The sequence below is a fragment of the Capra hircus genome, chromosome 22 (assembly GCF_001704415.2).
Source record: "Capra hircus breed San Clemente chromosome 22, ASM170441v1, whole genome shotgun sequence".
In the NCBI taxonomy this organism is placed as follows: domain Eukaryota; kingdom Metazoa; phylum Chordata; class Mammalia; order Artiodactyla; family Bovidae; genus Capra; species Capra hircus.
Window position 1 is genome coordinate 17,638,354 of NC_030829.1, and position 70,724 is coordinate 17,709,077.

At 49.9% G+C, this 70,724-nt stretch overlaps 1 protein-coding gene across 1 annotated transcript; it reads left to right on the forward strand.

Annotated features, from left to right (window-relative positions):
• Window positions 31,822-54,637, forward strand: SSUH2 (ssu-2 homolog (C. elegans)). The gene is made up of 12 exons (XM_005695647.3): window positions 31,822-31,871; window positions 38,880-38,978; window positions 39,317-39,398; window positions 40,891-41,020; window positions 42,194-42,254; window positions 43,291-43,415; window positions 44,480-44,542; window positions 46,088-46,173; window positions 47,527-47,619; window positions 48,005-48,110; window positions 49,756-49,863; window positions 52,996-54,637. The coding sequence occupies exons 1-12, from the start codon at window positions 31,847-31,849 to the stop codon at window positions 53,140-53,142; spliced, it is 1,125 nt and encodes a 374-aa protein (XP_005695704.2). The 5' UTR covers window positions 31,822-31,846; the 3' UTR covers window positions 53,143-54,637.

Here is a 70,724-nt window from a genome sequence, read left to right on the forward strand (position 1 = left end):
CTCACCCCTATTCCCACACAACACTTAACCACTTATGCCCTCAATTTCCACACCCTCCAACCCACTACACCACTAACACCAAGCCCGCATAGTTCCAGTTGCTTTAATGGGAGAATGCATTTTTCTCCTTGGTTTTCCTGGAGATCGGTTCTCCCCTGCTGCCGCAAGTGCCCCTCTAAGCAGAAGCCCTTACCAGGACTTCCACACCAGCAGTTCTCAAAGTGTGGTCTGTGGACGAGCGGCAGAGCGTCACTGGGAAGCTTGTCAGACATGCAGAGTATTGGGCTTCCCCAGACCAGGGTAGGTCCTGGTGATCCACATTTAGATCACCTCCACATGATTCTGATACAAGCTCAAGTTCAGCAACCTCTGGACAATCAGTGTTCTTTCCTTTGGGAGGTTTTTGGTGAATCCAAATTTCTTCTTGTTAAGAAAGTTTCAAGGGCAGTTAAGCTTCTGCCAGTAACCTCCCTGTTTAGCCAACAGAACATGGGCTTTGGAGTCAGCAGGCCTGGGTTCTGCCGTCTATGCTGCTTATGTGCTAGGCAGCTCTGCAGAGGGTGGTTCACCTCTCTGAGCCTCAGTTTCTAACTCAAACAGTATTCTCTAATTATACCTCCTCCTGTGATTCTTGTGAGTCTTGAGGGAGATCACATCTTTGGAGCTGCGTTATAAAGTGGAAACCCAGGGAGTATGGGTCACCTTATGACTTCCAGGCTTCTTCCATGAGAGGGGCTCAGGTGGTTTCTCTTCTCTCTTCTGAACAGACCTCTGGGTGCTGAAAGCCTGAGTCCCTGATTGACCATTGTGGGGAGAGGGATGCAGGCATGTTGGGAAACTGGGCTTGGAGAGAGAAGCATGTGGGGTGTGAGCAGTGCTGGCCAGAAGCACCCTCTGTATTTAACTTCCCATAAGGCAGTTTTTAGGCTTCCCTGGTGGCTCAGATGGTAAAGAATCTGCCTGCAATGTGGGACACTCAGGTTCAATCCCTGTGTTGGGAAGTTCCCCTGGAGAAGGGTTCTCCAGGGGAACGGTATGGCCACCCACTCCAGTATTCGTGCCTGAAAATCCCATGGACAGAGGAACCTGATGGGCAAAGTCCATGGGGTCACAAAGAGTTGGACACAGCTGTGCAATTAACACTTAAGACAGTTTTCACTCTGAATAATCAGCTAACCTCTACCACCCTACTGAGTTAACAGCGCTTTTCATTATTCTGAGCTTCTTTTATTTTTGTACCCCTAGAAACAGAAATTTTCCATAATGGTAACCCTACCTCTATACAGTTGACCCTTGAAAAACACAGGAGTGAGGGCACTGACCCTCCACACAGTTAAAAATCTGACTATAATTTATAGTTGACCCTCAGTATATGCAAATTTCTCGTGTTAGATTCAACCAACCTCAGACTGTAGAACTATTCAAACTGTTCATGTTTCAGGGTCAACTGTACATTTTCTTTTTGCACACTAGGTCTAATAAAAACATTTTCCAAGTTGTTACATAATTCTCACAATTGTCGCCTTAAATGGCTCTAGAATATTCCATTAGGTGCACATGGTATAACTCACTAAACTGTTTCCATACCATGTATGTTTCAGTTCAGTTCAGTTCAGCCGCTCAGTCGTGTCCGACTCTTTGTGACCCCATGAATCGCAGCACGCCAGGCCTCCCTGTCCATCACCAACTCCTGGAGTTCACTCAGACTCATGTCCATCGAGTCAGTGATGCCATCCAGCCATCTCATCCTGGGTCATCCCCTTCTCCTCCTGCCCCCAATCCCTCCCAGCATCAGGGTCTTTTAGATTGTTTTTAAATTTTTCTTTGTTGTTCTGTCATCTTTGGACATTGCACTTTTGGATTCTTTTAGAAAAAATTCCATGTAGTGTGACCATGGGGCCATGAGGTACCAATAATTTTATAGCTCAAGAAATGTTTCCAAATTACTTTCCAAAATACTCTGCCACTAGTAATATTTGAATTTACCAGTTTCCTTACAACCTTGCCATCATCGGGCATCGTTGTTATCTTCTCTTTTTGGTTATTTAATCGATGTCGTGTGACACACCATAGTTGTACTTACCTGTCTTTGGTAACTGGTGATGCCTAACAGTTTTTTCTGTGGAATTTTATTGTTTCTGTTCTCTCCTGGGGAAATTTCCTTCCCATCCCCTGTTCACATTCATCTTCACATTTTGATGGTTTGTGCCAGCTGTTAATATTGATACTAACTCTCTGATGAGTCTGTCTGCTTGTTGATGCTTAATGTTTCTCCCCAGCTCAACCTGTGATCATACAGCTCTGTGTGCCTCTAACTTAGGATGCTTGGTAAATTCACTGTGTTGCCTGAGACTGAGCGTTTGGAATACTGCATGTTTAATTTGCAGTTAAATGAGTTGGCTTACTTCAGTCTGCAGTCTAGGCAGGAGTAGGTTTCTTAGCACCTGGCGTCACAGGGCTGGTGCCAGCTCTGCGGCTCTCCCTTGCCCTGCTTTCCCCTTTGCCTCTCAGTTCTTCTAACTCTTTAGCCGAGGAGGAGCCAAACAAGCATATCCTCAGGTTGACGTGAGCTTTGCTGCCACCATCAGTCAGAGTAAAAGAAATGAGCTAGGGGAATGGATCCCCTTCCCGACCTGTTGGGACACTCCTGTCCCTCCCCAGAGTGTCCTTCCTGGTTCCCTGGGCCCCAAGCAGGGCTGGTTGTGTCTACTCACCACTGCCTGTTAGTTCATGGAACACCGAGAATCAGGTGGAAGTTCTGACTCCCAGGCCACGGGGGCGTCTGGTTGGGGTGTCATCTCTCTGTCCCACATGCTTTTCCCTCTGGGGCTGCCCCAGGCCCTCTGCACCTCCCATCGTGTCCTGAGTGTGGGAGAAGGGTCAGGAGGCTACAGTCAGTGGTCGGGGACTTAGGGGTCTGCCCTGGCTTTCCATCTGTCCTGCTTGTTGTGTGTCCATTCTCAGGCCGTGAGCAGCCTGAGATCCCGCTCAGCCTTGTGCTCAGTGAAGCCGTGCTCTGCGTTGGTGGCCTTCACCCCTTTCCACATTCCTTTCTGCCCTGCCCTCCTTGACGTGATGCTTCTAATATCACTGGACCCCGGATTGCTGTGGTGTTTGAAGCTTTTGGCGGCATTTAACGACTTCTCCATTTCTTTCCTCACTTTCAACTGCCACTCCTTGTTATCGTCGGCTGCCTCTGATTTCTGCCCCCTCTGAAGTCACTGTTTCTAATCCTCTGTGATCTGGGCTATCGGATAACTAACCTGGTTACAATTCTGTCTCAACTATGAGTCATGGCTGCGAGCATGCTTTAGTGCACGCACTTGGTGCTGCCAGTAGCTTTGACTTTGCCAAAGGACCTTTTGGTTCTCTCTTCCGAGTCATGTTCTGAAAGCTGAAATTCCCAGATTAAGTGACACTTCACCATAGGGGGGTAAGTGTAAAAGTGTGGCTCCAAGGCGGAAAGGAGTGGCAGCTGAGACAGGCCCTGGCAGCGCTGCCTGTGTCTGCGAAGCGTGGTGGGTGGGGCCGGGTGGCCCAGGAGGCCCACGTTGGCTCCCTGCACCGCTGGGCCCGGGAGAGTCCTCCTTTCACATCCACAGACAAGCACATACCCTGACTCCATGAATAATCACTTCAGGCCCTAAACCCACTTGGTGCTGGGTTATCAAGGAACAGTAGCCAGTCACCATTGAAAGGGGACCAGCATGGTTCATCCCCAGATTGCTGCGGGTGTGCCCTGAGGGCAGCCTAGCCTCTCCTGCCATTTTCTGTAGCCACTGCTTAGCATCTGTGAAGCTTCGAGATACAGTACAGTGTCTGCTTGTTTTTCTAGTAAAATTGGATTGGTAAGCACTTTCATATACATGAGCTTGTCAGATCACCAAAATATCTCTAAATGCCAAATATATATGTGTACATCTATTTATCTGTCCATCCATCCACCCATTTAATTTCAATAAGTAGTTTGTGTTATCCTTTTAAGGTGGAGGCTTTTTAAATACCTCTAGTGTAGGTACTACCTACATTAGCTCTTTAACCCTCACAGCAACCACACGTGGATAATAGTATTATCTTTTTACATATGAGGGCGGTAGGCTCTACAGAGAGGGGAAGTAATTGTCCCAGGATCACACAGCAAGTAAGTAGAAGGATTGAGATTCAGTGCCAAGGCAGGCTGGTGTCAAATAAAGATAAAAAAATTTTTTTTCTGACAATTGGTATGATAGAGTGTCAAAATCAATTATTTTAATGACATCCTCTCAGGAGTTAGAATCTCCCCTATTTCTTCCCCAAAGAAATCAGAATAAGGATGCATGGATCTGCCTTTAAATTCCATTAAATAGTGAGATGGGATCAAAGCCTGCTGCAGCTCTGTATGTGTAGGGAGAGGGACGGAAATGGGGCCAAGGGTAGCTGGATTCCTGGGCCCGCTCTGCCCCCCACAGGCCATTGCTGACACCACTCGTCACCCAAGTGCAGCCGGCCCTCTTCTCCTCACTGTTACCTCCCTCCCTTCTTCTCTGGGGGTGCTGCCTGCTGACTACAGCAACACACACCCCTTCCCCCTGAACTTCTAAGGCTTGTATCAAGTGTGGATCCATGTTTATTGCAAAGGATAGAATGTAACTTCTTCAGGATGGGTTATACCTAAAAATCCTGGGTAATGCCACCACGTAGCGCACCTGACTTGAAAAGCATTTCAGTCAAACATTGTGCGGTGGGAGCCAAGACACTGATAAAGTCACAACTTCCCTGCCATCTCAAAGGGTCCTTTGCTGCTTGCTTTGGACTCTGGTGATGGAGCTTGTGCTACCGAGTGAACCGGGGCATCTGCAGGAGCCAGGAAGTTTAACTTGCTTCCTTTGAAAGGGGAAGTAGCCATGGAAGAGGGGCATAAACAGAGAAGAATTACTGGGCTGAGGTGGTGGGTTGAGGTGAGTAGACCAGGAAGGAAATCACTGTGGGTCAGAAACTTGGATATAAGGGTACAGTGAAGAGATAGACAGAAGGTTTGTTTTTGGTTTTGATTTTTATATTTTATTGAAGTATAGTTGACTTACAATGTGTTAATTTCTGCTGTAGAGTAAAGTGATTCAGTTATATATGAGAGTGTGTGTGTGTATTCTTTTCCATTTTGGTTTATCACAGGGTGTTGAATATAGTTCCTTGTGCCATACAGTAGAATCTTGTTTATTATTCCGTATAATAGTTTGCGTCTGGGAATCCCCACTCCCCGCTCCCCACTCCCCACCATCCCGGCCACCTTTCCTCTCCCTTGGCAACCACGGGTCTGTTTTCTACGTTTGTGAGTCTGTTCCTGTTTCATTGATGTGTTCGTTTGTGTCATACTTTCCATTCCACAGTGTAAGTGATAGCGTCTGGTATTTGTTTTTCTCTTTTTCACTTTCTTCACTTAGTATGATCATTCCTAGATCCATACAAGTTGATGCAATGGCGTTCCTGCGTTCTTTTTATGCCTGAGTGGCATTTCATCTTCTCTATCCATTCATCCGTCTCTGGATATTTAGGGTGCTTCTGTGTCCTGGCTGTTATAAATAGTGCTGCTGTAAACATAGGAGTGCATGCGCCTTTTCAAATTGTTATTTTGTCTGGGTAAGAGGGAAGGTTTCTGAACAGGAACTATAAGAGCTTCAGAAGTAAATCAGGGTGAAGAAGGGTTCCCCCATGTTTTATGGGCACCATACAGCAGAATGTCCCTCTGGAGGTTTTTAAAGAGATTTCGGTAAAGGTTAAATCAGTAAATATTCACCTTTTCACAACAATCCATTATTTAACACAATCAAATAAAAGGCAAAGGGAAAACCTTAATAAATTTATATCTATATCTATATTTATGTATCTATATATTTTTTTAATGAGTAAAAGGAACCATAAAGTCAATACCAAACAGGTTACTTCAAGGGGAGAACTGGGTTTAGGGGGTGGGCGAAGTTTTTCTTTCAACCTCCTATTTGGTTTGACTTTTTATAATACCATGTTCTACTTTTTTCTTCTTTTTAATTTTTTTTTTAAACTGGTGAAATAGCTGTAGACTTACAGGAGAGTTACAAAGAGAGTTCTCATACACCCACCACTCAGCCTCCTATGATGTTAACATGGTACATTTATCAAAACTAAGCATGAGTCCTGCAGCAAGGCTACTAAGCAGAACACAGGGACTCAGCTTTCCCCCATTTTCCTGCTAACATGCTCATTCTGATGCAGGACCCCGTCTGGGATCAGGCACTGCCTCTGGTCCTCAGCCTCTACCAGTCTCCTGTGACCTGGACCACGTTGGAAAGCGCTGGTCAGGCGTTTCGTAGAGTGTCCCTCAGTTTAGGCTTGCTGTCTCCTCGTGTTGGATGGATGGTGGTGATGGGTTTGGGGAGAGAAGGCCGCAGAGCTGAGTGCCCTTCTGGTGCCTCCTGCCAGGGTGCATGATACGGGCGTGTCTGTTCCCGCTGAAGCTCGCCTTGGTACGTGGTGTCCGCCACTTCTCCACTGAAGCTTGCAGTTTCTCCCTTAGTGAATAGTAAACAGCTGGGGGGGGGGGTTCTCCGAGGTTCTCGAATGCCCTGTCTCTCCTTCATCTTTCACTAGCTAGCCTTCGTAACGCTTGTGGGCCTTGCAGCCACGGTGGCCGTTGTAGTGCTCTGACGGGGGCCTTCTGTTTCCCCCATTCCTTCTCCATCTCTCAACTGGAGTTCTTCTGAAAGGAAGAGTCATCACTTCTCTCCCATTTATTTATTTGTTCAGTCTTCTAAATATGAGTTTGGGCTCATGGACATTGTATTTATTTGTTGGGTTATAGTAAAACATTACAGCTACTTCTTTTATTGCCCCAGTTGTTCCAGGTTTGGCTGGTGGGAGCTCTTTCAGGTTAGCTCTTATGTCCTCTTGACATAATATACTATTTTTATGAATTAAACAGTACAGCAAAGTACAGATAATTAAAATAGCTTTTCAACTGCTTTCTATTACATTGAACCAGTGTTCTATTTGAGTGGGAGAGGCTGCTGAGACCAGCCATTAGCAGCTCAGCTTTATTTGAGTTCCTCAAACAAACCTTTAACAGGTCTGGATGGAATTTTTTCTTTCTTTTTTTTAGTAGAGTACAGTTCTCTTCTGCTATTGTGCTGGAATATAGAATCAGGAATTTACCTAGCTTATAAACAACTGGGATAGTTTTTCAAAAGTCTAAATGGAGAGTGACAGGAACTTAACGTTGTTGAAGAGAATCATGAAAACCATGAATCCTGAGTGTTGCCAGAGTGCTTCTTAATTTGGAGAAAAAAAATTACAAATAAATTCCAGGGCATTGTTTTGTCTGACTTTAATGGTCAAAGGCTGAAAAGAGGACTTCACAGAGGAAATAACATTTCAGGTTAATTCATCACCAGTAAAGGGGAATTGTTCTTGCTGCTTGTTTAGGCATGCTGTGCTGCGGTCCTTAGCACTGGAGACACCCCTTACATTGAGAATCTCTCTGAAGCTTTGCCAGAATTCTTTGAGGTGATGAGCTTAGCTAGGAAAAATAAACAAGATTTGGCATCTGTTGACGCCACTTTAGCAGTGCTAGGTTCAAGATCAGCATCTGGGACAAAAATCCAAGGGAAGCTTTGTATTTTAGGATGTCTAAACACTGCCCCGTATGTGAGTGGAGAATTCTGTGAGGGCAGCTTCAGACTGGCTGTTCAGGTAGCCAGCTGGTGAAAAAGAGTTTGTTAAAACATCAGGTTATCTCTTACCTTTTTGTGTGAAGATTTGAGCCCTAATCGCAGAACATCAAGATTCTTTTTTTTTGCCAAAGGGATTAACCTCGATGAAATTAGTGAAAGTCACAGTCACCCTATTTTTGGAATAGCCAGGGAAAGACTTTTTCAAACTTGAATTTCAGTTTATACAGTTGTGCCTTGAGACCTCCAGGGTGTTTGTTCCAGGATCCCTGACTGATATCAAAATGCACAGGTGCCCAAGTCCCTTATATAAAATGGCATAATATTGGCATATACCCTATGCACAATCCTCCCGTAAGTCATCTTTTAAATCATCTCTAGACTAGCTGCAGTACCTAACACAATGTGAAAGCTATGAGGAGAGTTGCTAGTGTGTGACAGATTCAAGTTTTGCTTTTTGGAACTTTCTGGAATTCAGATTTTTCTTTCAATCTTGGGTTGGTTGAATCTGTGGATGCAAAACTTGCAGATATGAAGGGTCAACTGAACACATTTTTTCTGATATTGTGGCTGAAGAGCACATTTGAAACTCTATAAGGAACCCGTTTCCCAGCAGCATTCATTCTTTGCCAGATCTCCCAGAGGTATTACTGGAACTCAAGTACTGAGTGGCAAAGACAACATAGGTGAAGTCGCTCAGTCGTGTCCTACTCTTTGCGACCACGTGGACTGTAACCTACTAGGCTTCTCCGTCCATGGGATTCTCCAGGCAAGAATACTGGAGTGGATTGCCATTTCCTTCTCCAGGGGATCTTTCCGACTCAGGGATCGAACCCAGGTCTCCCGCCTTGGAGGCAGATGCTTTAACCTATACCCGCCTCAAACTGACTTTGGGCGGTGAGGTAACTGTTCTCGCTCACTTTCTGAAAGCAAGGCAGCATTTGCTGCACATTATTTCCCCTTTTTTGTCAACATAACAAGGGGCATGCAAGAGCCTTGATGTTGGAACGCGTCTTGGTGATGTGTCAGCCGCCACTACTGACCTAAGGGAGTAAAGCTGGGGCAGGCAAGCAGACTGGTATCATGTGAATGAAATCAAGGTTCAGTTTACCTTTTAAGAAGAAATAATTTTGATCTAAACTTTCCATAGCCTTGGTTTGTTTTTAGTAATGATATATAATCTGTTTAGAGATTTTAAGTAACGTTAAAGAAAGCAGGTGTTTTGGGGTTTTGGGGGGGAGGTATTTAACGGAAAGGTGTGCATGGGTTGGAAGCTGAGATGCCCATAGAGATCTCTGGTCTTGCCCTGCTTCTGACATTTGTTTAGAGTTAAGCTTCTTTTTTTTTTTTTGCTTCTTAGCTAAGACTTGTCGCTAAGTCAGAATGGCTCTCCTTTTCACTGGGGGATGTTGCAGCAGTCGCATTAAACTTCACTTTCCGCTCCCTCCCCCTTCTCTTGCTCCTCCTCCGGTCTTCTCCCCCTTCCTCCACCTCTTCCTTTCCTCCATCTTCATCATCTTCCCTCCTCTCCAGTGCCTTCTCCTCATTCGTCTTCCTTCCTCTCCTTTTTCTCCTCTTCCTGTTGTAGCCACTGAAAGGCACCCAAACTGAAGTGCTTGCAGTTAGCGTCTCGCCCTTCTGACCGTAAAGGGTCCAGGGCATTGATTGACACAGAAGGGTTTTCTCGGTTGAATGTGGAGCGGAAAATCTGTCCGAGTAGGAGTGGGGAGAGGAGACGTGTCAGTGGCGGGGATCTGCACGTGTGGGGCCCTTCTTGGGGGAGGCATTTGTAAGGGTGGGTCAGCAGGCGCTAGATGCCGGGGAGAATCCTAGCTCAGTGTCTTTATGGTTCACATCCAGAAAAGACTTCTCAGAACTGGAAGACGTCTTTCTTGAGAAATGTTTCAGAGTTGGATGGATGTTGATCTTGATAACCGGTCCAGGTTATCTTCTGGGTGCCTTAATTTGCTTTTCTGTGAAATGGGAGCATTGATCTTGGCTTTTTCCAGCAGGTTCCCGACCCATTCTGGGTCAGGGGAGGGCAGCCTGGGTCAGAGGCCACAGCATGGGGAGGAGCCAGGGTGCTTGGGCTATAACCAGGCTCTGCTGTTTTCTGGGTGTGTCATTGTTAGTGTGCAGATCGCTTCTGAAGGTCTCAGTTTCCTCATCTGTGAAATGGGAAAGTTTGGTTTCTCAAAATGGGATGCATTAACTCAATTCAAAACTGTGTCCCCTCTTTCCCCCATGCTCTCACTCCTGACACTTAGCACTTTTGGCTCTATGTTTTTTAAAAGCAGGGCCAACCATAGCATCTGACAAAAAGCAGTTTCTCAGAAATACCTGTTTGATGAATGAATGCATGGATGAATGAATGCTTATAATCAGAGCCACCAAGTATGGCTGGGCTTTTCACAACTCAGGGTAAAGGGACACCTCAGTTCATGAAGACTGCGATGGGAAATCGTGACCCAGGAGTTGTGTGACATGGTGGCCTGCTCCCAAGGGACAAGCATTTCACGACCTGAAACTGCCAGGGAAAATGTGAGGCTCTTGGAAGATGTGTTTTCCTTTATGCCTCTCTGCCTAGTTTCATATTCTAGAAGCTGCAGAGCAACCACATGGGTTCTGCATCTCTCTCGCCTTACAGAGTCGCTGGTCTTGAGTGTATTCTGGTTAGCAGCAGCCATGGGGCTACATGACCCGCTAAGGACCTGCAGCTGGACGTCCTGATCAGCAGACACTTGGCCCTAACAGAACCAGAAGAACTTATGACATAATCTGATTCTTCACTTGCTTCTTTTAGAAGCTGTATTTTGGAAGCTAAAGAACCAAAGAACCTCTCCCTTTCTAATCCAAGAAAATATTGATGCTTCAGGCAGAGAGCAAATTCTTCCTTTGTTGAGTGTATTTAAAAGAGAACAAAACTCTCTTAGAAGATGCATACTTATTATGTATTTTTATGAGTTCATCTGTGTGCCTTTTGTACTTACCTCGTGTGTCCCAGCGGTACTCACGGGGTCCCCATCCTTGGAAAACACTTGGGAAGTTGTGGACATCCCTGTGACTTTGGATGGAGGCTCTTATCACTTAACAGGTTCATACCGCCCCCTGGTGGACATCCCTGCTCAGCTCGACCGTGAAATTCTTGGACTTGACTGAATTGGAAATCGCCTTTCCAGCCACACTGCTGTGGTTCCTGCTCCACCCGACCTTCTTAATTTTCCCTGTGTTTTATGTTGTTTTCTGTTTATTTCTCACAACTTAACCAATGCAGCTATCAGAGGACAAAGAATGAAGGGAGGGTGGTGAACAGAAGTCTGGACCCAGAGTTAAGAGTTTTGGTTGCAGGCATTTCTCCAACTCAGCAGGTGGCACTGCCAATCTGCCTGATGTCTGCTGTTATGTAGGTCAGAGGCGCGGGGAGAGGTGATTCCCAAGGCTCCTTGTAGCAGCATAATGCAGTGTGGTGGTGTCTGGTCAGCCTGGGTTCACCTCTGAGCTTAGAACTTGAGTTCAAGTTACTTCAGCTCCAGAGCCTCAGCTTTCTGATCTCTCACCTGGGGATGATGACGATATGGCCGTCCTGGGCATCATGGTGAGCATCAGACAGGAAATGCACGCAAAGCCCCAGCGCTGGGCCTGGCCAGCTTGTTAGGATGCTCAGGTTGTGGCAATGGCTGTTTCCCTTCATGCCATTATGATCTTCCACTGATTCGGTCCTGAAAGGTTGGCTGCTGAAGAGAGCAAGTCAGTTTCTAAAGGAGAATAGGAATAGTACCACAGTGCTTATTTAGCATTCGAAGAGATTCTAACAGGATTTATTCGTTTTTGTTTTCCGGTGGGTAGTAGTTTGTCTCAAGAAATGGAGTCAGAGCCACCCATCGTCACCCACATGGATGTCGTCACATCCCACCTATGAATGAAGATGTGGTCAGAGACCAGGGCCAGTGATGTAGGAAGTTACATTCACCTGAGCCCGATCAGGGGAAGAAGATTGCTGCATAATGGTGTTCTCCACCTTTCACATCACAGCTAAGACTCTGCTCCCCGTTCCAGAGCAGAGCCAGGCGGTCTGGCCCCCATGCCCAGCCTCCTCCTTCTTCTGCATTTCTGTTGCCTCTTCTGTTTTGCTAACACATAGAGTACTTACTATTTATGTGCTGGTCTAAGTACTTCACAGGAATAAAGTAATTTCATCCTTCTGACCACCATGTGAACTAGTTCCTGTTATACCCCTTTTACAGATGGGGAAAATGAGGCTCAGAAGAGAATTCTGTGCCTTGCCATAGCCACCAGCTAGTAAGAGGCAGGACTGGACCCAGCCTGCTCTCTTCCTTCTCCTTGATCCTGCCTCCCTTTCTCATGTCCTTGCATGGCTAAGGATCCCATGGGCTTGGGGGAACCAGTAAGTTTCTTTATTAACCATCAGTTCCTTCACAGTTTCTCTTAGTAATATCACTGTGGGTCCTGGTATCCAATGGGAGGCACCCCACAAGGAGGGACCAAGCCAGGGCTCTGATGATGCTCAGTCCTGATGTTTGCCATCAGGAAGGCAGAGTGACACTAAGGTGGCCATACCACAGTCAGCGCATGCCTCTTAGGTTCTGCTGGGGGATGGTTCTCCTTGGGCCTCTGGTGTTTCCCCATGGCTGGTGCTTCCCCATCTGTCCTGTTCTCTGGACTGTGTTTACCAGGATGTTTGTACAGCAGACATCCTCGCTAGAAGAGAGAGTCTTCCTCTGGAACAGAGAGCTTACTGCCCACTGTAAAATATTTGGGTTTCCTTAGCTCAGTGTTGTTCTCTGTAATGCAACCCACTGTGTGTACAGGCATTAACATGGTTCTCTTTATGTGGTCCTGTGGGGACTGAGCTTCCCTGGTGGCTCAGATGGTAAAGAATCTGCTTGCAATGTGGGAGACTCAGGTTCAATCCCTGGATCAGGAAGATCCCCTGGAGGAAGAAATGGCAGCCCACTCTAGTATTCTTGCCTGGAGAATCCCCATGGACAGAGGAGACTGAAGAACTCAAGTCAATGGGGTCACAAAGAGTCAGACACGACTGAAGTGACTTGGCATGGCATGACATGGGGACTGGGGCTTAGGAAACTGGGGCAGAAATGCTACACTGTTGCTGTGAGTGATAAAGTTCTGTGTCTCTGATCCAGGAGTCTCCTGTCTTCTGGCAGCATTCATGAAAATGTCAGGCTAACCAGTGAGCTGGTAAGTAGGCACGTCTCAGACCTTTCCCGGGTTTTGAGATATTTTAGGCTATGACTTAGAGGAGGCAAAGGTTCGGAGTTTTAAAGACAAAATCAGCCTCAGCTGCTGCCCTTAAAAGGGGTGGAGGGAAAAAGACCCCTGAGAGTATAACACAAGCATTAAAAAGCTGGATGCTTTCTGAGTAGGAAAAGCAAAGACTTTCAGAGGATATAGCCTGTGGGTGTGGCTTAAAGGAGGCAGAGGATTTTGATGGGTTCAGAAGCTGCGCAAGGGCTTCCGGGCAGAGGGAGCAGAGCAAGCAAAGGAAGCGGGGATGAAAGCCCGGGTGAGCTCAGGGGACCCAGTGCAGCCCTCAGGAGTGCTTGGACGGCTGCACTCAGCTTCCTCTGCCTTCTGGAGTCACCCTTCTGCACCCTGCTGTCTGCCTGGGAGGCGGCCAGCTCCTTTACTCTGGCAGAGTTGACTGGTGGGAGGTACCAGTGGGAGGTCAGGCAGTGAAAGGAGACTGCGGTTTAGGGTATGGATCTTTCTGGCACAAAGTCACTGCTCCTCTCCTGAGGCTTCTACCCAACTCTGTGCCCATGGCTTCCTCTAGACCCTGTCTGTCCTCGCCCTTTCAAACCTTGTGGGTGGTATCAGCTCCACAACAACTAGCCAGACCACACTGACCGTGTGGTTCCCCCGCCAGCCCCCTGGGAAGAGTCATCCCCGAGGGAACACACACTTCTTCCTAACCCGATTTGAGTGGGCCAGTCTCCCTCTTGGGACGTGACTGATAGAGCGGCCGAGGGGGACAAGGATGTTAGGTCCCGTCACGGAGGGAGTGTCATGAGACCTGACCAAGAATGGCCTCCTAGTTTCACCTAATCAACCTCCATTCTTCCTGTAAAGTCCACTCAGGTGACCCCGTCCCTGGAAAGACTCCCAGGGCCCCTGCGCTCCCCAAGTCCCTGGCCTTGATCGGCTGCATTTCATCTGCCGCCTCCCCTGCCACCCCCACTGTAGGTGTTTAGTTGATTTCCATTTCTCTCAGAGTGCATCCAATGGATATCTGCTGAGTGAGTGAAGAAATGTATGGATGGATGATGTGTGGACAGAGGGGTGAATATGATCCTATGTCACTGAAGGCTTGGGGACAGGGGAGTGATAGGAACAGAGGCACAAATGCAGCCTCTGCCTTCTCCCTGGGAAGAGAGCATGGGCCACCTCTGCAGAAGTGCCTGGCACACACACAGTGGCTGTGACAGGTGGTCAGACAGAAAGACGCTCGCCGGGCTCTGGGCGGGGAGAAATCAAGGAAGGCTGCCTGGAGGAGGTGGAGCTGGAGCTGGGCAGCGTAGGGCGGTGTCTAAACTCAGGCTGCTAGGATAGAATACCGGAGACCGGGTGGCTTAAGCAACCAATGTTTATTTCTCACAGTTCTGGAAGCTGGGAAGTCTAAGATCAAGGCACCGGTCCATCTGGTGCCTAGTGAGGCCCTCTTCCTGGCTGTGTCCTCACTAGGAAGAAGAGGCTCTTTGGTGGTTCTTATTAGGGGACTGATCCCATCAGGGGGCTCCATCTTTATGACCTAATTGCTTTGCAATCACTATCACATTGGGGGCTCAGATTTCAACATACGAATTTGGGGGAAACATGGAGACTGCAAGGTAGGAGGAGTCGGACTTCCTAGGGCCTTGAACTAAGGAATTTGGAATTTATCTTAGAGGCACCAGAAAGCCATTGAAAATGTCCCACTGCAGTTTCTTACTTAAAGAAATCCCATGAAAATCAGGCTGGAGGAAGGAGTGTCGGTTTCAAAGTCAGGCAGACCTGAATCCAGCCTTGCCGATATTCACTGCGTGACCTTGCGACAGGCTCCTTCACCTCTCCAAGCCTCAGTTTCCTTTTCTAGGAAATGGGACTTGTAATAGTTACACCCTAGGGCTGCTGTGAAAGAATGATAGAATGAAAGCAACATGCCCATCAGGGTGCTTTGTGGGTGGAAAGTGCTGGAAGATGATGAAGATGGTGATTCCTACTGCAGCCGTTTTGTGTTTTGTTTGGGGAACTAGCTTTGACAATCATACGCACTGTCTGCAGTTGGCTGTTATGATTGTGGATAACAGAAGGAGGAATCATGCAGTCATAGAACTCTTTTTTTTCTGGCCTGAAATAATTAGCTAGTGGCCTATTATTACCACTATCTGGGGGCTTGACCCTGGGGCCTGGCAGGGGCTTGTTTTTACAGCCTGAAATAGTCTGGCATTTGGCTTTCCAGCAGGCAGGCTGCCAGGCCAAAGAGTGTGTAACCACCCAGCCTAACAAAACAAAACTATTTTTACCTTGGGGGGCCCAAGAATGCATCGTATAGTTCGCAGGCCAGCCCCACCCGGCCCGGCGGCGCGAGCCAGTCGCCAGCGCAGGCCGGCTGGTCTCCTGCAGGCGTCAGTGGGCCCCGTGGGGACCAGTTTCCCTGGCAGGGAGGCAGGCGTCCTAGAAAGTCCCAGAGTGACCCACCCACCTGCTCTCAGCCGGGGACTAGGAGACTAGGATTCTCACTCGGAGAGATTCTGGAGACATCAGGCAAAAGGCAACAGAAACAGATTAGATTTCACCTAATCTACTGTGAATCAAAGCAGCACTGCTGCAGACAGTAATGCCTGCCCCTTCCTGACCTTCTGCTGGGTCCCAGGCTGTCCAAGCATCATCTCTTATAGTATCATAGGGGTATACTGTAATATCTCTACGGGGTATGGCCCCCGTTTTTCTGATGTGGAAACCGAAGCTCAGGGAGGTTAAATATCACTTGCCTAGGCTGAACCAGATGGGAGGTGGTTTGACCCCAGGCTGCTGGCTGGGCTGCATGGCGAGCGCCCCTCTCTCCTCCCTTGTTACCGGCCCTCGCTGCCGGGGGATGAGAACGGGGAGGAGCTGGGGAGCTAGTCCTCGTCCTGGTCTTCCCCTGACCCAGACCTCACATCAGTGGCTCCTTCATGCCTTGAAGTTTTTATGGAGAGACTAATGCTTGTGCTCCTGGCCGTGTAGGGCCATGAGAACAGGGGGAGGATAGAAAGGTTTAGCAAGTGACAGCAACATGTTGATGTCAGCCCAGAATGCCCCCACACTGAGGGCGTGCGAGTCACCGTGGCTGAATATCCAATGAACTGGGGTTAGGGGGCCGGGTCAGAAACCTGCAGAGCTGAACCTCCAGGCTACCCCAGAGAGCTCCAGAGAAGGCTCGTCTTTCTCGCTCCCTCTTCTCTTTTTTACTTCCTCATGCCCTTCTCTCTCTTCCTCTTTCTTTCCTCCTTTTCCTTTCTTTCCTCCCACCCTTCCCTTCTTTCTGTATCCTGGTAGGGTGTAGCGGAATGGCCTGCCAGCAGACAGACCCCTGGAGTCGATGTGGCGGCATGGTCTCTGGAGTCTGCCTTGTTCCCCCTTCCCAGCCATCTATTTTGCATCCTTCGATATACAGCGCCAAGCTCCCCTCTGCCTGGCAGCCTTCTCTGACTTCTTTCACATGGGTTCCCTTCCATCCGACCGCCTGTCATATCCACGCTCTGTAAATACGGGGCACCTCAGTGGAAGTGACTTCTTAGTGATAAGAGACAATTCAGGTGTCCATGCCGAGTCTCTCCAACTGGAATGAAGTCTCCTTGAAGGTAGAGGCTGAATCTTACGTTTCTTTATGTCACTTTACATTGCTCCTCTGCCCTCAACCCTTCAATGATTTCTTACTGCATCAGGGTCAAGTATTCATCTATTTATCCATCCATCTGTCCATCCAGCCTTCCGTCTACCCACCCATTGTTCATCCATTCACTCATCTGTCTATATAACCACCCATCTATCCATTCATCCATCCATCTATATACCTGTCCATCCATCCATCTATCCATCCATTCCTCCATCTGCCCACCCATGTCTCTCTGCTCACCCATCTGTCCACCCACTCACCCATCTGTCCATCTACTCAACTACCCATCTGTACACCCATCCATCTGTCCATCCATCCATCTACCCACCCAACCATCCATCTACCCATCCATCTACCCACCAGTCCATGTACCCATTCATCCATCTACCCACCCATCCAGCCATTGACCCATCTGTCCATCCACTCATCCATTTATCTACTCATCTGTCCATTAACCCATTCACCCATCATTCACCCACTCACCCACCCATCTATCCATGCACCCATTCAACGAATACTTACTGAGTCTAGGGTTAGAGATGTGGAGATATATTAGCCTGTACCAAGGAGTCTTGATAAGGAGGGAAGCAGTTACAATGTTAATTGTACTGGATGTAAGGATGATGCATTTTATGAATAAGAAGGTTGTGAGAGTCACAGAAACCCATACTCTGCCACTTCTCACCTGTAGGACTTGGTCAAGTCAGTTTCTCGCCTGGGCCTCAGTTTCCTCATCTCTACCATGGGGATAGTGGTGGTTCCCTCTCACTAGGTTGAAGTGAGGACTCACTGTGCTGATGCGTGTGAGGTGCCTCGGCCTCACTCTTTTTTTTGCCACATTAGTTCCTCACAGGCAGGGGCATGTGGGGATGAGATCACTGTGGAGAAGCACTATCTGCCTGTTGCTGGTCCATGGGAGCTGAGAGTTTGGGAATTCAAATGATCCGTCATCAAGCAGGCTTTGTGCACTGTGGTCCCAGAAATGCTCTGAATCAGACTTCAACTCCATCAGTCTTTTTTTTATTTCTCTCCTGCCTCTGATCTGTAAAATACATTTTTAGGGAGAGAGAGGGAAATTTCCCCTTTCCCTGGACGAGCCCCAAGCCTCACCTCACAAGCGGAGAAACTAAAGCCCATAGCAGGATAGCAGAACCTGCTGGGGTCACGTCTAAAGTTCAGATCCAGATTTTGGTTCATCTATTAAACTTGCTTTTGCTCTTGCGAGGAGGCAGAGGATGGCAAAATCACCGGGGCCCGGCTCTTTGCATCCCCCGATTCCCCCCATTTTCCGAAGAACACTCCTTGCCACCTTGGTCTGCACGCACCATTCCACAGCTCCTGGAACCGCTTCAATTTCCTTGGAGGCTTTGGAATTGTATCTTCCCAGTGAATGGGGGGGAAGTGCCTTCTCTCTTGAGCAGCAGCCCAGCTACCTGAACAGAGGAACCCTGGATTCTGGACAGGAATAGTGGCAGTGTGTTCCAAGAGGTTTCCCAGGTGCTATTGAAATAAATGCTAACACTTGTCCTGGGCCAGGCCTTTTGTTCCCTTTCCTGTTAGACTTGTTGATGGGAAATGAGCCTTTGGAGATGAGGAAGGGGGAGGGTGCGTATTGCCAGAGCTGTGAGTTTCTCAGTTCTGAGCCTGAATATGAAGCCTGAATATGAAGCAAGGTTTGAGATTTGTACTTATCCAAGCTTTCTCTCTCTTAAAATTTTATTCTTTTTACCATTGCTGAAATGGGACACAAATTATTATTAAACAAAAGAAACAAAACCAACAACCCTGTTTTTTTTTTTTTTTATAATGGCACAGGTTTATGTTTAGTTAGAAAAACAGCCTTTGAAAATGCAATTTCCCTGCTCCATGATAGTTCCAGGGGAAGGAAAAAAGTGGAGAAATCTGAACAATCCCCCAATGTCCTGAACTTGAAAAAACCAGAGTGCACCTTCAGAACCTCTGTCTGTGTCTGTTTGCCTCTCCTACCTCCACTGTTAATCAGGGATCCAAGTCTTGTGCTTTAGAAACTCTCAAGTGTTAAGTTGAACGAATGCTGGATGGTTATGAGGCTGTATCATCAGGCTGCCCAATTTTCTCTGAACAGCGGAACAGCAGTGTTTTCTCTCTGCACCATCAGCTCCAAATGTCAATCAGAAAACTGGCCTGAGGCATGGTTTGGGATTCCACGAAGTTTGTGTGCACAACTAAGTCCAAGTGAATATTTTCAGGGAAATGAAGTAAAGATAGTGCGGACTCTTGGGGCAGGTATGGGAGGTCAGGGAGGCATACTGTTGGCACTGCCTCTGCCATGCCCTCCCTGCAACCTTGGGGAAACCACTCACTGTAACCTTGGATAGTCTGCTCACTCACTGTGACCTTGGAGAGGTCACCCACTGAAACACTGAGGTGTTCACGTTTCCCCTCGAGCCCCAGCACCTCATTTCCCTGTCTGAGAAATGGAATAGTTACAGCAATTCTGTTTCTAATCAGTTTGCCCTGTGGAAATATGTCAATCCAGGCATATGTACAAGGAGTTTTTAAAAAAATTACATTTTTTTTTGTAATTGCAAAAAATAGGAAATAATTTTAGAGTCCATGAAGAGGAGAATGGTTGAATACATCACAATACATTCCTACAGTGGAATGCCAGGAAGTGTTAAAGATGGATGAAGCTGAGATGCCAGGGATAATTCTTACAAATGTAACATTAAATGAAAGAAGCCAGACACAAATGAGGTCCAAATCCTGAAAGCCCCAGCCATGCTAATGTGATGATATTTGGAGGTGGGACCTTGAGGAGGTGACTAGTATTCAGTGAGGTCATGAGGCTAGAGCTCCTGATGGGGTTAGTGTCCTGGCAAGACGAGACCGGAGAGCTTGCGCGCTCTCTCTACCATGTGAATATCTCTCTGCCATGTGAATATCTCTCTGCCATGTGAGTATACAGCAGAAAAGATGGCCGTCTGCATGTCATGCAAAGAGTCCTCACCAAAGCCCACCATGCTGGCACCTGCATCTTAGACTCCCAGGCTCTGGAAGTGTGGGAGATAGATTTCTGTTGTGTGAGCCTCCCGGCTAGTTTTACGGCAGCCTGAGATGACTAATGTATGTCCCTGTTGTATGAATTCAAGTGCATGAAGTTCAGTAACAGGCACACTGAGCTTTGGTATTACAAGTCAGGGGAGTGGTTACCCAAAAGAGGCACAAGAGGGCTTTGGGATCTGGTCCTGTTCTGTCCTTTGTCTGACTGGTGGTCACATGGGTGCCTTTACTTTGTGAGAATTCACTGAGCCTTGTGTTTTAAATTTGTACATTATTATGGTGCGTGTTATATTTAAATGAAATTCATATAAAGAAAAGACTGCGCACAATTAAAAATGATTATCAATAAGAGCAAAAGGCTCATGAACAATATTTCAGTCATTTCTCTGTTACTGGTGTTGAGCCCAGTGTCTGGACTTAACCAGGGGGTGTGGGAGGGTCAGGGGAAAGTGAGAGGGGTGCAGCTAGAAAAGCTTTGGGTAGTTAGATTGAAAATTTAGACTCTGTTCCGTGGGTGACAGGAAGCCACAGAAGATTTGAAATAAGCTCGTGAAGTGTGGCAGAAAGGAGCTTTCAATACTTCTCCTTTTTTCTCTTTCTTCCATCTTGCCTTCCGGGAAGAGGGACTCTGATCAGTATGAGTAAAAGGCAGAGCCTTGGTAGACCTTACAAGCAGGAGGTTTTGTTGTGGGGCGTGGCCGCTATTAGTGACACAGAGGTTTGCTGGCCTTGTGGTTGTTTTATTTGGAGGAATCCAGGGTCTTGTGGCTGTTTTATTTGGAGAAGTCTAGAGCCAGTGAAGCCCTTTCCATTACAGATCCAGAAGGTCGCCAAGCCCTTCCCAGAGCACCTGAGACCATGGGGTGTCAGGAAGGCAGCGGTGCAGAAGCCAGGGATCAGGGAGAAGAGTCCAAGGTGGGTGGGGTGGGTGACTCAGCTGGAGAAGGGAAGAGTATTTTGCAGCTTTGTCCGGGACCTGAGCTACTCAGGATCGTCTTCTCATGTGGTTTCCCTTCTGGGATCTGGTGGTGGTCACCTCACCCCCGGGGTCATTGAGGAGCATGCGTGTGGTGTAGACCCATGGCCGCTGGCTGGTGCTACAGAGCAGGTGAGAGGGGGCCCGGGTCCTAGGATGGAGGGGTAGTGGGGGCCGGGATGAGGAAGGTGTCCGGAGATGCGGGGAGGAGAGATGGGCAGTGGGTGTCGCGGGCGAGGAGAGGCAAAGTTGAGGAGAACTAGAGGTTTCCAGTTTGTGTGGCTGCGGGGTGAGTGTGGGGATGTGAAGCCATTGGGCCAGAAGAAGCTGAGGAGGGAAGGGCTGGCCTGGGGAGGAAGGTGATTAGATTGCGGTTGTGGCCGCAAGTCCGTCCTTGCTCAGAGTAGTGTCTCCAGCTGACATAAGGTCGGAAGCCCAATATCAAGGGTAGGAGAAATAATTTCTGCCACTTTTGGCTTTGAGGGAGGCACCTTGGTGTATCTTATGGCTCTGGCACCTGCAGAGGTCTCTGCCAGGGTCAGAGCTTATCACTAATGATGAGTGAAAAGTACCCGGTTCCTGTGCCCCACTCTGCTCCCAACTCCCCCAATTCCTGTGCTCCATACTGCTTGCAGCTCCCCGCATGGCCCGAAGAAGCCACTTCATGTCTGGGGACCTCAGGGTAAAATGTGAGGGCCTCTCTGTCATGGAAGAGATCCTGGGTGCCGGCTTGCTTCTTCCTGCCACGTGACCCTGGGCAAGACCCTTCCCTACCGTGGCCTCAGTTGCCCCATGTGTATGGTGGGGAGAGGACGAGAGGATTTCTGAGATACCAGCAGGTGTTCACCCACAGCAATGATGACCCCTCCCAGCTGCACCCCCCCCACGGGGGCTGTGGAAGGAGGGACAGGTCGGACCCCGGAGACTTGATGATGGAAGCCCCCTCTGTGGTCACAGGGGCTAGGGCAGGGCTGTCCTTCGGCCTCACAGAGCAAATTGAATTTGTGTTTGAAAATGTAAATGATCGAATAGAATTTAAAAATTCCAAATTGGTTGTGGAGACAAACGGATGGCATAGGTGGAAGGGAAAAGGAAGGGAGGAAGTTGCTGGCGGCAGCAGCCTTAAGCGTTAGGAGACTAGCCTCTAGGACTTCTGCTGGGAGCAGATCTCTCTGTCCTCCTTGTGTCCCAGGAGCTGACGAGGCAAACCCTGCCAGGTTTTGCCCAGAGGGGCTGGCAGCCAGGCCACAGAAACTGGTTCTAGCTTCTGGGATGGGAAGCGCCCAGGCAGCGTATCTGCTTGGACCTACCAAAGGGCCCAGGAGGAACGTGCTTTGCAGCCAAGGGGTGGGTCTTGAGCTGTCACCTGTCAGTGTTAGGACGCTGTGGGGACAGGGCTTTCCGAATTCCCAGCTACTGGGGAAGCGTCCTTAGCTGAGCAATTACCCTTTAAGGTCACAGTGAATTTCCTCCGGCTGTCCTTGTAACAAGACATTCTGACACTGGATTCCTGTTTTTCAAAGTGTGAAAGTCTACAAACCGATACTTAAAAAATTACTACTAGTCTCATCTCTTTCCTTTCTCTTTCTTTTCTCTTTTCTTTCTTTGTTCCATAGATGAACAAAAGCTCATCTGAATAATCTCAGAAGTCCAGGGCAATGGGATGATGACCTCACGGCATGATAATGTTGACTGTGCAGTCATTCCTTCATCACATATTTAGGGAGCATCTGCCACTTGCCAGGCCCTGTCCAGGGTGCTCGGCATGCAGCAGGGAACAAAACAGGCGAAAATATGTCCTCAGGAGTCTTCTGTCCTGATTATAGGGTGGTGAGATATTAAATAAAACAGTAAGATAGTTAAAGTGTTGGGTTGTAATAAGTGCTGTGAAGAAAGACAAGAGCAGGAAGTAGGACTGTGTAGCTGGAGGGTTGCTGGAGTTGGTGTAGGGGTGTCCAGTTTTAGGTCGTGGGGTCAGGGATGGCCTCATTGGGAAGGTGACATTTGAGCAAAGGCCTAAAAGAGGTGAGGGATGAGTTGTGGGGTCTGGAATTGCAGGCAGAGGGCACAGCCGGAGCGAAGGTCCTGAGGTAGGAGTGTGCTTGGTGTGGCTTTGGAGTAATGAGGATACTGGCATGGGGGATAGCGGGGACCAGGGCGGGAGGATAGGGGGAGTGCAGGGTGCTCCTCACAGGCTGTGGCAGGGGCTTGACTTTCGGGACCTGTGGGATGGCAGCCAGGGGGTTGCTGAACAGAGGAGGGCCGCTGTGGGGCGTGCATCTGTAGAAGGATTCTGAGGGTTCTGCGGAACACAGCTCTTGGGGAGTGAGGGGAGCAGCAGGAAGACCAGGGAGAGGCTCCTGTGATGACCCAGGTGAAAGAGGGTGGGGGCTCAGACGCCGTGGGAGCAAGGAGTCAGACTGTGGCATGACCCAGACAGTGGATGTGATGTGCTGACCTGCACGTGCATATGGGGAGAAGAGGGGGCTCGGAGGTCAGGGGCACAGAGGTCAGGGGGTCAGTTTGAGAGTCTGGAGAGGGGCCTGGAGCTCAGAGGAAGGGAGCATATTTGGAAATGGTTAGTGGTCAGGAAGCGGTGTGAAGTCACCCGGGAGTGAGCACAGTGGACACACGGTGAGTCCAGGCCTCTAGATTTAGAGTCGAGGGTGAGGAGGCCCCACCCCCACCTTGTCGCCCCCAGGAAGTGAGCGTGAGGAGAGGTGTGCAGCTGGCTGCCATCTTCAGGGACCGCAGGGGCTGGGGGCCTGGATGTGGTGTGGAGCCTGCGTTGGGCCGACTTCCCGGGAGGAAGCCTGAGGAGGAATCTACAGGCGGGAAGGCAGTGGGGCGGGGGGGTGTCTTGGGACCTCGTCCTGTGAGGGAGCAGAGGTGCAGGCCCGCAGGGAGGGAACTTGACCTGCGGGGCAGTCACAGCAGAGGCCTCAGTGGATTCCAAGGGGCCAGGTTCAGGCAAGGAGACCTGGCATGGACCGGTCCCTGGGCATGGGCCCCTCTGGAGGGTGAGGCATGTCCTGGGGCCGGGCAGCTCCCTTCTGCCCAGGGCCTTTCTGCAAGGGACTCCCTCTGGGCCTTGAGCAGGGCTGCTCCTGGGCCAGGGAGTGAGTGCTGAGGGAGCTGAGGGTGCAGCCCAGGGCCTGCCTGCTGAAGCCCCGGCTGGGGGGTGTGGCCAGGCCCTGGTAAGACAGTGGCAGGCCAGGGTCTGTTACAGGAGTTGGTGAATTTGGGGTTCCCTAGAGAGTCAGGACTGAGGGAACCCAGCAGCTGTGATGTGACTGGTTTCCAGGTTAAGTGTTCCGTTGTGTTCCATAGTTTTTGCAGCTGAATTTTGTAAAGTGAGATAGCCTGGTTCTAAAGACCTAAAGGAGGGACCCCACCGAAGTCAAGGGGACAGCGAGCGATGGGGAGCAGAGACCCAGAGGAGAGTAAAGGGAGGAGCCAAGGGCATCCGGCCAGAGTGTCCAGGGGCTGCGCACCCTGCATGGACTAGTGCAATGAGGGTGATCCTTGGGAACTTCCAGGAAGGCCTGGGAAGGACATCTGCTGAAGGGTGGCTTTTCTATTGTCAAGGAGACAGAGGTTCAGATTATCATCGCTCTGGAAGAATAGGGAAGGTTGAAGAGTGACCTTCCAAAGGCCAGGGAATTGCCAGCATCAGAGTTTCACACCTTTCTTCATGGTTTTCCTATTTGGTTGATTTGGTAGCCAGGTTTATGAGGATGGAGCCATTTTGTAGCCAGGTCAGAAAATGACATCACTCTCTTCCCCCAGGTTCTTGCAATGACACATAGTAGCACACAGGATTGTTGGTGGCCTACATTAGGACTTTGGTGCCAACAGATCTTGTTAGAATCCTGCCTCTGCTATACTTGAGCTTGTGTGACTTTGGGTAAGTCTCTCACCCTCTCTGAGCCCCTGCTTCTTTACCTGTAAAGCCAGCAATATCTACCTTACGAGGTTGCTGTGAGGATTTAGGTGGGAAAGCACCTGTGAAACATCTCTGTTCATCCATGGCATTTAGGAGGCTTTGGAAGACCTCAGTCCCCTTTCAGTCACTGCAGTTAGGAGCCCCTGATTTGGGCCTGAAGGGATGTGCCGCTTTCCCTGGCTCCCAGGGAGAGGAAGGTGCTCGGGTGCAGTGTTCCGGGAGCCTCCCACTTGGGCCAGTTTCTTATTTGTGGCAAGACCATTCTCTTCCACTCCATCCTTGATTCCTGTCGTGGGCACCACTGATCTGCATCTACCAGCCTGCTGATAAGCCAGGAACAATGTTATCGCAGCTGCCAGGCCCTGTGGGGTAGAATTCCTTTGTTGGGCAGTCTTGGCTCCTGAGGGGGTTTTGTGGGTGGATCCAGGTTTATTTAGATGGGCTGTTGAGGGGGCCTGGGGCAGGGCCGGGCCCCTAGTAGATGCTCAGTGAATGTTCACCGAATGGACAAATGAGTTGAGTGGTGAGAGCTCTGTAGATGGTGGGGGGCAGAACCCCCATCTGGAAAGAGTAAGGTTGAGTTTGGGACCAGTGCTTAGGTGCTGCCATGTGGCAAGGGGACAGTATGGCACCAGGAGTTAGGAGGCTCTGGCCTGGCTTCTTACTGTGTGATCCTGGGCGAGTTATTTCACTTCTCTGAGCCTCTAGGAAACATCTGCCAGGCGGAGCTAGTAACAATTTGTAAGCTGAAAGGACTGTGTAAACAGAAAACAAGTGCTGGCAAGAATGTGGAGAAATGGGAACCCCGTGCCCTGTTGGTGGGAATGCACAGTTGCTGTGGGAAAATCATATGGCAGTTCCTTAAAGCATCAAGCCCAGAACTACTGCATGCCCCAGCAAGTCCACTGCTGGGTATATGCCCCAAAGGACTGAGCGTGGGATCTTGAAGAGATGCTTGTCCACCGGTGTTCACAAGAACATGACTAGCCAGAGGGCGGAGGCAGCCTACGTGTCCATGATGTAGATATACAAAGGAATACTGTTCAGCCTTAAAAAGGAAGGTAATTCTAACAGATGCTATAATACCGGTGAACCGTGAAATCCCTGCAATATAAGTGAAATAAGCCAGTCACAAAATGACAGATACTGTACGATTCTGCTTATATGAGATCTCTAGAGCAGTCGAAATCATAGAGACCGAAAGCTGAATGGGGGTTGCCAGGTACTGTGGGGGACAGGACTGGGAAGTTATTGCTTAAGAGGTACAAAGTTTCTGCGGAGGATGAAGAAGAAGTCCACTATCACCTGTGGATGACAGTCATGGTTATACAGTGTGAATGCAGGTAATGCCACCCAGCTGTGCACGTAAAAGCGGTTAAGACGGTAAAGTTTAAGTGCACAATTAAACTTTCTTAGGTGCTCTATGACCACCACCGCTTTGATGAAAACACTTCCCTTTGACCGGAATTGAGCCTTTCTATTTGGCTTTGTGTAGCAATGGCTGAATCCTGAATCATTAAAATTCTGGGTGAATTCTTTATTTTTTATTTTAAAAATTAAAATTTTATTTAAGAAGTTTATTTGTATACTTTTGGTGGCGCCGGGTCTTCGCTGCTGCCCGTGGGCCTTCTGTAGTTGTGGGCAGCCGGGCTGCTCTTGGTTGCGGTGTGCAGGCTTCTCATTGCAGCGGCTTCTCTCGTGAAACACAGGCTCCAGGCAGGCGGGCTTCAGTAGCTGTGGCCCCTGGGGTTAGTTACTCCGCAGCATGTGGAACCTCCCCAGAGCAGGGACTGAACCTGGGTCCCCTGCCTTGGCAGGCGGATTCTTACCAACTGTGCCACCAGGGAAGTCCTCTAGGTGAATTCTTGATGCCATCTGCTCATCAGCTGGTTTTAGTGCCTCTTTGGGATCCGAAGGGGAGAGGAGACATGAAAGAGATGACTTCTGTATTTGAATGTCCTAGGATGGCTCAAGCTGGAGCTGCCACCAAATGAGATGACATCTCAGAAAATGCTCTATGAATCTAAAAAGCTTCCTCAGTCCTTATTGTGGTGATTGCTGTTACCCCTATAAGATCTGTGCCCTTGAGGGAGGAAAATGAAAATCTGTGGGTCGATAGAATGATCTTACTAAAGAACTTGATCCAGTATTAATCTTCATCTTGACCCCACAAAAATCCTCTCCATAAAAAGAAAAAAAAAAAACACCTCAGGTAGGGGATAACCTCATTTTCTGCTGTGGATTGTACCCTGAAATGACTCTTAAAAGAAAGAAGTTAGAATGCTGGATTGGGCTGATCCTTAAGTCAGTGTTATTACTGTTGTTTTTTTTTTTTTAAAGTATAGAACACCTGAATTGGAATCTCCCAGTTCTTTTGTAAAAAGAGACACAACCCATGATTCCAAGAGACATAATTAATCAGGATTTTGGGAGGTGGAAACTGAGAATTTGTAATATTGGGAAGCCCCTTGGTAAGTTGGTTGAGAAACAAGAGCCTGCAACCAGACACATTGGCCTTGTTGAGTGGCCACCATTCTGATGGGAGAAAAACCAGCCACAGCCTCCAGGGGTCTGAGGTGTGGTCACAGGGAGGAGGCAAGTGGGGATGGACGCTTGTCCGGAGCTGCCTTATAAGAACTAAGTAGAAGCTGCCTCCTCTGATACAAAGAGATCATCAGCCTGAACTGGCTGAGAGGTCTCCCACGAGGAAGTCTGATGTCTGAGTAACCAGGGAGATCCCCCAGTACTCATTCAACAGTTCCGGTGTCACCAGCCGAGTGAGCAGTGCATTTTCTGCCAGGACCACCCCGATGTGTGTATCCCCCATAGTGCCTGATCCCCGACATTCCAGAACATCTTGTCTGCTCCTCCGCTGCAGCCTCTGGGCCTCCGATTTTCAAGTACTGGGTTATGAACTTGTCTCCCACTTAAGACCGGGAGTTCCTCCAGTGCAGGCATTGCCTGGTTTTCTTCTCAGGGCTGGGCACACGGTGGGCACTTCTGAACCACTGAAGGAGCATCTGATGACCTTTGCGGTGGCTTAGACATGAGACCCTCTTGCCAGAAGTCTCTGCCTCTCGTCCAGCCTGGTCTGATGATTTCTTTCATCTTGGAGGAGGCAGCCTCTGTCGCTTCTTTGCTAGAGCCTGGGAAAGGTGGAAGTATTGTGAGTAACCAGTGTTTCAGAAGCACAGTGTGCTGCCTCTTCAGTGATGGAAGCTGTTCAGGGTACTCATCCGGCCACCAGGGGGCTTCTTGGTCACCACACTGGGATCCTTGTTGGCCTGCTCCTGGCAGACTGGGCTCTCGGCAGTAGCCAGACCAGCCATGGTGAGCCATTTTCCTGAGTCCATGCACACCCTCCGTCCCTACCACTATGACCCACTTGGTAGTGGCAGAGTAACTGCGGAAAGGGCCTGAACCCCAGGATGGATCACACCTCAGCTTTAAACGATGCTTGAAATCTGCTGAAGTCGCCTCTGCTGAAGTCACCCTTTGATGAACATTAACACGAGATGCAAAGGGCTTCGTATTCTTTGCCCATTTAGAGAAATCTATCAATATTCCTCATTTCCAGACCTCCTTGTCACCAGTATTCCAGTGATGTTCCTTCTAAAGTTCTGACCATCTAGCAGAAGCACTTTGCCCATGAACTGGTAGACTCTTGTTAGTCGTCCAGTCATGTCCGACTCTTTCCGACCCCATGGACTATAGATGCCAGGCTTCTCTGTCCAAGGAATTCTCTAGGCAAGAATCCTGGAGAGTGTATCCAGTTCCTTCTCCAGGAGATCTTCCTGACCAGGGACTGAACTTGGGTCTCCTGCATTGCAGGCAGATTCTTTACCATCTGAGCCACCAGGGAAGCCTGGTAGAGACTCTTACCGGTGGCCATTTCTTCTTTCTGGCCAAATGCACAGCCAGGTGCACTGTTCAGGATTCTCTGCACCAGGAGGATTTCCTTTCACTGTCTTCCAGGTATGCACTCAAAGGGGCCATAGTGTTGCAGCACCCACTTTTGCATTTTGAACCCAGTTTACACTGCCTCTGAAGCTATAAACTGTTAGTTTCTACTACTGTCCACTTTGCTAGTCAGCAAGCTTCTGCTTTAATATTCTTTGGAGAGGCCCAACTCAGTGGAAAGATCTGTCACTAGACAGATCTTCTCTCTGGTAGGTTGAAATGGTCCCCCCATTCTGGATCTGCTCTCAGTGAGTCTGCCTGTAGCAAGAGTGTCCTGAGACTCAGTTCCTCATGACAACCCTTTAAATACCTGCGGTTATTGGCGGAGCCCTCCCTTTGGGCATTTCCCTCAGCATCGTGTTCAGCTGCAGCCATATACCATGACTTCTGTATTCTCTTCTAAAACCCTGTGCTGCCTAACGCAGTTCCTGCAGCCACAACTACTTTGAGTAGTCCCACAGCCACAGTGCTCTCACGACTCAAGAGAGCAAACTATGAGATCATACAGACTTTATTTCCAAGAGCAAACAAGATTCTCAGCAGTAAACAGAGTTAACTCTTACATACTTACAGTCATTCAACAAATGTTTCATGAGTACTTACCATGTGCAAGATGTGAAGAGTGTGATAATGGATCATATCCATGGACCACTGTGGACAGGTTCAGGAAGAAGAGCTATAAGCAACCCTTTTCTTGATAGCAGCAGCAGTGATACAGGATGAATGTTAAATGTTGGGAACATAGTTGACGCCTCTCTTCGCCCACCCAAAGCCCCTCTCTGATACCAGTAAGAGGTGGGAACCAGGATTAACTTCATACTGGCCTGGATCCTAGAATTAACAATGCTTACTTCTCCTGACACCTGAATTCTACGTGGTGATGGATATTGTTTGGCCTCAGTCACTCGAGCATGCCATTGTAGTTGCAGACAGCATTCCTGTCTTGATGCCTAAGCAAGATTAGAAAGGTCTATCAGTTGATTTGTTCATTCTCCATGTATTTTAAGAGAGACTGATTAACCCACTACTGTGTGATCTAACCTAGTGTTCCGCAAGGGACTTTCACCGCCTTTGATCACCACTCCCTGGTTCTTAAGGTACGGGTAATGGTTGTCTGCATTTTTGCAGCCTTGAGATTTCTGGACCCCTTAGTACTCAGCTGTATTTAAAATTCTGTTCTTCTGTTTGCCATTTAATAATTTCCTATGATTGTTTCAAATGCTGAGAAGCGTTTTTGGCAAGGGTGCATTGTTGCCTGAAAAGTACTGAACAACAACAACGAAATACTCAGCGTGTGATAGTGGTCTGTTGTTTTAGTTAAGCCACAAATTGTCTCTCTCCATCTATCATCCGTCATGTTTAGGTTCAAACACATGCACACACATGCGGACGAAGACATAGACACACATGTGTATTATATTTAGAGTAAGATACACCAGGCACATACATCTCTGGTAATCCTGTTACCACAGGGACAGTTCTACAAGGGCTTAAAACCATTGTTCAATGTACGAAGCTATCAAAAAGCTAAATGAATTCTTGAGGGCCTTGGTCTTGCTCATGAATAGGCAGTAATGGAATCGACTCTCAGGTTTAAAGAAAGCAGTGCTCCAGTCAGCCATAAAAAACCTATTTGTGAGCCTTGAGTCATCTGAGCATATTCCAGAAGCGTTTGTCAAATTATCGCCCCTGCGTTCATGACTGTCGCCAGCATTCTGTTGAGGGTGGGCAGTGGATGGTGAGGGTGAATGTGGGAGAGTGAGGCTGAGGGTGCTCTGGAAACATCTCTGCGCCTGGTGTGGCTGTCGAGGCCAGGCCCGTACGCCTCAGTCACAGTGCTCCCAGGCGGGCATGACAGTCTGCTGTGGGCATCGCGACACATCCTATGGCACTGCTGGGCTGGGCAGGCAGGGCACAGGGAATGTACTTTGCCCTACCAAGCCAGGCTGTCCTGGCTAGAGAACTCCAGGTCCAGATGTGAGGGGTCATTGCCAGGGATCCAGGGCAGGTGGTGCCAGCTCATGAGCTCTCTGCTTCCAGCAGCAGCTGACCAGGTCCAGGTGTCCATTGTTCAGACTCCTCTAGAGGAGAGGGGTATCCTTACAAAGGTTGGGGTTTCAGGCATTTCCAGTCCTGATGCAGAAGGCTTAGGAAGAGACCTTTAAAAACCCACAGATATTTCACAGAGACCTGGGCCCACGCAGCTTGGGTCGGGAGCTGGCGCTGCCCACAATGTTCCGTGTGGTTTTGGAGCATCACCTCGTAATCCCAGCCCCAACAATTCCCCTGTGAGCCCAGGAGGTTGACACTTAAGTCTTGAGAGATCCCACGTGCTTCTCCTCTGCTCCTTGGGGAGGTAACCTCCTCATGGTTGTTATAGTTTACATTTTTCGGTGTCTCCTCCTCCCCAATCCTGCCCACACAGCACTCAGGAACCTGCCTCCTTCAGATGAGCCATGGGGCACAGGGGTCAAGAGCTCTGACTTAAGAGTCTAGACAGATGAAGATTTGAATTCTTGCTCAGAAAAGTGAGCTCCATAGACGTGCCTGTCTCATCGGCCTGTGTGCGGGGGTGCAATGGATGCCCTAGACGGTGATGCGCGATGGGGTGGGGGCTGCAGGGAGGGGGTGCAGGAGAGTGGGGTCTGAGGGTGGTGGGGGTGAGAGATGGTCTGCGTGGTGCTGTGGAGGAGGTGGTAGGAGTGGTTAGGGTGTGGGGGTGCAGGAGATGGGTCTAGACAGATGAAGATTTGAATTCTTGCTCAGAAGAGTGAGCTCCATAGACGTGCCCGTCTCATCGGCCTGTGTGGGGGTGCAGGAGATGGGTCTAGACAGATGAAGATTTGAATTCTTGCTCAGAAGAGTGAGCTCCATAGACGTGCCCGTCTCATCGGCCTGTGGTGGGGGGGGTGCAGGGAGATGGGTCTAGACAGATGAAGATTTGAATTCTTGCTCAGAAGAGTGAGCTCCATAGACGTGCCCGTCTCATCGGCCTGTGTGGGGGTGCAGGAGATGGGTCTAGACAGATGCAGATTTGAATTCTTGCTCAGAAGAGTGAGCTCCATAGACGTGCCCGTCTCATCGGCCTGTGTGGGGGTGCAGGAGATGGGTAGCACAAGCCTGGCAAGTAGAGGGTCTTGTGAGGAGGAGCCCCAAGGGCAGCACTTGGCCCCGAGCAGTGCTCTGATGGGCTCAGTGCTTCCCCGCAGATGTTTCCCTCTGTTGTATTTAAATCAGGCAACAATGGGCCCGCTGTTCTGGGAGGGGCCGGGGGTGGTCCCTCAGATCCCAGCGGCCTGGGCCCACTGGGAGGGCAGACACTTCCTTGACTGGACATCTGGACCATGGACAGGGATCTGAGTGACGACAGTGAGTACAGCCGGGCAGGGCAAAGGGAGCCGCTTCCAGGGGACACTGAGTTGAAATCTCTCTGCTGCCCTCGGCACTGTCTTGGTTCTGCGTCTGTGTTGCTAGAGCATCCCTTCCTTCCCTCCTTCTTCTTGCCTGAAAAGCCCACTTGCACCCTGCGGGCTGTTCTTCCATTAGGTACCCCTAGGCAGTGGGAAAGGAAGGCAGAAACCAAGGTGAGAACTTTCCTCCCTAATCCTGTAACTCTATCTGAATCTTAAGATTCTTTATCCTTCCTTTTTCTGATTGAAAGTCGGTCCCCACCCCCATTCTCCAGAGCCAAATGTGAGCCTGAATATCAGGGTTCCCATTTCAGTCACAGTTGCATCAGTTCTTAGATGAAGTTAATTTTAAAGAAATGTCAGTGAAAGGTTTTTATGTGTGATCTCCCTCTAACAAGAAGGTGGCTTGCTCATTGCCACTCATCAAACACAGCCCAGGTAACCCCATCTTGTCCTTAGTCAGGTTGCCAGTCACTCAGTCATATCTGACTCTTTGCGACCCCATGGATTACAGCCCTCCAGGCTGCTTGGTCCATGGAATTCTCCAGTCAGGAACACTGGAGTGGGTAGCCATTCCTTTCTCCAGGGGATCTTCCTGACCCAGGGGTTGAACCTGGGTCATCCGGCATTGCAGGCAGATTCTTTATCATCTAAACCACCAGGGAAGTCCATCTTGTCCTTCCTGGGACAGAAATTCAATGGAATCTGATAACTATTTAAAGAAATAAAAAAGGAAGTGGTATTTTCAGAAGAGATGTGCTGGGTTTTAAAACAGAAATGTTTGATCCTAAATTTGGAACAGGCAACACAGTAGAGCATCAGATTAAAAACTGGGAGGCTAGGGTTCAAGTACTAGCCCTGCTGCCAGTTGGCTGTGCGATCTTGGCCTAGTCATTTAACCTCCCTGAGCCTCAGTTTCCCAACTGTAAAAGGAGATTGGTCAGGAGTTCTTGATTTGAGGAGCATGAAGTCGAGGGCAAAATATGATGTATATGTGCTCTGTGTGTGTCGGGTTGGGGTGGGGTATCCGCGGGTCTCATCTGGATCTCAGAGGCCTGTGACAGTAGTGCATTTTCAGAGCTACTGAACTTGGTGACTTTGAAGGTCCTGTGCAAGCCCAGCACTTTTTTACTGCCTTTAATGTTGGTTTCTCAGAGCTTCAAGCCTCAGAACTTCAGTGGGGTATAAAGTGAATGCGTGCTAATCTTAGAGAGCTCAGTTTATATTTTCTTGGAGTCCTTTTTCATATTGAAGTGAGAGAATGTACATAGATAATTAGCATGTATTTGAGGAGGACCTACTCTCACCTCTGATAGGTTGGAATTGTGTATCCAGAGCTTGGTGGGCTGCCGTCCTAGGGGTCGCACAGAATCGGACACGACTGAAGCGACTTAGCAGCAGCAGCAGCAGCAGCAGTAGTATTATTGTAATAAATTTCTGCTAGTAGTTGATTGAAATCTTTCATCTTAGAAACACTACTCATTAGCTTTCCATTTATATTTGGATTTTGTTGTAGTAGATATGGGCTATGTCAGAGTTGAATTCAAATCCAAGTGCTGCCTAATTGCAGGGTGACTTTACCTAAGTCACTAAACCTCTCTGAGCATTATTTCCCCTGAGAAAAAAATAGACATTGTGTCATCTTGTATAACTTGTAAAATGTTAATTTTAATGTAAAGTGCCCAGTATATCACTTAGCCCAGGGTAGACATGGAGTAAATGATCAGGAAATGGTTGGATTATGTCCCCTAGAACTTTAAACTGCTCTCAATGGAAAATGCTATTATTGTGCTCTTTCTCTTTTGGCATCAAGGTTTTTGGTAAGGAAGGTAAGAGGAAGGTGAACTCTTTTTAGTTCCCTTAAAATTCTAAAACCCCTTATTCTGCTGTAGGGTCACTCTATATGCTGGTTTCCAACACAATCGAACCTTAAGCTGGCACTTTGGGTCTACTGCAAGGTGTGAGATGGTTCAGAAATGTTTTAGAAACTAAGTTGATGAAATCTGAAACTAGGTAAAAAAGTTTTTTTCTGGTTTCAGAAAGGAAGGCTGCTGTGGGACTTCTATAATTTAAATGTCCCTTCTTAGGTGAAAGATGGTATCCCCTTTAGCCAATTGAGTTACCCTTCCCGGTCACTAAAGTATTTTGTCCGTAGCTTTTGTGTCATAATGTGGAGCAGCTTCAGAGAAAATACATTGCTCCAGTGATATACTTTGGTACCAAAGGAGGCGTGGATAGGGGCATTCTGGGATGTGGCATCCACCTGGCAGTCACGTTCAGCATCACCTCCATCCCGTTTCAGGGCTTTGACAATGATTAATCAGGAGCGGGAGACATGGATTCCTTTGATCGTCTAACCTCAAAGGAGTGACATTTTAAAAACAGAAACTTGAGGGGTTATCCATGAATTGTGTGTGTCTCCACAAGAAAAATTCCTTTCCATACAAAAGAAAAACGGCTGGTGTCTGGTGAATAGAAACACGACCTGGGTAGCCCTCTGTGAAGCTCTCTTGGCAACCACTTGACCTGTGTGCCTGGAGCAGTGGGATGTCCACCCGAGTGGAAAGGCCGTGGGGCTTGGAGTCAGGCTCTGAGTTCTAAGTAGTGTTTCTGTCTCTGCTGTGAGCTCATTGTCTCAAATCACATCTCTGAACCCCATCTTGTCCTTCTACAAAAGTGGTTGTCATGAGGTGCAAGAGAGACCATGGGGCATCCCCAAACCAGGCCCAGCATTGTTAGAGGGCAGTGGTTCAGCTGGACGACCGCCTTGGAACGGAGCCCAACATCGCGGAAGTGGTGACGTGGCTGGTGGCCCCCATCAGATCTCCCCATACTGGGCACCACACAATGTCCCGTGACGTCCGCATTCCTGTTGTGCCTGATGCGATCTGCCCAGGAAATGATGCGTCAGACCGTGCTTCAGCCTGGAGGTTTTTATTCTTGTCTATAACATAATGGGGAGGTTAATTTAGCTCTGACACGTTGCCAGAGGTCAGGGTGACTCCCAGTTGATGGATGGAGCTCTGAGTTTCCCACCTCTTATTCTTCCCCTCTTCCTGCCTCTTTGTTTGGTTTCTAGCAGGACAGAGCAGCCACATGGCATTTCCTTGTCTCCTTTGTCCAGGAGAGTGTTGATGCCCCATCAGAGTCAAGGCTTCCGGGTGGGTGGTGGCCCTCCGAGGGAGTGGGGCTGTGATAACCTTGCCTTTCTTTTCACGATTGACATTTTCACTCTGGTCCCCTGGCTTAAAGGAGCACAAAGAAAGAAGACCTGCCTTCCTCAGGTCCGAGGCATTGACCAAGCATGTTTTACATGCCAGGCTTGGGGCCGAGAGCTGCATACACATCGTCTCTTTCACTTCACTCCAGTCGCTCAGTTGTGTCCGACTCTGTGACCCCATGAATTGCAGCACGCCAGGCCTCCCTGTCCATCACCAACTCCCAGAGTTCACTCAAACTCAATGTCCATAGAGTCGGTGATGCCATCCAGCCATCTCATCCTCTGTCGTCCCCTTCTCCTCCTGCCCCCAATCCCTCCCAGCATCAGGGTCTTTTCCAGTGAGTCAGCTCTTCGCATGAGGTGGCCAAAGTACTGGAGTTTCAGCTTTAGCATCATTCCTTCCAATGAACGCCCAGGACTGATCTCCTTTAGGATGGACTGGTTGGATCTCCTTGCAGTCCAAGGGACTCTCAAGAGTCTTCTCCAACACCACAGTTCAAAAGCATCAGTTCTTCGGCGCTCAGCTTTCTTCACAGTCCAACTCTCACACCCATACATGACCACTGGAAAAACCATAGCCCTGACTAGACGGACCTTTGTTGGCAAAGTAATGTCTCTGCTTTTTAATATGCTATCTAGGTTGGTCATAATTTCCTTCCAAGGAGTAAGCGTCTTTTAATTTCATGGCTGCAATCACCATCTGCAGTGATTTTGGAGCCCCCAAAAATAAAGTCTGACACTGTTTCCACTGTTTCCCCATCTATTTCCCATGAAGTGATGGGACCAGATTGTCTCTTTAGATGGGCCCTAATATCATCTGCTCTCTTTCACAGCTGGGGAGGTTGAGTGTTGGGAGGATGTGTGTCTGACGGTGTCATGTATTACCTGACTCAGATGGTGGCATATCAGAGCCCAGATTCCTAACCACTGTGCCCACGGATTCTGAGTCTAATCACCTCAGGCTGCAGTCCAACCCTGACCCTCATCTTAAATTCCTTTGACTGGATTCATAGATACTGCAATGAATGAGCATGGACCCCACCCCAGAAAGTTTAAATTCCAGCTTGCACCTTCCGGATCCCCTTCAAACCCAGCCACACAAGTGTGTGGCAGGTCAGGGAGGGCATAATATGGCTCATGAATCAAAGCTCACCCATTGCCAGTTTTGTGAAGTTAAATTGAAACCAAACCACACTTATTCAATCGCCTGTTGTCTGTAGCTACTTTCAGGGCACAATGGCTGAGGCAGACTGTACAGCCCGTAGTCTGAAATTACCACCTGGTTATTTGTAGGACACAGCAACAGGTGTTCAAAGCTTTGGGACGGTGTTTTTCCAGTAGTCGTGTATGGATGTGAGAGTCGGACCATCAAGAAAGCTGATCATCAAAGAATTGATGCTTTTGAACTGAGGTGTTGGAGAAGACTCTTGAGAGTCCCTTGGACTGCAAGGAGATCCAACCAGTCAATCCTAAAGGAAATCAGTCCTGAATATTCATTGGAAGGACTGATGCTAAAGTTAAAGCTCCAATACTTTGGCCATCTGATGTAAAGAACTGACTCATTGGAAAAGACCCTGATGCTGGGAAAGATTGAAGGCAGGAGGAGAAAAGGACGACAGAGTGTCAGATGGTTGGATGGCATCACCAACCCTATGGACATGAGTCTGAGCAAGCTCCAGGAGTTGGTGATGGACAGGGAAGCCTGGTGTGCTGCAGTCCATGGGGTTGCAAAGAGTTGGACACGTGTGAGTGGCTGAACTGAACTGAATTGATTGGTAGAAAATGTTTGCTGATCCCTGGGTGCCTGGTGGCTAGAGTTGCTGAGAATGCTAATAAACTCATTAGAAGCAAAATAATATTGAGAACCAAGGTTCAACAAGTAATTCCAGGTGAATTCTCATCCTGGGATTTCAGGACACAGTGTTCTGAGGTTCAAAGGTGTTCAAAGGTTTGGGATGATGTCACTTTATGTCATACCCACATCTGTCCCAGGGCTTTCCCCAGGGTCTCAACAGATATAGTTTTCCAGCTAAGAAAGGTACTCTGCATCTACAAATGTCCTTCTATTTCTGCTTCCTTTGAAAGTTTCCGCCCAGGAGGCAGAACTTTAAGAGATCCATAAGTATTTCTTACTGTCAGAGGACAAGTACATCCCTAACAGGGGAGGTGGTTGAGCCGGGGTTTTTTATTTGTTTTAATTACATCCCCTCTTTCTCTCACTGTTCTTGACCTGAATTCCAAAATTTCAGGCTTCCTCACTACCTGCCGTCTCTCTCTACTTCCAGATAACCTAGGCTGTTCTACTTCTGAACAAGATCTTCTTATTCCCCTTGCCTTTGTTTTTATTAATCTCTAAAGGACAGAGCATATTATTTTTATTTTTGTAATGATAAAGAGCAACAGGCTCTAAAGAACTGCAAAAGGAAAAAGAGAGATGGATCCAGGAGATGAGGTGGATCCGCTGAAAGCTTGAATCGAGTGGGCTTCAGTGACTTAATGCAGAAAATCCCTTTCCACTAACTGCTTATCAGCTCACCCTTTAAAGTCAACTTCCTGTGGTCAGTTGACCACTAGAAAGACAGAGCTGAGGGATCCTTGTCCCCCAGCCTGGGGGCTTTGGGGAACGGGTTTGATGGATGGCCCAGTGGGCTAGAGCTGGAGCAAGGAGCCTCTGTCCTTCTCTACCCCTAGCCATGTGTATCCTCAGGACACTGGAATAACTTCTCTGAGCCTCACACTGCTCATGTCAAGCAGAGTTAGAAGTCCTGCCTTCTACACCTGCAGGAGGGATGGTGAGGTTGAGGCATCACATGTGGGAGGTGCTTCATGAGTTGTCCTGAGTTTCCAGTTCTCAGACCCGGCGTCTGGCTGGTAGACAGCTGCCTTCTCACTGGTTGCTCACACAGCAGAGAGCAACCTTCTTAGGACTTTGATCCCATCACAGAACTCCTTCCTTAAGACCTTATGTCAACCTTATCTCCTCCAAAAGGCCCCAGCTCCGTTAAGGGTGTGGGTTTCAATGTATGAATTGGAGGCGGGGGGGCGATGCAGACATGCAGTCCATTAAAGGGTTAGTGATCTTGGAGGCAGTGATCTGGCCTACAGGGCCCCAAATAGCTCTGCTCATATTCCTGGTGGCTTGGCAGGGTTCGTGGAGAAGGCAGGATACCACTGGGCCCCTGTCCACGTAATCTGTGGGCATTTCCACTTGGCTTCTCCAGTGGAATGGTCTGATTTCTTACCTGGCAGCTCAGGCATCAAGAGGGCTGGCTTTAGGAGGCCAGCAGTAGGAGCTGTGGTTCTCTTCTCTGCTCCCCATGTTCCCTTGGTGAAGCAGTCACAAGCCTGCCCAGGTTCGAGGGGAGCAAATGCTCATCCATCTTGTGATGAGCGGAGCATCGTAGAAGTGTGCCCATCTGTTACTCAGTGTCTGTCCCTTGGGGCCGGGGGATATGCTGCTGCTTATGAAGCACCTGTCCTGATGCCTGGCTCAGAGCAGGTGCTAACAAGCAGGAGCTGCCCTGCCTCGTGTTCTCCTCGTTATTACTGCTGCCACACTCATCACCCCACCCCATCACTGCCTGCCCTGCAGATGTGTGTATGTCCCAGGGGGCCCGAGGGGACCACAGTGAGACTGGCCTAAACCTCGAGGCTCTTCCCCATGTACTGGCCCTCACTTGTCAGCTGCCGGTTGAGCTGCCGCGGCCCCTTCCTCTCCGAGGCTCAGCACTGCCTGTTTTCCCTCAGGTGTGGTAGACCTCAGTTTTGAGGCTGACAGTCCTCTGGCGCCCCCGGCAGAACTCCTAGAGACGCTGCCCAGCTGTGACTGGGTCCTTCAAGGGGACAGTAAGTGTGTGGTCTTCCATCCTCTTCCAGGGGTGATGCTGTCGAGGGGGTGTGTGTGGAATAGGCTGGCCTGGGAGAACTCCCCTGTCCCCTGGGGACCCTGGGAAGCCCCTTGTCACTGTTTGGAGGGAACTGGCGGACAGGGGCATAGGCCCTGTGTCCATGGACATTCCATGACCACGTCCATCTCCATTTAAGCCCAGGATGATGCTGGTCTTGGAACCCTCCTTCTTCATCTGTTCTTTCTCACATTCGGCCTATTTTTCCTTCTTTCATCCCACAAATACCTGTGCCTTGAAGCCAGACTGTTGAACCCTGACTCCTCCCCTCTCCTCCAGGACACCAGATATTTTTCCCACCTTCAGAGACTGCAGGGAGACCCCAGGAACTAAGATGCTGGTCCTCATTTCTGGAACACAGGTGAGCTCTGGTGACCCCCAGGGAGCCATCACACGGGGTCATGCATGACGATCCTCGGTCACCTTTGTCCCCTGAGAGCCCTTCTCGGAGATCTCAGGGGCCACAGATTTCAACCTAGACTGTGCCCCAGAGTTCAGTCCCGCTCGATTAGATTCTCCAGGGATGGAACTTGGGAATGTGTACTTGTCCAAGCTTTCCAAGCTGTCTGGCTGCCATGCCAGGGTTGAAAACTCTAGTCTAGATGAGGGGGTGTGAATGACAGCCCCTGGGTCAGATCCAGTCCACTGCCTATTGGTACACGGCCATGCATTTTTTCCCTTAGTGTCTGTGGCTGCCTTTACACTGTGACAGAGGAGCTGAGTGGTGACACAGAGGCCATATGACCCACAAAGCCTAAAACATTTGCTCTCTAAGCCTTTAGCAAAAGTCTGCCGCCCTTGCTCGGCTCCCTGGAGCAGGCCCTCCTTGTGAGGAGGACTCAGGGCAGAGCTCCAGCTGTCCAGCCAGGTGTGGGTGGACACCATGAGGAGCTATGCCTGTTGTAAGTCTAGAGCGGCTATGTCCTGCCTTCCAGGGTGTCCTCCTGGTTCCTTGCCCCACTGCTGCCTGGACCACTTCCCTTCTGCTCGTCGGCCACCCGCCCTGTGTGCCCACGGACCCACTTCCTCCGTGGACTCATCTTAGCCGCCCCAGCCCCCACATTCTCCGTCTGCTGTGCACTATCTGTGGGCGCACAGACCTCTCTGTGCCCTGGGCAGGGGTGCTGGGGACACAGCATGTATGAATGCAGGGCTCCCATCTGGAGTTGGGCTGCCATGGAGAGGAATGTGAAGATGAGGGGGAAGTGGAGGAAGGAGCCCCTGCCTATGGCGGTGGTAGGGCAGGAGGGCTTTTGCTGAGGAGGGACAGGGCAGCTGGGCCTCAGGGGAGTCTCCCCAGAGGAGGCCGAGGAAGGGCCACTTGTCGTCTGCCTTCCACCCGGTGCTGCTCTCCTGCTGCATGCTCACAGGAAGGCTCCCTGGATGCCACTGTCAGAAGGTTCTCGACTGGGGTCTCCTCCTGAGCGCTGCTTACAGCTCCCGAGAGCAGGAACCTTGTCTGCCTAACTCTGCCTCTGTCTAGCTGTGTGACATCTTCTCTGGACCTCAGTTTTCCATATCTACAAAATTACATCATTCATCTTTTTATTTTGTTTGTTTTTGTTTTATTCAAGTTCAAAGATTCTATCAGCCCTTCTCCCCAGCTCCACGCTCCAGCTAAAGTACATTTCTGTCCTCTAGACGGTGCCGCTTTCCCCCCAGCAATCTGTTCACACAGTTCCTGATGCTGGAGACACCCTGCCCAGGTGGACGCCCAAGGGCTCTATCCCTGCTGGGGACCGTGGCACCCCCAACTCCCTGCCCTCCCCACCTGCACAGGGAGGGGCTGGCTGGCCTGGGTGAGCCCGCAGGGTGTCCCCACACCTACTGCCCCTCTGCTCGGTCCCCGGCAGAGTCCCCGTGGTGACAGAAGAGGTGGCCCGGGAAGCCCTCCTCAGCTTCGTGAACTCCAAATGCTGTTACGGCAGCGCAGCCGCTGGCGACCTCGTCATCCTGGAGCTGAAGCAGCAGAACCTGTGCCGGGTGAGGGGCGGGCTCTGGGGAGGCCGGGGGAAAGGAATTGTGGGGGCCGTGTGTGTGTGACTGGTGGTGATGCTGGTTCTGTCACTTCCCGGGTTTGCAGTGAGGCATAATACAAGGAATCATGAGTATCAGTCACCGTGAAGCAGCTTGAATGCCCTGGGCATTATGGAAAGCACATTCTGGATGTCTTATCAAATCCTCATAGCTGCCTTGCACTGTAGATAACCATCGTCACCAGTTAAGAGGAGGAATTGGATGTTTAGAGAAGTGGAGTTACTTGCCCCCAAACACGAAGCTAGAAGTGCCCAAGCTGGGATTCAAACCAGATTTGTTGGCTCCAAAGCCTTGATTTTTAAGACACAACTAATCTGTTTGCCAGAGGGATAAAAGGACCACCTCCTGCCCTGATCCCAGCTCCCTCTGCCTCCCCTGTTTCATCTGTGCCAAGGATCATTTCATTCATCCTCCCCGGGCCTGAGGCTCCAGGCTGGGCCTGTGTCTGGTGCCGAGGCCATAGATGCACCTCTGCTGCCTTCTGCCTTGACACGGTCAGCTGTCAGTTCACATGTCCTGTGTCGCTGGCGTAGCTTTCCCCCAGAGGGCACACAGTCACAGAGAAATTGGCCTCGCAGGGAGTGGCCAGAGCAGATCTGGGATAAAGGTCTCTGTGTGGCTGTGTGACCTCAGGCAAGTCAGTGGACCTCTCTGATGAGCATCCCGTTCCTCACATGGGAAAGGAGGAGCTGGGAAATGTCCAGGATCCCTTCCGTTTTGTGATCCTGTGGATGAGGCTCAAGAAGGAAGGAGGATCTGGACATCAGGCAGATAAATTCCTCCAAGGGGATGCTCGGAGTGGCTGATTCCAGCAGCCTCCATCTGTCAAAAGGAGGTTTTTGCTCCAAAACTTATGTGATAGACCATTTCTATGTGTAAAGAAACGGGGAGCTGAGGTTGCCCAGTCGTGCGCCGGTCAGGGGACGCTTCCTTGGGCTGAGTGGCCCCTGCAGGAGTGCCCCGGGCCACCTGGGAGGAGTCACTGCTGCCAGCCTGTTTGGAGCAGCCCTTGGGTGCTGTGCACGGCATGATGAGCCCAGGGGTGGGAAGCCTCATTTTCTGCGTGAGGCTCTGTCTTCCTAAGGGCGTGAGTGTGAACACGTTGTTTTCCCTTTGCAGTATCGATTGGAGACCTTCAGTGAATCCAGGATAAGTGAATGGACTTTTCAGCCCTTTACCAGTAAGTGAGTTGTCTGATATCAGTGTAACTGGGAGCAGATACAGACGGGGCTGGTGGTGAATGTCAGGACTTGTCTTAGCTACTAACCCTGAGGAAGATGCTCAGCTGCCCTGAGCCTGATTTCCCATAAAATGACAGTATAGCCTTTCTTCCTGGAGCCTCCCCAGAGCTGAGCTTAGCAAATACTTCCTTGTCCAAGAAGTGGTACGCAGGAGATCCTGAAAAAGTCTAGTGTTTATCTTTGGCCACAGGCTGGTGCTGCCACCTGGGGCCAGATGGCAAAGGGAGCAAGTGTGCTCGGGCGTCTGCCGGCCTCCCAGGCCACCCCAGCACCTCCCCGAGTCTCTAGACCCCCTCCTTGTTCAGTGTGCCGTCCTGCCCTCTGCTGGAGCACCCAAAGGCTTAAGGCTGTCTGTCTGGGAAGCTCTGTGCTCAACATGCTTTCCATGCTGACCACTATGGCCTGTCCTTCAAGGCTCAGCTCACGGGTCCTCTCTTTTAGGAAGCCTTTGAAGATTTCCCCTCCTGATACCTCCTGCCCAGAAGAGGGAGTCCATCTTCTGAGTTTTCAGAACCCTTCACTCACTCAGCTCTGGTCCAAAGCACTTACCATGTCATATTCCACTGTACCGTGGTTGTTGCTGAGTCTGTCTCCTTGAATGGAGGAGGAGGACGAGAAAGAAGGAGATGGTGGGAGTGGTGAGGGTAGCGGTTCCAGTCCTTGTTTATTGATCTCTCAGCGCGCACTAACCCTGGGCTAGGAGAGGAGAGAATCGCAGGGCAGAGAGGTAGAGGAGCTGGGGTGGGCTTCTGCAGCCAGGAAGTACAAAGAAACAGGAGTCAGCCAGGTCTGTTCAACATCAGAGCTTAGGTTCTTAACCACAGACTCTAAGGGGACCTGTGCCTACTAGGCCCTTGACCCCCGGGTTGAGCCTAATACCTGGTGCCAGGTGAAGGTCCAGACTCTTTGATGAGTAAATGAAAGCTGGTACTCCCAGCTGTCTGCTGGTCTTAAAATGACCCCTTTCTCTGTCAGATCACTCCGTGGATGGGCCACAAAGAGGAACCTCCCCCAGGCTCTGGGACATCAAGGTCCAGGTTCCCCCAATGTTTCAGGAAGACACTAGGAGGTTCCAAGTCCCTCACTCGTCATTGGTCAAGGTAACTTGTTTATTGGAGACTTTACTCCTCTCTGAGCTGGTTTTTCTGGCACTGTGGTTTCATCAAACTTTATCCTTTTAAAAAGCAAACTGAGAGTCTAGGCTGGTGGTTCATTCCTTGCCCATCAAATGCACAGAATTCTAAGGAAACCCAGTCTATGGGATATAGTCTCATACAAAATTCCACGCAGACTAGGGAGCATTCACATAGCAACAGGATGGTATGAAATTGTCACCAGCTTTGAGTAGTGAGCATTCATATTCTGAGGACATCTGAGTATTTTTATCCTTTTTATTTTTATTTTTTGCCCATCAGTAAATAGCTGAATGAAACAAATATAAAATTAAAACATCATGGGATTTTTAAAAATGGAAGTCATTAGGGGAGCAGAATTCGACATCCGTGCTGTTTTACAGAAATGTAATCAGGACTGGCAGCGAGGGTAGCCTAGTGTGTTGTAAAGACACAGCCAAGATGTTTTATGTTATGTTCTCATCTAATTACCTACCTTGTTTTCACTTTAGAACTTTATTCAAGCGTGTCATTTTACCCTCTGAGTTTTCACAGCGTCATAAGACGAAAACGACTTTGAGAGATCAAGAAAGTGTTTCATTCTGTTCTCCAGGGCGGAAAAGCTACTTTGATTCAGTTATTGAATTCCAGTAGCTAGCTTATTGCCTTTTGCAAAAATACCGGTTTTTTTTTTTTTTTTTTTAATGGCTTCTGTTCCCAAAGACTCCTTTAGCCACCTGTTAGGCAAAGGATACTGGCTTTTGTGGTTTAGCCTGGGAGTATGAGTTGAGACATGGGAGTCAGAGACCAGGTCTCCCTGTCTTAGCATCCAGGACAGATTGTTTGGAGCTCCAAGGAGATGGTAATGTGACCTCCTTGGCATGGCATTCAAGGCTCTTTGGAATCCTTGTCATGAGCGAATGGCCATCTTCCTACTGTGGCCTGAACTGGTGCACATTTATTTGGGATACTGACATCCTGGGGGTGGGGGTGGTGAAATCAGGAACTGCTGGTTCCTGGGAAACTGGATCAAGAAGAGCATTTACTCTCAGGAATGCCACAAATGCCACGGGCGTGGACGCTACAGGTGCAGTGGCTGCCACGGGGCTGGCACGGTGAGTCACACGCTGCTGCTGGTGAGTAGGTGATGTGTGGGGGTGGAGTGCTGGGCTGGGGCCTGGGGCTCCCTGCACTAACAGTGGGATCTCAGTCAAGTCATCCTCCCTTTCCCGGCCTCTACTTTCCTGCCTGTAAAATGGGAACATTGGATTGGCTGGTATCTACTGACTTTATTTCACTTTGATGCCTCATGATTTTTATTCTCCTCTTGTTTCCTCCTCCACCTACAAACATTTATTGAGTACCTCTCAGTGCAGCTGCAGGAGGACAGAGACCTGGGGTGCTCCTTGCAGGGACCCTCTGTCTGTGGGACAGAGTGACAGACGCCCAGCATTTACAGTGCAGATCAAGTGCCGAGAAGGGACACTAGGGGCCTTGGAGGGGCAAGACTTGGGCCTTGGATTAGTTTCCCGGGGCAGCTATAATAAAGGACCGCAAACTGGGTGGCTTAAAGCAGCAAATTTATACTCTCAGAGTTCTGGAGGCTGGAAATCCAAAATCAAGGTGTCGGCAGGGTTAGTTCTGGGAGGCCCTGAGGGAGGCGCCATCTTATCCTTCCTCTAGACTCCTGGCGGCAGCTGGCAGTCCTCAGCTTGTAGCTGCCTCACCCCACCTCTGTCTCCATCGCTTCTCCGTGTGTGGGTCTCTGTCGTCCCACAAGGACACGGGTCATTGGACACAGGGCCCACCCTTCTGCAGTGTGGCCTCACCGTTACTAATTACATCTGCAAAGATGATTGCCACATGCTGAGGTTCTGCTCGACGCGAATCTGGGGGTGAGGGGATAATGTATACTATTCAGCCCGTCGTGGGCCCTTCAGCACCATCCAGGCCCCTGTGGCATCAGTGTTCTCGGCAGAACCCTGTAGGCACTGGCTGTCCCAGCAGGAAGTCCACGCCCCTTGTGTGTTCTCAGATCTCCCCACCTCCCCATTTGTGCCCCAGCCTTTTGGATACACACTGACCACTTGCTGCTCTAAGCTGAGCATTTTCCGTCCTTTACCTGCCTGCCTCCCTTCCGCCCACCTCCCACCTGCTGCAGGCTCATCGGTCTGCCAGCTCTGTGCCCTGCGGGGCCCGGCTGTGGCTGCGCCAGCCCTGTGTCTCCTGCCCTGGCCTCCTCCCCAGGGCCGCCTCCCCTCTTTCCTCCTCCCACATCGTCCCTCAGGCTTTCCCTGGAATGGCTGCCGAGCCCTCCCTGAGCCTACTACAGGGGTGCCCCCTGGCCCATCTCTTGGGGCTTTTCTAAGACTGAACTGTTACCCCCAGTACCCGAGGGGCCAGCTTGCCTGTCTCCCTGCCTCTTCTGGCCATGCCTGCTTGGTCTGGGATGGTCCCTAGGGGTCGTGGGGATCAGAGAAGAGCAGCAGAGGCGAATGTCTCAGAAAAAACAGGGAGGAGAGGATGCAGGGTCTTTTACAGACAAGGGGCGGAGGCCCAGGGAGAGGGAGCGGGGAAGTGGCTTGGGGAGGGTCACAGTCCGGCCTGCAGCAAGGACGCCCCGGGAGGTGCGTTGGGGCTGAGGCTGTGTGTGTCTGCAGGCTCGGTGCTCCTCCTGCAGTGGTGCCAAGCGCAAAGCCAAGTCCGCCCGGCGGTGTCAGATGTGTTCGGGGTCTGGCAGGCGGAGGTAAGACGGGGGTCCCCAGCCAGAGCTGAGGAGCTGAGTGTGCTCTCACGGGTGTTCTTGCTTGTCACTGCCTGCCCTCAGGAAGGCAAGTGGGTGCACGATCCGTCTTGTCACCCATGTCCCCAGAGCTCTGGGCATTGTAGGTGCCTGTCACCTCAGAGAGTGTTTCTCCAGACCAGATGGAGCCCATCAGGCAATCGGTGGGTGGGTGGGTGGTGGGAGGGATGAGGCACTTCCGGGAGGAAGGGAGGCAGTAGGTGAAGAGAGGAGACCTCTTCCTGCTCATGTGGAGGGGAAGTGAATATAGAAAAGCACCCAAGGTGAGACTCTTAACTCGGAGGATCCAGACCTGGGCACACCCTATTTATAACCCACTGCAGGGACTAAATGGAGGAGGAATCAAGGAAGGCCAGCTGATTGGCTAGATCAACAAAGTGCCTGCAAAGTTCGCAGGACTTTGCAGTCAATGGGCTGTTGTCCATTTTGGAAATGATGGCCTTTCATGTATTTATAAAATTTTAAAAGGGAACGAGAAACCCCGAGGAGTGAAACTCTCAACGGGTGCACTGGTTAACGACACTTTGGGCTCACCAAGGCCCAGGCCATCCTTCTAACAAGCCAGATGGTGAGCTTTGGAGGATCTGCCACCTGTAATTGGTAAAGAAATTCCTAGATTTGGAAGGAAACTCAGGTTTCTTTCACTTAAAAAGTAAAACAACTCCAATTCAAACTGGCTTTAGCAAAACAGTAGACTTGTAGGCCCATGCCGTGGAAAGACTAGGAATAGATTTCCGGGATGACTTCGGGTATAGCTGGATCCAGGTGCTACCGTGATATCACCAGGAATCTGTCTCTGTCCCCCTCTCTGCTTGCCTTTGTTTTGGCCTCATTCTCAGGCACCTTATCTCCTGTGGTGGCAGAGGTGGCCACCAGCAGCTCCAGGCTTGGCGACCTCAGTAGAAAAGGATGACTGTTTCCTGATAGTTCCAACAAAAGTTCTGGGGTAGATCTCAATACGCCCACCTGGCCCATGTGTCAGTCTTTATATCAGCCCTGTGGCGAGAGAGATGCAACGAACTGGTTGGCCAGGCTGAGGTCTCAGGCTGGTCGCAGGAGGGATGGGGCACAAGCCCTTGAACCGTGTAGGCTCTGGGGAGCGGGGAGAAGGGTGGTCTCCAGGAGGAGGTTGGAGCACTGCTATGAGAAGCAGGAGGTCTAGATGGTGGGCACATGGAAGCAAGCCTTGCCCACCACAGCCCACCACAGCCCACCTTTCTGAGGAAGGAAGTGGGGCAAGGGCCCTGGAGCCCCTGGGATGCCATGAATGTCTGTTACCATCGGGGCCTCCCTCAGATGCAGCACGTGCTCTGGGAGGGGGAACAAGACCTGTGCCACCTGTAAGGGCGAGAAGAAGCTGCTGCACTTCATCCAGCTGGTCATCGCGTGGTACGTGGGCCTCTCCGTGCCGGGGCCTGGTGGGGTGGTGGCTGGGGTGGGGCATGGCCTGCAGTGGCGTCTGCAGAGGAGGTCTGCTTGGTTGGGTCTCTCACAGTGCAGGCGCCTGCCGGGAGATAGGAGTCCCAGGTCCTAAGTTCCCACGTCAGGAAAGCTCACACACATTCAGGGTTTTTCCCGTCAGGCACCTTGCTAGATCAGCACCTGACTAGTTTCCCCCCTTACAGGTGAGGCTGCTGAGGCCCAGAGAGGCTAAAGCATGTTTCCACAGTCCCAAGGGTAGCATGGCAAGCCCTCCTGCCCTGGGCTGCCTGATGCCAAGGCCATGTTCTTAACCCAACCCCTCAGCTCCGTCTCTCATCCTCCTCACTTCCAGGAAGAACAGCCTATTTGAGTTTGTGTCTGAGCACCAGCTGGACTTCCCTGGGGAGCTGCTTGCTAAAGCCAGAGGAGAGACCCTCTTTAAGGATGAAAACACAACGGTGAGGAGGGCTTTGTGACTGCCCCAAAGGGAGCTGGGTCCCTCCTCCCCTGTGAGCCTGGGTCTTCCGGTTCTGCAGGCATTGCCTTCATCCAGAGACTGGGCAGGAGCAGAGCTTCCCAGGCAGGACCCAAGCTGCTGGGACCCTTCAGGGCTACTTCTGTTTTGAGTTTTACATCGTCAACCTTCCATCCTTCTCCTGTTGCTTTTCTCTCCCTCTTTTCCTCCCTTCTTCCCCTGCACAAATCTTGAGACCTTCCTCCTATACCAGGCACTACACTAGACCTTGGGGATCCTGGAAAACAGAATCTCTGCCCTTAGATCTCACAGTTGTTGAGGAAGAAGATGATATTGGCATTTTCTTCACAGTGTTGTATGGTAGAAAGGCAGGAAGGGGCAGAGGTGTTGGGGTGGGGAGTGGTGTTGGGAGCAAGTGGACGGTGTGACAACAGGGATCAAGGTGTCCAGCAGAGGAAGCAGCAGGACAGAGGCCGTAAAGAGCAGCAGAGAGCAGGGGGGCTGGGGACAGTGAACCGGCCAGAGCAAGGGGCTGTGGCACAACAGGTACCAGCAGCCAGATTAGGGAGCGTCTGTACACTGCGGGTTGCAAACTCTGGCCCTCACCCTGCTTTTTATAAATAAAGTTTTATTGGAGCACAGCTCATTTGTTTGTGTGCTGTCTGTGCCTGCCTTTATACTTCAAGGGCAGAGTTGAGCAGTTGAGACAGAGACCCTATGGCCTTCAAAGCCTGAGTGTTTATTCTGACCCTTTACAGAAAAGATTTGCTGCCCCCTGCTGTCCGCCGGGTAAGGGAATGTGGCTTTTATAGGACATCTGCAGAGAGGTTTATTGGGAGGGTCAGTTTCTCCTTATTTCTCTTTTCTTTTCTTCCTTCCTTTCTCTTTTTACAGTATGTGCTCTCTCATATTGGCTGGTAAATATATCTAGTTTGACATCCATCACCATACAGTTAGAAAAATTTTTTTTCTTGTGATGAGAACTTTTATGAGCTACTCTCAGCAGCTTTCAAATATACTATCCAGTATTATCTGTAGTCACAGCTCTGTAATTTACATCCCCAAGACTTATTTATAGCTGGAAGTTTGTACTAATTGATCCCCTTCACCCACTCCCCCCGACTCCCGTTACCATCTCTGGTAACCATCAGTGTGTTCTCCACATCTAGAAGTTTGGTTTTTTGTTTTTGTTTAATTCCACATAAAAGTGAGATCATAGGATATTTATCTTTTGCTAAATTACCTCACTTGACATAATGCCCTTTGCCATCCATGTTGTTGAAAATGGCAGGGTTTCCTTCTTTATGACTGTGCTATAGTCCTTAGCCTTCTTTCTTTGCCCCAGTCACTCTGTTTCCTGAAGGCTCACTTCAGGCTCACCGCTCTAGGAAGCCCTGCAGCCACCCTCAACCTGAGTTAGGCAGCAGCAAAGGTCTGCTGGGTGGGGGAGTACTCTGTCCAGAGTGCTCCCCTTTGGTTGGATCCAGGGTCTGTGGAGGTTTAAAAAGCCCCACGCATCCCACTCGCCCCTGGCCTGGGCCCTCCGCTCTCTGGGCCCATGCTCCCCCTCAGCCCTCTAAGGCTCCAGGTGCTGAGGCTCCGGGTCAGGCGGTCTGCGTCTCCCCCAGGTGTATCCCATTGTGGACTTCCCCCTGCGGGAGATCTCTCTGGCCTCCAGGCGCGGCATCTCAGAACACAGCGCCGCCCTGGCCTCCCGGGCCCGCGTCCTGCAGCAGGTGAGCTGAGGGGTCCGGGCTGGTGGGAGGTGAGGTGCCGGCTGGGCTGGGGCTCCAGGGCAGTGCCCTGTGGACATAAAGGAGGGAGTGGGCCCTTCCCTCTGCAGGGAGGCTCGTTGCCCCAGGTGGCAAGGCGGACGGATGGAGCCCCAGTGGGAGGAGCACGGAGGTACTGGGGACTGACTTGGGGCCACAGTGGCTGCAGGGCAGAGACAGGGCGGGCTAGCCGAACACTACAGGGAGAGGTTTGGGTTAATTTATCCAGACAGTGACAAGAAGCTTGCAGGGTTTCATGCAGGAATGTGGCTCAGTGTGATGTTGATTCTCACCCCCTGGTATTCAGAGAGGGGATGGAAAGCTCGAGATCTCTCGGGTGGAAGGCAGGGCTGGAACCCAGCGTGCGGCCCGACAGGGCTCTTGGCAAATCTTCAGGCCTCTATGTGTTGGACCGGCGGCCTGGGCCGGGGCAGTTGCGCGGCTATATCCTCCTGGCCACTAGGTGGCGGTGCTGCCCACCGCGCCTCCAGAAGCAGCGTGGTGTGTGGGAAGGGACGGGTGTGTGTGTAAGAGAAATGCGGCGGGAAGATGAGGGGTCGAGCCGTAAAGCCCAGCGCCTGAACTTGGTGAGGAGTCTCTCCGGGGTCCGAGTCTTACAGTTTGGGTGCAGATCCTGGTTCTCCCATATCCCAAAGTGGTCCCACACCAGCTGCGAACTCCTTGCAGTTCAGTTTCTTACCTGTGAAAAAGACATGCTACCATCGCCTCAGAGGGTTTTGAAGGAATGAGATCATTTGCTTTAACCACCCGGAACCCCATACTTAAAATGTCAGTATTCCTTCCTTTCCCTTTTAAAAAAAAATTAAAAATAATTTTATTTGGCTGTGTCGGATCTTAGTTGCATCATGCGGGACCTTTTGTTGTGGCCTATGGAGAAGGAAACGGCAACCCACTCCAGTATTCTTGCCTGGAGAATTCCATGGACAGGGGAGCCTAGTGGGCTACAGTCCGTGGGATCGCAAAGAGCTGGATACGACGGAGCGCACAGCGCACACATGGACTATGCAAGGGGCTTAGTTGCTCTGCCTCATGTGGGATCTTAGTTCCTCAAACAGGGAACACCCCCCCCCTACACACACACCCCGCATTGCAAGGTGGATTCTTCACCGCTGGACCACCAGGGAAGTGTCCTTTTATTCCCTTTGCCATGAGTATTCCCCTTCTCTCTGCACATCTACCCTATTTGCAGGAGAGAAAAGGATGCATTTAACTTAATAGTGACCCTCTTGGAGCTGGAATGAACCTCAGCGTGATATGAGGGCACTGCAAACTCAAAGGCCAGCAGGGTGGGTGGTACTGTGGGTGAGAGGGCCCCTTATCCAGAAGGCTGGGCCTCCCCTCAACCCTGTGGGGCAGAGATTTCAGACCTTCTGAAGTCCACATTTTTATATGAAACCTTCCAGTTTTTCAATATTGAGAACAAATTTTTTTTAAATGCTAAGAACACTGAATAATGGGCTGCCAGGCTAATTTTAGCCTGTGGGCATCCTCAGCTACCTCTGGTCTACTTCAAACCATGACTTTTCCAATACATCAAAGGGGGCCCAGAGAGTGGAAGTAATTTAGGTAATGACACACAGCTTCTTAGTGGAAGAGCCCAGGAGTAGAACTCAAATTTTTCAACTCTAAGGAATATGTTATTATCCACCACATTCAAGGCACACAAGTGACTCTCTGAAAGCCAGGGAAGGTTTGCAGGGCTATCTGCTGAGGGATTCAGGGTGCTTTTCACCTGACAACCGCTGCAGGGAGAGTTCACTTACCAGGTCAGGCTCTGCTCCCTGGTTCTGGCGCATGGTCACGACTTTTGAACCCTCTCTTCTGTTCACGGGCCTCCATGTCCTCATCTGTAAGTGGCTGTGGCCAGACCTTGCATTAGGTTGGGCTCTGCAGAAGCAGCTCTGAGGCAAGGATCTGTGTGCTCATCACTTGTTAAGCAAGGGCTCCCAGGGAAAACGGGTGAAGGGGTTGGAGAGCCAGAGCAGGATGGTCAGGCAAGGGGGCGATGCAGCTTAAGCAGTACTCTGAGTGTCAGCCATACCTCAGTGGCTGTTCACCTGGAGGTGAGGCCTGGTCTGCAGCCCCATCCAGAGAGGACCCCAGATTGGTACCTAAGGACCCTTGCTCCTGCAGCCCTGGTGTATTCTGGGGACACTACAATGAACACCTCCAAATATTGAGGTGTCTGTTTTGGGGACTGGGCAAGAGGATCAGGACATGATTTTAGCAGTTTGTGGATACAGATGGTTCTCCTGGGATGTTTTTACTACTGAGGCTGGCAACTGGAGTCCTTCTGAACCCTTAATTTTGCAAAGGGGCACTGACCACCCAAAACCACACAGTATGTTGGCGGCAGGCCTCCATCTACACCCTGGGTCTCCTGGGCTTTCTATGATGGCACAGCCCCATCTCAGGTGACACAGGCCATTTGTGTGGTGGTCCTGGGGCAGGGAGAGGTGAACTAGGGGCAGACATGCTTTTTTTTTTTTAAAGAGATATAATGAGGGAACTCTTCTGTGCATCTTCACCCCAGATTGTCTTTTGGGTCGGCATCTATAGACCAAGATTCGTGATGATATTTTGCTCAGGGTTAAGACATTAGCAAGTAGAATCCAGTTAGGAGACAGCTGTCATACGTGGGGCCCTAATGTCCCCTTTCCTAATATCTCCATGATTGTTTTAATATAAAAATGTTTACAATGACTTTACCCTGCAATTTTCTCCACCTCACTCTCTCCCCACCGCCATCTAAAAATTATTGTCCTGTTAGATGCCCTGTTTTGGGCTGGTGACTTTCCCTACATCCTGAAACTCCTCTGGGGTTGCCTGTGCCCTCACTTGATGAAACTGAGAATCAGGTGATGGTTAAAGATGAGAAGTCAGTTTGGGGCAGAGCTTCGGGTGAGTGAAAGAGCCTAGGAGGAGATACATCTAGAAGGCAGGTCTGGGCCAAGATGACAACTCCAGAGCATGAACTTCCTCCTACAGGCAGTAGGGAGCTACTGAGGGTTCTTGAGGAGGTGAGTGACTTGAACAGAACACTGAGGTTTTCTTTTTGGCCAATTGTTTCCTCAGCGCCAGACCCTGGAGCTGATCCCCCTCACAGAAGTCCGTTACTGGTACCGAGGAAAGACTGACGTCTACTACATCTACGGTACTGACCACCAAGTGTATGTGGTGGATTACCCCGAGAGATACTGCTGTGGCTGCACCATCATCTGACGCTGCACAGCTGCCCCCAGAGCCTACCACTCACATGTGCCAAGGAGGATGGCCGAGGTCTCTGAATTCACTCACTGTTGGCCCCTCTGGACAGTCACAAACCCCTGCGTATCCTTCCAGAGAATTCATCTCCTCTGTCTAGCCACAAGTCCCTCTGGAGCCCCTTTGGCAGAATCCATCTTGTATTTAACCCTCAAGAATTCATCTACGCACGTTCCTTTAGGAGAAGAACTTAAACCAGGGACTTTGCCTCTGGCCTCTGAACTAAAGTGCTGATCGAGGGTGGGGTTGATTTTGCTTTTCGCTGGGTCAGTCTCAGTTCTGCTGTGTGTCTGCTAGCATGGGCCTTTTGTGGAGCTGAGTGATCTTGAATTGTTGAAAGATACACGTAAATTTGCTGCCATTTGATGCCACTTAGGCAAATGCATACAAAATTTTACTCCTCATTCTGTGGGTCAGAAATTCAGATGCAGCTATTGCGTGATGACCTGTCTCTGTCCCATGATGTCTGGCACCTCACCTGGAAGATTCCAAGGCTGGGGTGGCTCAAGGGCAAGGGCGCTGACATCATCTGAAGGCTGGCTCACCCAGATATCCAGTGGTTGATGGCGACTGTCAGCTGGAACACCTACACATGGCCTCCCCAAGCAGCATGAGCTTCCTCACAGCGTGGCAGCTCTCAGGGTAAGCACCCCTCATGTGCACCCCAATTAAAGACATAGAGATCTGCTCCAAGACTGGAGAACAAGTCTGCTTGTTGGGTAGACTAAGGGTCTGTATGCTCATTTCTACTCTGGTGCCTGTGCATGGGTACATTTTAGAGGGTTTTAGAGGATACATGCAGGTTGCTATATCACATGCTGAATTTACAACCCACCCACTGAGAATAAGGTGAGTTGCATGTCTTGTGTACCTTGTCCTGTGCAGGGACGCTGGGAGCGGGGAGGGTACATCCTGCCTGCCGAATGCCCAGTTGGTCGCCTTTGGAGTGCTGGTTCAGGGGCTGTGTGAGTCACTGTGTGCCTGGCTATGAGTCATCAGATGCCCCTGCCAATCTTCCAACGCCTGCCTCCACCTGGAAGAGGACTGCTCCCGGCAGGCTTGATGTGGAGGGGGCAGTCTGGGGCCATTCCCCCGGGGCATTGTACAAATGGAGGGGTAGTGTTTGGTTGTTGCTCTCATTGGTGGACGGAGTCCAGGAGAGCTGGGTGTCCAGCAGTGCTCAGGGATGTTCACACAGTGGAGCATCATGCCACATGTTACAAGGCTGGCAGATACCCTGCCGACACTCACAGAGAACTTCGATAAGGTCTTATCAATTATTAATGCAATGTTGATTTTTATTTAGTGTTCACCTCTGTTATTTGATTTTTACGGTATGTCTTGTTTGAAATGGCTTCTGATCCTCTCCCTTAAGTCCGCATTTGTAACTCTGTTGCCTTCAGTGGAGTTCCTTGGGCCACGTGCTTGAGCATCACAGATCAAAATACATGCATTAAACCACTGTTTTCTTCTCATTTCTCCTTTATATTTCAGTCTGGGCATTAAATTGCTTTAAAAGTGGGATGTAAGTGGGTTGTGTATAAGTGTCATTGTAGGGTGAAAAGGAAACCTTGAATATGTTAGAGTTGAGGCCATGTAGTCATACGTGCTATTGGCATGCGAACCAGACCCAATGAGAAAATCTAGCTGGAATAAACTGGGTCATGGGGATACTGTTCTAATTGAGCCCCTGTGAGTCAGCAGCCACAGGGATCCTTGCTTCTGGTGGTTCTGGCAAAATCCCAGATGGTCCCTGGGTCCTCTGGCTGTTTGATAACTGCTGTGTGTTTTCCCCTGCAGTGTTATCTGTCTTCATGACTTTAGCTGTGGCCAGGATGTGACTTAATTTGCTCTTTCTGCCTGTTATCCTAGGGCTGAGTTGGCTGTCACTGCTCGCCCCAGACCAGTTAAAGTCATTGGAGGGTAGAGTGCAGAATTTGAGGGCAGCCCTAACCCCTGCCCGGGCCACTGCACACTGTGGCTCTGGTCCCAATGCAGTTCAGTTGTAGAAGCACAGCAGACGCAAGTGGCTAGGTTTCTCTTTACAAACCTGCCAAAGGAGAACACCAGCCCTGCTCTTTACCAGTCACTGACAGATGCTGGGCCTCTGCCAGGCGGCCAGAGCCCTGCAGGGCTTGGTGAGGGTTTCCCAGACATCTGATGTCTCTGCTCTCAGACTACAGGATGGAAGGAGAGGCTGTCTGCAAGTGGAGGAAGATGAAAGAATCTGTGTGAGAGTCAGGTGGCTTTACAAGACGAGGATGCCTAAGGGCCAAGGTGGCGGCGGTGGTGGTGGGTACAAGCATGTGTGTATGTGTGCATGTGTGTATAGATGTGTGCATGTGATGCGCATGCCTGGATTTGTGCATGAGTATGTTCATGTGTATACATGTGTGTGCATGCATGATGTGTGTGTGTTTGTGTGTATTGCATGTGTGTGTTTGCCAGGCTGGGAGGGTCACTCCTTAGAAGGCAGGAGGGACTTTCTCACCGACCTGGGTTTCCTCTCTCCCTCCTGGTCTCTGTCATTCTTTGTAGCTCCCTAACCCCAGCCGTCAACACCTATCAGCTCGTTGTACTTCAGCCAACTTCAGTTTCAAATTCACCGGCAGCCCTTGATATAGACAGCCATGAGAGCACTGTGTGTTCTAAGTCAGGACTGTGGCATTCTGTTTCTCAGCAGGAAAGACCCATCTAGATTCAGTGGCTGGGACGTTCAGTCTCTGCTTGCTTACATTTCATAGGCAGGGATTGTGGAAAGAACGTATACATTCTGGTTCAAATTCTGGTTCCACCTGTTATCAGCATTGTGACACCAGGCAGTTCTTTAACCTTATTTTTCTCCTCTGTGAGATGGGGTGGTTGGTACAGCTTGCTTTGGAGGGCAGACTGGAAACAGATCAGACTGCAGAGCTCTGCGTGGGTAGTGCTCAGTACCTAGAAGGGACATCTCTTCCTTTGTGGGGGCAGTCAGTGCTTGAATGCTTGTCATAGTTCCTCTCCGGGTGGCTGGCGAGTGGGAGCTCGTGCACCAAAGTGACTGTGAGTGACATCTGTTCCACCAGCTCCCCTGTTCAGCTCAGCCCTCACACACTGCTTCCTTGGGTCATTTTCCCCTCACCCTGAGGTCAGGCTGCGTCCCGCGCCATCGCGTCTTCGCTGTCTCCCAGGGCGCATGCGCAACTGCCGGCCCCTGCTATGCCTGGTCTCCGCCTCCGCCCGGCCCTGGGTCTTGCCCATCATTGCCTTACGTGAGCGTGGCCTGTATCAGAGAAAACCGCTGAGCGCGACCCACAGGCTAGATTGAGGTGCCACACGTGCATTTAACACAGAATATGGGGTTTTGATTCCAGTCTGGCCTCTACCAGCTGTGTGGCCCTGGACGAGGCCATTTACCTCCCTCTGGGCCTTCAGTTTTGTACTCCGAGGAGAAGGTTGGATCCCATTTTTCCTTTTCTTGTTTTTCCTCTTAAAATTTCACCTGTTCTCCCTCAAATAAAATCTTTGGGACCCAGACACATACACCAGGCTCACAGGTCAAGAGGGGCCGCTGTGGTTGGAGATCCCAAAGGCCTTCCATACCGTGCCTCCTCCTCACCTCCTTCCTACGGCTTCTGGGAACATACTAGAACAGAGCCAGGCGCGCCTGACTACTGTTCTGGGAGGTGGGCTGCCTCTCTGACAGACCGTGGGACAGTCCTGGGAACTTTCCATGTCTTTTGTTTCTTTTTTTCGTCGGAGAATTAAACCTTTGGCCTGAGCTTATTTTCGGAATGGGCATTTCTCGCAGTGAAGCATGCGTCGAGACCAGCACGGTAGGATGTTCTGTCTAGCGGTTCTCTAAGCTGTTGGTATTAATCCTGTACTTTGGAGCATCCTAAGGACATCCAGATTTGGGGTCCCTTCCCTCTAGCCAGGTCCCCATGCTGTAGGAGTACATGGGATTTAGCCATGGGATTTCCGCCTCAAAGAAAGATGTGACCTGGACGTGGGCAGCTCGTCTTTTAGACCAAAATGAGTCAGTGTCATTTTAGTGAGTTTGATTTTGTCTCATGATCAGAAAATCAGGCAGGGCTTTAAGGGGGCTGGAACACAGGATGGGAGTTCTGTCGGGGAGATAGGGTAGCGTGGCACAGAGCCACACCGTGTGGTTTCCATGGTCACAGTCCAGGGTTCAGATCCTACAGCTCACCTGTACTGGCCCAGAGGCCTCCAACTGTAAGATGGGAACACTGACCCCTAGGATTATGGGGGTGGAGCATCAAGGAATAGTGTGCATGGCAAATGCGTTCTCAGATGACTTGGGCTGTTAGCATGACAGGATCCAGGGAGAGGCCGAAGTTGGGAGGAAGAGATTAGACCCTTAGCACTGGGGGCAGAGCAGAGGGAGGGTGCTATAAACTGCATGGCTCCTCAGAATTCATATGTTGAAATCCTAACCCTCTAATGTGATGGTGTTTGGAAGTGGGACCTTTGGGAGGTGTTTAGGTCGTGAGGGCAGAGCTGTCCTGAATGGGATCAGTGTCCTTTTAAAAGAGACCCCAGGGAGCTCCCTTGTCATGTGAAGTTAAAGCCAAAAGGCGACTGTTTGTGAACTAAAAAGGAGACCCTTCCTGCACAGCACACGGGTATGCTGGCACCTTGATCTTGGACTTCTGGTCTTTAGAGCCGTGAGGCATACATTTCTTTGGTTCATCAGCCACCTCGTCTATGATGTTTTGTTCTAGCAGCCCACAGACTTAGAAGGGTGTCTAAGCACAGAATCCGAGGCTATGTGATAACCAGGCAGTGATTTTCAAAAGCCAGTTGGAGTATCTGGACCTGACTCGACTTATCATCACCTAGAAAGTTTGTCAAAATGCAGATTCTCACTCACAGCCCTAGGTATTTGGCGTATTGGTGGCTAAGGTTCTGTAGTTTTAACCAGTGCCCAAGATGATTCTTATGAATGGTCAGAACAGGACACTGACTTTTGGAGTCAAAAGAATAGCTTTGGGATCAGATTTTTGAGCCTGAAATTTCATTCCTTAGCTTGCTGTGGGCTTACCTTCTCTAACCCTGTTTTTTTGTCTGTGAAGTGGGGGAGAATTCCTGCCCTCCCTCCCTGCGGGTTGTTTGAAGGCTCAGATGGAGGAACCTGGCGGGCTACAGTCCATGGGGTCGCAAAGAGTCGAACATGACTGAGCGACCAACACAAACACAACAACCGACAATAAGATGCTGAACGGAAAAGCGCTTTGCAAACTAAAACACTGCGTAGATATTCCTCCTATTAGGAGTGGCAAGGACAGCCTACATCGTTTCGAAGACTTCCTGCTCACTTTGGCTCTGTCCACCAGGGGGCAGCAGGCGCACACACATGAAACCTCGGAGGGTCTCTCCTGCACCGGTGAGCCTGCCCCAGAACCCTGTGAGGGTCTCTCAGCAGTCCTCAGGCTATCGGGGAACTCGATGTGGCTCCAGAACTTTTCTTCAGAGATGCAGAATATCTTCCATTATTCGTTGACTCCAGTTAAAACTGCTTTCTCCTTCCAAAAAGAGACCATGGAAATCAGTAGGGACATTTAGGAAAGCAGGCTTGGGATGCCAGGTCGGAAGTTAGGGCTGCAGGTCAGCGCATTAGCTGTTGGATCTAAGGGACCAGGGAAGCAAAGGTGGATCAGGCCCTGATATTGCCTTGAGGACTCCCTGTCCTCAAAATAATGGTGAACATTTCGGGAGTACCACCCATGTGTCAGATGCTGTTCTTGACTCCTGACGTGTCCTCTGATGAGAGTCCTGCAAGGGACGTATGAACCCTAACTCCACTTGACAAAGGAGGGACTGAGGCCCGCAGGAGTTAAATCCAGTTCCCACGTTCAGGTATCTGGATACATGGGCATGGGCGGTCTGGCTCCAGAGCCCACGCTGTGTCTGGTTTGGTGGGGAGGTAGGTGTGATCAGGACAGCAGTAGACGCAACAGGAGACGCATGCCTTTGTTACTCCTGTCCCCAAGCCTGCTGGTGATGCCTTCTGAGCCAGGCAGTGGGCTCCCGTCTTGTGACGGCAGGTAGTTCAGCCACTCACTGCTCCTCCTCACCCCCCTCCCTGGGTGCTGGACAGCCCTTTAGTGTGATCCTTGCCCTCCTTGGTGGTGCCCTGGGTTCCTGGAAGAAATCAGAGGAAGAGATACTGTACTTCCTGCCTGTTTTTTTTTTTCCAGATGTCCCCAGGGACCTGGTAGAAATCCAAGCATCTACCTTGGGAGCTCATGGCCAAACATGCAGGAGACCCAGCCCAAGTGTCAGAACTTTGTTACATTAACAGAAGTGTTGTCTCATTCCACCTCACTCATATGACAGAGCCCAGTGGGATTTGTCTCATCTGGCCTTGGCAGGTGCTGTGATTCCGCCCAATCCCGTTTTGCCTTTTCACTGATTGCCACTGGGAATAATTATGACAAATCTTTGTTAAGCTTTTACTAAGTTTATCATGTGCTTTTGTATGTGGGTGGGTTAGTCACCTAGTCGTGTCCGACTCTTTGCAACCCCACGAACTGTAGCCCGTCAGGCTCCTCTATCCCTGGGATTCTCCAGGCAAGAATACTGGAGTGGATTGCCGGTCCCTTCTCCAGAGGATCTTCCTGACCCAGGGATCGAACCCAGGTCTCCTGCATTGCAGGCAGATTCTTTACCATCTGAGCTACAGGGAAGCTAGACCCTAAATCTCAGCAATCTTAGGAAGAAGGGACTTTTTTTCTTTAACATTATTAATTTAATCTTCCAACACTTATTATTGATTATTTAAGGTATTCCTAAACTGTGTTGTGTTGTTTAGCAAAAGCAGTCTCCTTGTGTGAAGTCTTAACTCTATTATTTTTTTAGAGTATAGATGATTTACAATGTCATGTTAGTTTCAGGTGTACAGCAAAGTGATTTAGTTACACATCTATCCTTTTTAACGTTCTTTTCCATTATAGGCTATTACAAGCTATTCAGTAGAGGTCCCCGTACTGTACAGTAGGCCTGTGTATACAGTAGTGCGTGTATGTTATTTCCATTGTAATTCATCCCTCCCCTGCTTTTTCCCCTTTGGTAAACGTTAAGCTTGTTTTCCAGGTCTGAGTCTATTTCTGTTTTAAAAGTAAGCTCATTTGTATCATTTTTTAAGATTCCAAGTAGGAGTGATATCTTGTGATATTTGTCTTTCCTGTCTGACCTGCTTTGCTTAGTACGCTCATCTCTAGGTCCAGCCATGGTGCTGCAAATGGTGTTATTTCCTTCTTTTTATGGCTCAGTAATATTCCATATATATACACACCACATCTTCTGTATCCATTCATCTGTCAGCGGACATTTCTGTGTCTTAGCTGTTGTAAATAGTGCTGCTATGAACATCGGCTGCATGTGTCTTTTTAAATTAGAATTTTTGTCTTCTGGATATAAGCCTAGGAGTGGGATTGCTGGATCATATGGTAGCTCTATTTTTAGTTTTTTGAGGAAGCTCCATACTGTTCTCCATGGTGGCGGCACCAATTTACATTCCTACCAACTGTGTAGGAAGGTTCCCTTTTTTTCTATAAGGAGGGACATTTTTTATCCCTGTCTTACAGGTGAGCAGGTTGAGGCACAGAGAATTTAAATCACTCACCCACAGTCACATAACAGGAAAGTTAGAATCGCGCTGTCTGCCTTTCAGTCCTGGGTGCACGTGCGGTGTGCGGGTGTGGGCGGTGTGCGGGTGTGGGCGGTGTGCGGGTGTGGGCGGTGTGCGGGTGTGGGCGGTGTGCGGCTGTGGGCGGTGTGCGGCTGTGGGCGGTGTGCGGGTGGTGGGCGGTGTGCGGCTGTGGGCGGTGTGCGGCTGTGGGCGGTGTGCGGGTGTGGGCGGTGGCGGGTGTGGGGGGCGGGTGGGCGGTGTGCGGGTGTGGGCGGTGTGCGGGTGGGGTGGGCGGGTGTGGGCGGTGGTGGGCGGTGTGGCGGCGTGGTGTGGGCGGTGTGCGGCGTGTGGGCGGTGTGGCGGTGTGCGGGTGTGGATGCGGTGTGCGGCTGTGGGCGGTGTGCGGTGTGGTGGCGGTGTGCGGCGGTGTGGGCGGTGGGCGGTGTGGCGGGTGTGCGGCGGGGGGTGTGCGGGTGGGCGGTGTGCGGGTGTGGATGGTGTGCGGGTGTGGATGGTGTGCGGGTGTGGTGGTGGCGGGTGTGGGCGGTGTGCGGGTGTGGATGGTGTGCGGCTGTGGGCGGTGTGCGGGTGTGGATGGTGTGCGGGTGTGGATGGTGTGCGGGTGTGGGCGGTGTGCGGGTGTGCGGGTGTGGGCGGTGTGCGGCTGTGGATGGTGTGCGGCTGTGGGCGGTGTGCGGCTGTGGGCGGTGTGCGGCTGTGGGCGGTGTGCGGGTGTGGACGGTGTGCGGGTGTGGATGGTGCGCGGGTGTGGATGGTGTGCTTCTCAGTGTGTGCGAGACGGGGTGAGGCCCCGGCCTCCTGCGAGTGAGCAGAGCAGCTGACAGCTGGCGGATTAAATAAGCTGATTGGCGAGGTCTGGATCCAGGGCTTAGGACCTGCCCTGTGGAAACCTCCTGGATCCAGAACTCAGAACAGCTGGTTCCCTTAGGAAAATCTGGGTGCCATTCCCAGAAGGGGTTGGGGAATCTATACACCAAAACAACCAACAACCAGGGCAGGATTTGTGCACTTCTTGGACATGAGGCATCCCCCAGCCAACCTCTTTCCCCAGAGACAGTAAGCTTGTGCCTGTTCAATGTCCCCCATGAACTTGATGAAGATCCGGGTGCAGATGCCCTCTGAGGATGCAAGGCATGGGCTGGAGGTGCTCCGTCTACACTGGCCTCAGCTCAGTAAGTAACTGGGAGGAAAATCAGGCTCCCAACTTCCCTTCTTTCCTGCCATGAGCAGCATCCACTGATGGTCCATCTGCCTCCAAGGGGGGAGATGCTTAGGAGGACAGAGGGCCAGTCTCCTCTAAGTGACACACGCTGTCCTCAGGTGCGGCAGAAAGCAGCCTCCGCACTTAAGAGTGGATGCAGACAAGCCAGGCTGCGGGGCCAGTGTGGTGCAGTGATGGGCAGGTGTGGGCCGGGGCTCCAGGGCAGCGACTCTCGGTGGAGACGAGGGAGTCTGGACTCTTGCAGGGGAGCAGACCAGAACTGATCATGCCAGCATGAAAACCCTCCTGGCTTGAAGCATCTGCTTATTTTTTTCCATTCTTCCAGCTTGACTCACAGAGAGCTTTCTCAAAGATGGATCCAGCCTCCTTAGCATTGCCCTGGGGCAGATAGCTGGAGACACAGCAAATGATCTGTGAAGGGATGGGATTTGTATTGACAGACACATGTTTATCCAGATCAATTAGGGGAAATTATTTTTCTTGCAACGCTCCCCAAACAAGGCTTTGCAGCTGATAATGAGTTTGAACTGCACAGTGCGAATGACAGAAACGTGAATTGAGACAAGAAGATGATTTGCCAGATGGCCTCTCAGGGAGGGCGGTGTACGGTTGGGAAGTCAGCTGTGGATGACCCCTTGGACCAGAGGGCAGGATGCTCTGTAAATTGCTCTGCATAGTGAAGGAGGGAGAGGTGTGAAGTTAGGGTTTGAAGTTGGGGAGGGAGTGACTGGCTTTGAAAGCTGACCCTCAGGCAGAGGAAGGGCAGGAGAGAGGGGGAGAAACAGCACTGCTGAGGGGAGAGGGCCTGAGGATTCAGGTAGTCAGGTGGGGAGCTTCTCAAGGCAAGTCCAGGGTGCTGGGTGATGTGGGCCTGCCTTCCCTGTGAACACATGAGTCGCCAGCAAAATTTATTAAGAAATCCCCCAGTGTGCGGTGGGCAGTGTCTGTTCTCTACTTCCCTCGCCCTGTGAGGCCATCCTGCATGGGCTCCTTGCCCTCTGGCTTTCTTTGGGTTTGGGCAACAGGGAGCTTTGGGTTTGGCCAGTGGGGTGCCCCCATTTATGTTTGGGCGGGGCTTCAGGGAGATGGAGGAGAGCAGTGGTAGTGGGGAGGCTATTTGTTTTCCTATATCCCTATCACCTTGTGCTGGGGGTTGTGCTGATGGCAGGGAGGCACCTGGTCTCCTGGGGTGTCTCTGCACCCTGCCCATACCTTTGCAAAATGTCCCTCTATTAAACATTGCCTAAATGATGCTCGTTTTGATCACCCTGGCTGTTTCCTGCCAGATTCTGACCAACCCACCTGGGGTCAGTGCGTTTCTCTTGGCAGTCTGTAAAGGGTTGAGTTTTGCATCGCGTGCACTCAGACGAGCAAAGAGCTGGGTTCAGTTACAGCAGACACAGACAGGAGCTCTCCAGGGGTGTCCTGGCAGCCCTGCTGCCCCTTGTGGCCACGGTCACTTGGACATGGGAATCTCAGAATACCAGAGTGGCTCTGAGATGTCATCTGGGCTGAGACCCCTTCGGCCTTTGTGGGATGGTCCTCCTTCCACAGAGACTGGGAACAGCCAGAGTCATAAGACACAGAGAGTGGGGGATTGAGGTTTACTGGATGTAGTCATTTCTTTGGTGTGGAAACCGAGGCTCTAAGTGGTTCAAGGTTACACGTCAAGGAGAAGGCAGCATTGAAGGGGCTGGAGTGAAAAGAGGGCGCCTGGCCCAGGATCAGACACCAGAGGAGATGTCAGATGTAAACGCAGAAACACAAAATTGTGAGTACAGGGTTTGTGAGCAACATTATATACATTTTTAAAAGACTCTTGCTGTATACTGAGGCCCTGCAGAGAATCTTTACTAGCCCTGTTTGTCCTGCCAGTCACCCAGGAGGGTGCAGATCTCAAAGTAGCTTTGCCTGTGGGGAGTTTGGTAGGCCTCTCTTCAGGGCCTGTTCTCCCCACCCCCCCGCTGCTAGCCTGGCCCTGCCCCAGGTCCTGGCCCCTCCCCCAGGTTCTGCGTCTGTTGGTCTGTTGGTATTGGTCTTGAAGGTGAGCCTGGCGCCTGTTGTGTGGTGGGTGAAAGCTGCTTTGGTTCCAAGAGTAACATGTGTCCGTTTTCTGCTTTCCAGATGTTCCTTCTCTCCGGGTCCAGTTCCATGGCTCCCTGGAAAGTGATATGATGACCTTGGTCTTGAGCCCAAAGCACACAGGAGATTTTTGGCAGGTTGAGGGTGGGTTCGTGCCAATCCACTTAGAACAAAAAACACTGTGTGTTGTGCTCACGTGGAGGAGCGTGTCTGCACCTGCCTCCTGTGGACTCAGGGCAGCCGCTACCGGCAGACCTGGGGGGCAGCTGGTCCCCGTGGAGGAGAAGCAGCAGGATGTGCGGTAGAAAGGATTCGTGGGTGGGGGTTTGACGGGAGAGCAGGCACACCCTGGCTGTGGAAGCAGAACCCCTGGGCTGCAGCAACCATTGATGAAAAATCAGTGACCACATAAAAAGCAGATACTGGACCCCTCAATGGAGAAGGCAATGGCATCCCACTCCAGTACTCTTGCCTGGAAAATCCCATGGACGGAGGAGCCTGGTAGGCTGCAGTCCATGGGGTCGCGAAGAGTCGGACACGACTGAATGACTTCACTTTCACTTTTCACTTTCATGCATTGGAGAAGGAAATGGCAACCCACTCCAGGGTTCTTGCCTGGAGAATCCCAGGGGCGGGGGAGCCTGGTGGGCTGCGGTCTATGGGGTCGCACAGAGTCGGACACAACTGAAGCGACTTAGCAGCAGCAGCAGCAGGACCCCTCAAAGTCTCAGCTTCCTCCACATTCCTCTGAGTGAGTCACTGCTGGAAGGTTTGCTGGGCCTTTTCCACTGAGTGTACACACACTCATGTGTTCATGTCTCTGCACACACACATCCAAAATATATGTTCTCCTGTACAGTCTACCTGCTGGAGGGTGGCTAGGTCCCAGCTCGTTCATCTTAAATTGTCAACTTCCTTCTGCTGCCCTGGTGCTGTAAATGTACTTAGCTATAATAATAGCAGCAGCTTTGGAAACCCAGGACTGCCTTTCCCTCGAACAACGCCCTCTTCCTATAGCTGCCATCATGGCCCTGTTATTTCCCATGGCTGGGTAGAGTTTATTTTAATATTAGTTCCAAAATATGATTGAGAATGTTGATTTGCAGAGCTTGTGTTTGGACTTACTCAGGGTTTACACAATGACACTCCACCGCTTTCCCCTCTGAGCACAGGGAACTTGGAGTTACTAGGCATGACCATCTTACAAACATGGAAACTGAGGCAGAAAGGAGACGTGTTGAGCCCAAGAATGCCACCCAGTGAGTGGTGGAGCCAGGACTAATGTGTAAATCTCTAGGTTCTAGGCTGGTGCTTTACTTATTTTACCTGTGATTTTATGAAGGTTTTCTGGGAATCCTTCCAACTCAGAAACAGATGGCAGTAGTGGGTAAGGGGTATGTGTAGCCCACAGCCTCATCTGCTAGGGGAATTTAAATTTTAAATTCCAAATTGGGTTACAAACAAATGATGTTCACCAAGCAGCTTGCCCTATTTGGTCACTCTTCTCTCTTTCAATTTTCCACCCAACAAACTTGGGATGAGTGCTTACTATATCTTTGGCTCCATGCTTTGCATAAGTGAGCTACTTAGTGTCTTTCCAATATATTCCCTGCCCTTGCCTTTCTTCCTTTCTTGAAGTACCTAGAATCGTTGTCTTGTTTTCTATCAATGAGCCCTAATAGGTGCAGGGAGTTTTTAACGATCCAGTGGTGAAGCCCATTTGGGAGATTTTAGACAGGTGAGTCTGGGGCAGAATGAGTGTTACATAGAGCAAGCTGGTGACTGAACAGTGGATAACCTGGTTCCTGTGGGCCTACGAGTGGTTGATAGGAAGCAGGAAGATTGATCAGGTATCAATAATATTGACAACGAGGAAAGACATGCTGAAGGTCTAAGCTAGATCAGTGGTTGATTGCATTAAAGGCAGGAAAATTTAGTGATTAAGAGCTTGGTCTCTGATGGCAAACCTGGGTTTGAATCCTGACTCCACCACTGAGTTGGTGTGTAAATATGAGCAAGTCATTTAACCTTTTCCGGTCTGTTTCATTATGTGCAGGATAGGCTGGGTGAGATTATCTCTGCTTGTTGAGTGTTGGGAGGATTCACTGATGAGCGCCTGGCTCTTAGGAAGCATTCTGTAAATGTCATTTGTCTGTTGCTGTAAAAGGTCAGTTTTCATTCCAATCCCAAAGAAAGGCAATGCCACACAATTGCACTCATCTCACACGCTAGTAAAGTAATGCTCAAAATTCTCCAAGCCAGACTTCAGTAATACGTGAACCGTGAACTTCCAGATGTTCAAGCTGGTTTTAGAAAAGGCAGAGGAACCAGAGCTCAAATTGCCAACATCCACTGGATCATGGAAAAATCAAGAGAGTTCCAGAAAAACATCTATTTCTGCTTTATTGACTATATCAAAGCCTTTGACTGTGTGGATCACAATAAACTGTGGAAAATTCTGAAAGAGATGGGACTACCAGAGCACCTGACCTGCCTCTTAAGAAACCTATATGCAGGTCAGGAAGCAACAGTTCGAACTGGACATGGAACAACAGACTGGTTCCAAATAGGAAAAGGAGTACGTCAAGGCTGTGTATTGTCACCCTGCTTATTTAACTTCTATGCAGAGTACATAATGAGAAACACTGGGCTGGAAGAAGCACAAGCTGGAATCAAGATTGCTGGGAAAAATATCAATAACCTCAGATATGCAGATGACACCACCCTTATGGCAGAAAGCGAAGAGGACCTGAAAAGCCTCTTGATGAAAGTGAAAGAGGAGAGTGAAAAAGTTGGCTTTAAGCTCAGCATTCAGAAAACTAAGATCATGGCATCTGGTCCCATCACTTCATGGGAAATAGATGGGGAAACAGTGGAAACAGTGTCAGACTTAATTTTTTTGGGCTCTAAAATCACTGCAAATGGTGATTGCAGCCATGAAATTAAAAGACGTTTACTCCTTGGAAGGAAAGTTATGACCAACCTAGACAGCATATTGAAAAGCAGAGACGTTACTTTGCCAACAAAGGTCCATCTAGTCAAGTCTATGGTTTTTCCAGTAGTCATGTATGGATATGAGAGTTGGACTGTGAAGAAGGCTGAGTGCCGAAGAATTGATGCATTTGAACTGTGGTGTTGGAGAAGACTCTTGAGAGTCCCTTGGACTGCAAGGAGATCCAACCAGTCCATTCTAAAGGAGATCAGCCCTGGGATTTCTTTGGAAGGAATGATGCTAAAGCTGAATCTCCAGTACTTTGGCCATCTCATGTGAAGAGTTGACTCACTGGAAAAGACTTTGATGCTGGGAGGGATTGGGGGCAGGAGGAGAAGGGGATGACAGAGGATAAGATGGCTGGATGGCATCACTGACTTGATGGATGTGAGTCTGAGTGAACTCCGGGAGTTGGTGATGGACAGGGAGGCCTGGCGTGCTGAGATTCATGGGGTTGCAAAGACTTGGACACGACTGAGTGACTGAACTGAACTGAACATTTCTTTTCCTTGTCCATGGGAAGCCAGCATCATGTCCATACACGGGCAATGGCTGCAGAATTAGACATGATGGAAATCAAAGTCATTCAGTCTTAGCTAGACCTTGTTTCCTGCAAGGACCCTAAACCTGAGATTTGTTCTTGGTTTGGGGCTTCCCTTGTGGCTCAGCTGGTAAAGAATCTGCCTGCAGTGTGGGAAACCTGGGTTTGATCCCTGGATTGAGAAGAGCCCTTGGAGAAGGGAAAGGCTATCCACTCCAGTATTCTGGCCTGGAGAATTCCGTGAGCTGTATAGTCCTTGGGGTCGCAAAGAGTCAGAGACAACTGAGAGACTTTCACTTTCACTTGGTGAAAAAATAATTGCAATTTCGGACCAGGAGTTTTAGATCATTGTAACTGGGCAGACATATCTTTATTTATCAAAATAGGAACCATTATAGTCAACACATTTCTGCCAATGAGAAATAAGTTTGCTTACTCCTGTGGCATAAAAATCTGTGCTCCAAGATTTGACAAACTCTTGGAAAGCATTTTCTGCCTCCTGCTGGTTGTGGAAGTGCATTCCCTGTAAAAGGTTGTTGAGATGCTTGAAGAAGTGGTAGTTGGCAAGAGGTCAGGTGAACGTGGAGGGTGAGGCAGAACTTCGTAGCCCAGTTCCTTCAACTTTTGAAGTCTTGGTTGTATGACGTGCAGTCGAATGTTGTCCTGGAGAATTGGGCCCTTCCTCTTGACCAATGCTGGCTGCGCATCGCAGTTTTCAGTGCATCTCATCAATTTGCTGAGCATAATGGTTTTGCTGGGATTCAGAAGGCTGTAGTGGATCAGACAGGTGGCTGGCCACCGAACAGTGACCATCACCTTTGTTTGGTGCAAGCTTGGCTTTGGAAAGTGCCTTGGAGCTGCTTCTTGGTCCAGCCACTGAGCTGGTTGTCCATGGTGGTTGTATGAAATCCACTTTTTCTTGCATGTCACCATCTAGTTTGTTGTGTAGAATAAGAGAAAGTGACACTTCAGAAGACAATTTTTTGGAATTTTGGTCAGCTTCATGAGGCATCCACTTACTGAAGTTTTTCACCTTTCCAATTTGCTTCAAATGCCGAACGGCTGTAGAATGGTTGGCGTTGAGTTCTTCAGCAGTTTCTCGTGTAGCTGTAAGACGACCAGCTTCGACGATCCTCTCAGCCGGTCGCTGTCAACTTCCGATGGCCAGCCGCCGTGCTCCTCACCGTCAAGGCTCTCGCCTCCTGCGCAGAGCTTCCTGAATGCCTGCTGCACTGTCTGTTCGTTAGCAGGTCCTGGGCCAAATGCATTGTTGATGGTGCAAGTTGTCTCCACTGCTTTACGACCCATTTTGAACTCAAATAAGAAAACCATTTGAATTTTCTTTTTGTCTAACATCATTTCACCAGTCTAAAAGAAGCATAAATAGCAAGTAATAAGTCATTATCAAAAAAAAATAAAGGGAGAAATATGCATTAAAATGATATGTAACATAACCACATTTATTTAGGAATGTATTCTGATATCAAACAGCAAAGTTCAACAATGCAAAAAACCGCAATTACTTTTGCACCAATCTAATAGAAGGCTGTTAAAGACATAATGGCAGCAGAGTGAATGTCAGTGGTTACTTTCTCCTGCGGTAACCCGTGTGGCACAGAATTGAGAGTAGCACGTGGTAAATCTCTTGCTGTGCGGGCCTGGGTCTTTTCATGCCAAGTCTGTGGACCACCAGAGCCATCCCTGAACTTCCAGTGGAACTCACCCCAGACCATGGACAGTCCTGTCTCCAAGTCAGGCTGTCCCGTCAGCACACCACGTGGCTGCATTATTCAGGACCTGTGGGAATTGACATTGACAGGTGGACACAGGTAAAAATTAGCTCAGGATTAACTGGTGTGGCCTGGTGGCTTCCTCAAGCAGGCAGATGGGAGGCTTCATCACACAAGCCTTCTATTTAGAGAAGGCATCTGAGCAACTGGGTTTGGATAGGCCAGGCTCTGCAGAGGGGTTGCTGGAATCTCCAAAGCAGGCTCGCTGGTGACATCACTGGAGGCAGGGCACAATAGCCCAGCTCTGAGGTCACCAGGAAGCAATTAAAGGGATGAGAAACCCCCCACACCTTCTAGGAGCTTCCGCAGAGACAATTCCTTTCCCTGAAGGAGGCTGAAACCAGCTTATTGGCTTCCTGGAAAGAAAACAAGTGAGGATAAATAGCTTTTTGGTGGTGTCTTTAATGAGCATGCTTTTCTCAGTCCCTGCCCTGCTCAATAGGAATGTGCTCATATGCCTTCCAGAAAGACTAATAAGCGCTAACATAATCACGGACACCAGAATTGACCTTGGGGAAAATATTTACATCCTTTACAGATTCTCTTTCTAGGCCATGACATTAGCAGGGATGCTCAAAATATTGGCAACGTCTCCTTAAATCTTAGGGTAAATTTTAATCATGTACAAGAGTAGAGAGAATGTTAAGTATAATGAGCCCCTGATATCTAGTGCCCAGACTCAGCAATTACTAACTCAGGGCCAGTCTCATTTCGTCTCTTATCACCTCCTCTGCTTCTGTTAATCCCACTAGGTTATTTGGAAGGAAACTCTAGAATTGTGTTATTTCATCCACAGATACCTCCTAGTGTATTAGCTGGAACTATATGCAATTGCTACTAGATGCACATGTTTCTGTAAAGTTGGTTTGTTTGGCTGAGGCTTTGTGCCCAGTTTGGCAGTGACTGCATGTTCTTCTCCTGCCCCTACCTATCTCCGTCTTTTCTCTCATGTTCCCGAGATTGACAGTCATCCCAAGATGGAAATTTGAGAAGGAGCTAAATTTGTCTTTGGAAGCCCCAATCTCTTCAGGGGATTGTCAGCCCTTCAGATCCCACCCACCTCCTTTAGGCACCCAGAGATTGTACATTTTCTATGTATTTAGGAATTTTGACTCCCAACACATTCTGCTTCCTTGAAAAAAGAGGATCCAGAGATGAGAGAGCCAGTGGATTAGATAGTAGAAGGGCCTCTTTGGTGCTTCTGGGCCTTGTGGACCTGACATTTCTGTTTAAGAATTGAACTAAGGCCTTATGTG

Coding starts and splice junctions, on each gene's coding strand:
- SSUH2 (XM_005695647.3), top strand. CDS start 31,847: ATGGACAGGGATCTGAGTGACGACA. Junction 43,416..44,479: donor CTCACTCGTCATTGGTCAAG/GTAACTTGTTTA, acceptor ATTTACTCTCAG/GAATGCCACAAATGCCACGG. Junction 44,543..46,087: donor GCTGCCACGGGGCTGGCACG/GTGAGTCACACG, acceptor GTGTGTCTGCAG/GCTCGGTGCTCCTCCTGCAG.